Source organism: Spea bombifrons, chromosome 1, assembly GCF_027358695.1.
Source record: "Spea bombifrons isolate aSpeBom1 chromosome 1, aSpeBom1.2.pri, whole genome shotgun sequence".
NCBI lineage: Eukaryota > Metazoa > Chordata > Amphibia > Anura > Pelobatidae > Spea > Spea bombifrons.
In genome coordinates, this window is record NC_071087.1 from 50,882,654 (window position 1) to 50,954,742 (window position 72,089).

General features: G+C 39.5%; 1 protein-coding gene across 1 annotated transcript; it reads right to left on the minus strand.

The window, feature by feature from the left end:
• Nucleotides 1-840: 840 nt before the first annotated feature.
• LOC128487705 (melanopsin-B-like) lies at nt 841-26,743 on the minus strand. The gene is made up of 10 exons (XM_053461624.1): nt 26,729-26,743; nt 24,969-25,111; nt 21,882-22,015; nt 20,084-20,287; nt 19,379-19,550; nt 16,090-16,245; nt 14,920-15,027; nt 12,861-13,035; nt 3,337-3,477; nt 841-1,278 (listed from the first exon to the last, which is right to left on the minus strand). Exons 1-10 carry the CDS (start codon nt 26,741-26,743, stop codon nt 859-861), a joined length of 1,668 nt encoding a protein of 555 aa, XP_053317599.1. The 3' UTR covers nt 841-858.
• Nucleotides 26,744-72,089: the final 45,346 nt, after the last annotated feature.

The following is a 72,089-nucleotide window of genomic DNA, read 5'->3' on the forward strand; positions in this document are numbered from 1 at the left end:
TGAAAACGATCTGTACCACTTTAGGGGCATTATATTGGGCATTGAACTATTAAAATGTTGTTATAAGGAAATCTTTGTATGTTGTATTAGATAGTATACAAATTTACCACGTTTGCACTCTGTTGTCTTCTTTTGTAACCTCAAAGTCACCATGATTACAACTATATAACCAGAATATAAAGAAGTATCCATAATACCCTTCAAACAGCAGTGGACAGTGGTCTATGGAATCCATTTAAAAACTCACATGAAAATATGAGGGACTAATGGTTAGAACACTTCTGGTGGTGTGTGTAAATAAATAAAGTCTTGTGCATCTTATCTCTTTCAGTGTGCACTTCTCCAGTTTCTAATTCCTTACTTGTAAGTGTAACTTTGAAGAGCTGTGCCCTTCTTCTTCCTTTATATACTTAATTGTATGCACATTTTGATATTATATATATATATATATATATAGATATATATAAAATCTTCATTAAAATAATTCTTAAGAGACACATGCCATTTACCTCCATCAATGAATGTTAAGGAAATTTCCTTCATTTTTAATAGATGTAATTTTAGTGCAAGGAGAGGCCTATGTTGACCACATCTCACTATTTGACAAAATAAACGAGATGTGTAATATTCTTTCTTATCTTTGCCTTTTGCTTATTGTTACATAAATATAACATAACTTTTAGGTAAGACATTGTGCACCTTTTTTTTTAGAGCTAAAATGTTCCAAAAAATATAACCATCATCAAGTGGTCACACAATTGCTGAAATATTACAATATATCACTTGTGTACCTTGACTATTGCATATGAACTATTTGAAAGCAGATGGGAGTTGTTAGAAAGAGCAATTTCTGTACATTTATTTTTGGGACAGAAACTTTTCAACTGCTTCAAAAAGATCTATGGGAGAGGTCAGTTCTTCAAGGTCCAACAAAGTTGTGTCCACATGAAAGTCAAAGAAATCTTCACCCTCATCCTTTTCTTTCTTTTCCTGCATGTCGTCCTCTTTCTGTTCTTGTTCATTAGAGATGCTATTGTCTGAAGTAGGAATGATGACGATGCGTGGAATGGTGGTATGAATGATCCAGTCCAAACCGGCATTTACACCACGCCTCGGCGTTCTCATCTGTGAAATGTTTGTGATGCTCCCTTTAACCATAGATTCTAATCCAATGGGATAAGTAGCTGCATTTAGTGATCTGGAGAGAAGAATCTCTTGTGTATTGCATTTATCAGATTTTCTCAGTGAATCGTCCAATGTACAGAATGTTGGGAGAACCTGGTTTATAAGGCAGAAGAACAGTGTTAAGTTTAAATGAGAGCAACTGTATACGGCTAATACTCTATTGTTGTCTCATCCATTGCATCAGTGACACATTTGTTGGATCACTGTTTATATATTCTCTTACACATCCAATCCAATGGTTTCCTGTGTGTACTTTGCACTTGGAGAGGGTAGAGATAAAAGACAAGGAGGTAAGTGGAAGGTTAGTTCAAATAACTGGACATCCCCTGACATACAGAGTAGGTAGAGGGGCAGGGATCAGTATTCCCTGTGATACTAAGTACATAGTATAGCATTATTTTTGGGATGGCACCTTTACGAGGGTGAAAAATATGGACTCTGATTTAAAATGCTAAAAGTTATTAAAAGATACTTTTAAAACCTTGTTTTTTGTAACTTGCATCCATTTGGTCTCATGAGAAGTAGTCAATGTGCAGGGCTGAAGTCAAATTGATAACGAGTTGAGTATAGTTTAAGCCAAATGTAAATGTAAATAGTATTTAATATGCTACTAGAAACTTGCATTGATTGTTAACTCGCATTCACTCAAACTTCAGCGAAAAGACCCATTTATCTTAATTTAACATACTCCATTGCATGTGCAGTTTTTCATAGGCTGAGGAAAGCAATTACCGTATTGGCCCGAATATAGGCCACACTTTTTCCCCCCACTTTAAGTCTTTAAAGTGGGGGTGCGGCCTATATTCGGGGTCTAGCGCCCGACGCCCGGGACATGCAGGGCAGGCAGCGGGGTTAGGATACAGATCCCCCGCAGCGGTGCAGGGGACCTGCATCCTACTCCCCGATACGCTCAGACAGCCTCCCCTGCCGGCACTTTCCACGGGGGGAGTACCGGCACGGGAGGTTGTCTAAGCGCATCGCACGGACGTTCACCGGCAGCGGCGATGCACCATTGCCGGTGAACATCCGCACAATGCATTTTAACCCCCCCGACTTACCAGAGCAGACTCCCGGGTGTCTTGCAGGGCCGGCGGAAGACATCTACGCAATACGCGTATACAACTTCCGCTGAGTGCCGGCACTGGGAGCTGTATACACGATGTGCATAGATGTCCCCCTCTGGCCCCGTAAGACACCCGGGAGTCTACTCTGGTAAGTCGGGGGGGGGGAGGACAGAGTGGCAGCATATCGAGGGGGGGGAGAGGACAGAGTGGCAGCATATCTCGGGGGGGGAGGACAGAGTGGCAGCATATCTCGGGGGGGGAGGACAGAGTGGCAGCATATCTCGGGGGGAGGAGAGGACAGAGTGGCAGCATATCTGGGGGGGGGAGGACAGAGTGGCAGCATGTTTTTGGTGCTTTTTTAAAGAAAAAAACTTTTTCTTTAAAAAAGCACCAAACTTTTAGGGTGCGGCCTATATACGGGGGCGGCCTATATCCGAGCCAATACGGTATATATTGCATTTTCATGTTTCATCAAACAGAGAACACAGCAAGCTGCTCCAGAGGTAAGGAGGCAATGTACTCAAGTTTGAGGAAGCACTTCTGGAAAAAGGCGGAGCCTCCGTGCACACCCTTACCCCTGATTGCAAGAATGGGGGAGAGGTGGTCCCTGTGTGGAGCAGAGTGGCACTGCCCTTTTGAGGAAGTATTCCACGAGGCCAGAATAATGCAGACAGATTAGGTGATAAAAAACTTCTCTTTCTCAGCCTCTCCCAACTTATCCAAAAGGGTATGCACGGATGCTCGGCCCTTTTGCCGAGGAGGCCAGTTTAACAGAGCTGATAGTGTGAAGAAGCAGACAAGGAAAGATGGCAGAAAAACGAATACAGAAGAGCAAGAAGAAGCAAGCCAAAAAGCAGAACTATGAAAAAGGGGAAAAAGGCATGGAAGCGGTTGGCGGAGAAGGTAGGGAGACATTGAGAGAGTGTGAAAGAGTATGAGAAAGAGTGTGTGAAAGCATGAGTGAGAGCTCTCTGCATTTTTCGTTTTGGTTCATTGGGGTCCCTCCTCGTTTAAGGACAATTAAAAATTTTAATTTGTATGAATCCAAATGCACAAGTCTAGTTTCATTGTTCAGTTATAGTGGTACCTTATGTTCCTGTAAAGTATTGCAGCTCCAAGCCTTCAAAAGTACTTCTTTCTGTTTCTGTTTTTGACATGAAGAGAATGAATGGCTTCTCTGAAGACATATACTTTTGTAAACAGGATCCTGTCCTACATCACTCAGCACCTAAATACAAAACATTAAAAAAGGATATATATTTATATTTAAAATATGTGAATCTGTGTAAATATTTGTTTTTTTTTTATACGTTTGTTTGAATATTTGTTTCAGCAGTTTTTTTTATATGTGTAAATACGTTTTTATGAGTATAATGAGAATGAACATCTTCACTCTACCTCGTATTGAAGAACAAGCAGTGGCGTTCTTACAAGATAAATGTGTACTGACAACTGGGTTACTGTGTCAAAATGGTCACGAAATGAAGCTATTTGGCTACTTATCGGAAGAAGGTCAACATGCACACCAGAAAATGGTTCACAGTCATCTACCTTTTGTGACAGCTGTTCGTTTCGTCTATTGCTGGGTCAAGGAATTGACATCGATCAAGTGGTGCAAAGATGAATTGGGCATGAATAAGAGCACAACCGTCGACTGGAACAACTATGTGCGAGAAGCCTGCGCTAACTACCTCATCGAACTACCAAAACAGAAGATTGGAGGCAAAGAATTAATTGTCGAATTCAACGAGAGCTTGTATGTGTAAGAACAATGCCGGCTGAGTGTTTCCTCAGCAGTGGGTATTCAGAGGAATTTGTTGGGAAACCTGCAAGTGCTTCTTGGTCAAAGTTACCGATCGCAGTGCAGCAACCTTAATGATGCCAATTTTGGAAAATATCGAAAGGGGCTCTACCATTTACTCAGATAGTAGTAGTAGTGCCTACAAGACCGAGGAATTGGCCATATTTGAGCACTTTAAAGTCAATCGTTGCTACAACTTCATTGATACGCACACTGGTGTCCACACACAAAGCATCATGCAAATGTGGAGATCGGCTAAATGACGCAACAAACAAAACCATGGAACAGCACGTCATCATTTGGAGTCTGTGTTGAGAGCAATGAAAGTTTTTTTTTTGGCCTCTGAAATCTCAATTATAATTGTTGTGTCTCTATTGTTGCATAGATAAATTGTTTTTTAAAAAAGTTTTTTTTGAATGGCTCTGGATAACAGGAAAGTACCAAAATAAATTTAGTTAAACTGCTTTGCCTTAACCCAGAGGACTTTTGCTACCTGAGGCAAAATTTATTGTGCTGCCTCTTGGCTCTGCCTATTGTATCCCACCACTTTGTGCCCGACCACATAAAAAATGAAACTTGGGGGCGGAGTCATGTGAGTACATCATACACATGACCCTCACTCCACTCGTTACTGAAGGACTAATTTACATTGCCACAGGCATACAACATGACTCCTTTCATTATATAGTGAGCCAGACACAGATGTTGGTATAGCATTACTCCTACCATTATATAGTGCGCCAAACACAGGCGGCGATACAGCATGACTCATATAATTATATAGTGAGCCAGACACATGCAGTGGTACAGCATGACTCCTCTCATTATACAGTGATACGGACAGTGGTACAGAATAACTCTTATCACTGTATACTGAGTGTCACGGAGCTGGCTAGTCCGAGCGACTACCTCCGCTGTCTTGTGCTCCCTTAGCCTGGGACAACACACTTTCCCCGGTTCCCCAGTCACTCGCCGAGACTCAGTGTAGGGTGAAACCAAACGAAGACTGATTTATTTCTCACACACAGAGCTGGATATATCCAGCAAAACACACATTTACATAAAACAAGATATTGGGACACAAACAACCCCCTTAATCTGCCTCCCAGAGACAACAAGGGCAGTAACGGGATTAACAATACAATAGGTGGGGGGGGGCTGATTTATACATTAGACTAAAACAATGGTGGTCTTTCCCTGGTGGCAGATCCTGGCTGTCTGCTGGAGATAATCCCCCCAGCTAGTGATGAGATGATACTGCTGGGGGTAGCCACAGAAGTCTTTAGAAACCCAGGGCCCATAGTCAATAGGGAGGAGGCCAGCAGTCAGGCCTCTCCAGTGGTTCCAGTGATGGAGGCTTCCGTCACACTGAGCCAACCACTGATGTTGGTACAGCATAATTTCCATCACTATATATTGATCCAGACATTAGGATTTTACATACCCAGGTCTTGAAGGGGTTAAACACATCACATGACACAGACATTTCATATGGTTTAAATGTTATCTATAAAATAATTCAAATAAAAATCATGCCACTGTACAAATACAAAATAATGCAATACAAGAACAGGCAAGCTTCTGTCTGTTTTTTAAGCAATGTCGGTATTAGCAGTAACTGTTAATCTTTATTTTTGTATTATTTTATTATCATTCAATGACAATGCAAAAATACAAACATATTTCTTACACTCTCTTTTATACACACTCTCACTCTACTCACTCTCTCTGACACTCTCACTTATTCCCCCACACTCCCTCACTCGTTCTCACTCTCTCAATTTCTCCCTACCTTCTCTGCCAACCGTGTCCGCATTCTCCGTGAACCGGGCCTCCTGGTGCACTTGCCCAAAACGGCAGAGCTTCCAGGCACATCCTCTCTCCCAATTGGAGGAACTTGAGAGAGGCTGTCCATGTGGTGCCCAAAGTCTCTGTCTTTATGCAGAATTGCACCGGGAGGCCTAGTTCACGGAGAGGCTGATGAAGAAAGAAGACACAGGGAGAAATGGATGAAGAAATAATAATAAGAAAGCAAGAGAAGAAGTGGAATTCCGGTAAAAGGAGACAGGGACATGGAAGTGATTGGTGGAGATGGTACGGGGACTCCTTCGAGGGGCAGTGCGCTTCCAAGAAGGTCTGCCCTCTTGGACAGCGCCTATTTGGCTATAGGTAGTGCTGGTCCTGCATTAACTTTTATAAAAACTGTCTCCCTGGAAATTCTGCTGTACACTGTGTGGAGCAGATGGCAGAACTAAACAAGTATATCCATAGACAAAGGCATGTGTATGTGTATGATTGTGCTCTGTATAAAAATGGCAATTACTCGCATAAGCCAGACATATTTGTTAACCATTAATTAAAATGTGAAGCTGTAATGCTTATTTTATAAATAAAACATATTCACTTAGTACCTACTTTAAAGGTAGGGTTTGAAATTATAAATACAAAATTGAGTTATATTTATATTTTTCTGTTTTTTGCAGACTTGTGTCAATAGTGGTAATACAATCTCACATTTCTATTTTTTTTTAATTGAGCTTCACAGATCTTATTATGCAGACAGGAGGGGGCAATCTATGCCCTTTAACTGTCAATATGTGAGGTAGTGCTAGAAGAATAAAGTCTAGGGCCACTAATATATAATTTATAAGAATAATTTAATGTGTACTTGATACCCCGGCAAGTGGACAACCTAGAGCAATGTACCTCAAGCATATCAGGGAAACATTATGCTGTCAAATGTAATGGCATTAACATTAACCTTTTGTCCAGTAGATTGACATAAGGATAGCTATAAAAACAGCACTTTGTTTTTTAGGAAATAACCTAGAATGTAAATGTTATTTGTTGCACTGAGGTTAAGTATTGGGTTTGTTGCTATTTGTGATAGTCTTTTCACTTTAATTTCATTTGACTCAATGTCTTCTCCTATTAATTTGACTATAATCTGCCCTTAACAAAACAAGTTTATTTCAAGCATTTCCTTGGTAGTAAGTCTCAGCAATATATGATGTTTTTAGCCATGAGCAAGCAGCTGCTGATTAATTAAAGCTGACACAAGTATCCTCAAGACACAGAAGTACCACACTTTAAACAACAACTCCCGCCAGAAGCAACATCTTCCATAAAGTTTTATTTTCATTTCACATATGAGGTCCACAAAACCCAGGTGTTGGCCAGGATGTGACACATGTTTATGGCTTAAGGTAGTATATCTCTCTCTGATAGCTCTACCAAATTAAAGGACAGCCATGGAATGTAATGTTATCAGTATCGTTATAAATAATGGTGTGTACGATTATTACAATTAGTATCAAGACTTACTTGTAGTAAGAAGTGTTGTATCACCATAGATGTACACAGAGTTAAATTTCAATAACAAATTGTTTTCAAATTTCTTTAGATATATCGTCTACCACTAATATTAAAAGCTACAATTAGAAGTGATAGAAGTTAATACAGTGAGGGAATTTAAACATGCATGGGATAGTCATACGACCCTCCTAAATCTAAGATGACACCAAGGACTAATTCATGTTTGAGTCTTTACATCTGGAAAAAAATGGCGGAATACATGGGCCACATGGTTATCTGCAGTCAAATTCAAATTTGAATGTAAACTGTATATAATCAGGATCTAATCAGCAGCACAGCTGAAACAAACCTATCAAAGCTGTAATTTTTACAGGAAACTGATTAATTGAGGATAGCAAATTTACATGGACAACATAACCTTTATTCTTTGGTCTCTTTTAAAATACTTCTATTCTTTTTTCAAGTGTTCGTAAAGGAACTGCAGTCACAAAAGCTATTAAACTGTAACAGCTCTTATTTGCAAGATTTCTGTTGCTAGATTTCAATAAAACATTATTTGTGTTACCCTTTTACAGATTACTTTGGTTTACTTTACCTCTTGTAAATTCACGTTTATTAATGCACACATGTCAACCTTTAGGAGCAATTGTATTTTTGACATATTTTTTTGTTGGCATTACATTTTTTTGATGAAATTATTTTCTCTTGTTTGTGTATTGCATAAATACTTCAAGCTGTATTAATGATATAAATAACTTTTAAATAACTCTTTAAATGTCTCGTTCTAATACCATGTAATAAAAAACATATTGGGCCATGTTTAAACAATGGTGTTGTTCTGGTATCGTATTTTTAATATCATCAAAAACACAGCTGAGCATTAAGCAGTCTAGACAGAAAGTATTTGTTTATTCTTCACGAGTCTTGTATTAAAGCTGAGTGTAATCCATCCAGGCATTGTTTCAAACATTCTTTAATATAACATGGAAGATATCCCAGCAAATTACAGAGATTCACTCTAAATCTAGATTCACTCTAAATGAAGTAAGGGGTGCTCATTAGACCACATCTGCTGATGTAAAGGACAAATAACCTGAATATGTGCAGTCAGCTTTAAGATAGTATTTTAACTGGGAAAAATGGACTGGGTTGGGACCATTTTTATATGACAGAGGAATTAAAAGAAATATTCACGATCAAGTATGAAACAAGAAGGTATAATGTAGAGAAAGTAATTATGTTGGGGCTCTATAGTTTGACTTAAGACCTTGTGGTAAAATGTGAAAAACACTAAAATGTGTATATGGTGTATATAAATTGGTAAATTAATTGCTTTTCAGTGTATACTACTGTCATTTCCCTAATTGCATGCACACAAATTTGCTATTTTTGTTGTCGTTGTGAAACCTGTTCATAAAGCAGGATGATAACTTTTATATTTTGTCAAAGTGTCATTAGGCCCAAAAGAGAATGGGCCTTATGGTATCTCTGACAACACCCAAACATGCTTTGACCTAACTTTTACCAATAGCCTTTTTTTTAACAATTTCTGCTTATACCACATACACTTCCTGCTAACGGTTCACCGCGTAAGAGAATGGACATTATGCTGTTATGTTTATGCCTAGCAAAATCTGTAAAGTGAACCTGTCCCTTGCTGACTGTGAGCATTTCTTCTTATATTTGCAATAACAGAATATTTCTTTCACACTATTTACTAAACTGCAAATGTTTGTGTGTTGGCAAAAAAGTATAAGTTTGCAATTCACTAAGCCAACTTGTTTTAGCACAATAAAAAATTTTCAAATCACTTTTTCCTTGCTTTCAGAGGTAACAAAAAAGGGACCTGAGATCTTCAAACCTTATCTGGTTTTTTTGACATGTCTACATGTGTTTCTACATTCTATGAATGTTAAAATTTCTGAAGAAACAAAATGTTCATTATTCATCAAATTCTATTAAACTACGCTTACTGTCCAAATTACCCTAGGCTGAGAAACACTGGTATAGGATAGATCTATAAGAAACTTTATTTCATGTTAATGCTTTTTCCATAGCTTATTTTGTGTTCTGTTGTTTTGCCTTCCATATTTTTGTTGAAATTGCAGATTTCTTTTGGATGTTTAGAAAACCTATTCTTGGCGTCCGCTATATTACATTTACAGGGAGCCAGCCCTGTCTGTGTTTCAAGCACAGCCCAGGATTTCCACTTGTTTTTATTGAAATTAATGGGAGTCAACTCATATTGATTTCACTTATCCCATAATGATAATAATAATTATTACTAAACACAATTCATATTAGATTTAGAGGCCCTTGCACAAGCTGCGGTAGACGTGGCAGAAACAGAAGGAACAAAACAAAAGATGTAGTGCATATCTGTACAAGCACTTTGGAGGACTAAAAAAACTTTCTCTAAAAGAGATTTTGGAAGGACTGCATGAGCCATGAATGGCGCTCCCAGTTGTAACTTATGACTTATGTAACTGCACTTGTTGTTTGTATCTTGCATGAATGCATTAATACTTTTCAGGGATCATTGGAAACATGCAAAGGAAAAAAAATGTCCCTTTTCATCTAAAATATTTTTTTTTGTAGATTTCACTGTTGTCTTAGCAACTGTGAAATGTAGCATCTCACCATTATAAAACAAGACAATTTTATCTTTGTAATTTGCATATTTAGCTGCTCTCCCAATTACTTGTGTTGTAAAATTATTTTTTAGCCTGTTGAGCCATCATTTTCCATTGACAGTTTATCCGTAGCTAGAAATGTTGTTTAAAATGACTATTCATAAATCAGAAACTATACATGCACCTTGCGTAGCAACAGATAACTGTGACTGAAACACAGGAAGTATTTATCTTAATTAGTTGCTTTTGTATTTTCTCGTGAATGAATTCCAGTTGCTGCTGTGCAGCTGGAATTATAAGTATAGCATTTTCTCTGCAAGGGGCCAATTACAGAGTTATCATCATGTGATATTCTTTTATACATACATTTTATTTGTTTCCATAGCTGCAAATACTATATAAAAATGTATTTCTGTATGGTATTTCTAATTCCTATATGATATGGCATCTAGACATACCAGTAAACACAATAATTATCGTCCTAACCCCTGGAATCATTGCAGCCCCTTTTCCCGCTATATTTTACATAGCGGGTGCTGGAAGCTCCAACTTGCATTTAAAGTTGCAGGCAACTCGCAAGTTTACAGCTTTTTTTTTAGTACAATGCATTTTGTGTGTACAGATTTTGCCAGCTCCCAAGCATTCACACTTTAGTAAACAGACCTGTCCAGCTTGCAAATTAACTACTACCAGTTGGTTCCAGTACAGTAACTGTAGACAAAAAGCATGCCCCACAGTCCTCTTATTGTCTTCTTCATATATTGTTTCCTGCCCTCACAGAACACATCCTCGGTGCTGGGATATGTCCTAATACTACTACAGAGATATTTGAGACCCTATCTACACCAGAAAAGACTGCATCTACTGATAAGAAGGTAAGAAATGTAAACCACTGTGTCACTGCACCCAGGTATCACCAAGGCCGTTCTCAGTACTGCCTGGGGTGCCTTAACCAGTGGGGCATTCAAAGGCCGAGGAGCAAGGCCAGTTGAGGAGATCACAGATCTCCCTCTTACCGGCCCAAAATTAAGGAAGAGCGAGAAAGAGATATTGAGTAAATAAGAGAGATGGAGAAGTAATAAGAAAGAGATCATGAGAAATATAAGAGATAAAGGTAAATAAATAGGAGAGAAAAGGAGAAAGGAGAGAGATGAAAAGATGAGGCATAATGAGAAGGTGGAGAGCGTGTGTTTGTATTTTGAAAGTGTGTGTGTTAGGTCAAGTGTGTCTAAGTGCAAGTAAATGTGTGGCTGTAAGGGAAAGTGTTAGCCAGTATGTTTTTGTGTAAGGACAAGTGTGAATGGGCATGTCATTGTATGTGATTATTTTGTCAGTCTATCCATTATTTTGCTGTTTTGCTTCTTCACTGCTTGATCCTGCTAAGCTGTACAAGTATTGCCTTCTGTGTAAACGAATGGCGAGGTTGCAAAAGCATATTCTTGCCTGGGGTACCACTTAATCTGGGACCCACCCTGGGCACCACTTAAACAGAGTTGAATCCAGCAGTAGATGGGGTTGACCAGGGTCACGTAACGTTAGGTGACCCTGCTATTGGAGCACCGCTACATTAAATAGGCTGAGGCATTAAATAGGCCTGAGTATGCTTGACTGTGTGTCTGGGTATACTAGGGTCTCAGTACATTACTGTGTATGTTAGTGTATATGTTAGGGAATATGTATGTGTGTGTACGTATGTGTGTGGGTACCTTATTGTGTGTGAATGTGCCTGTATATGTTGGTGTTTGTGTGACTGGGTATGTTAGTGTTTGTGCTGCTACATATGTTAGTGTAGACTAGGTATGTTAGTGTGTTTGGGGAGTATGTTAATGTGTGTGTATGTGATTCTCATACCTGGGAACTTCTGGGCTCCGGCTACCTGAAGCATACCCTGAGCCTACCCTTGCGGGACACGTCCGGGACTGCCGGGGGTGTTCCCGCTGATTTCAGTGGGCGATCCCCCCGACGTTGGTGGAGCAATCATGCTGACGTGGGTGGGACGATCCCGCTGATGTCGGTGGGCGAACCCATCGGGGTGCTTCTATCAGGGTTCTCCGTGTCAAAAGTGGAGAGTTCCCAGGTATGGTGATTGTGTGTGTATCTGGGTATGTTAGTGTAGACATGTGGCCAGCAGAGAAGCAGCAGATTATACCCCCTTACTATAAAGGGCCTTGGGGCAAAAATCCCTTTTGCTGTGCACCAGCTGGCTTCTCCACCTATACTGCACATATATGTAAAAAAATTGGCCCATCTATTCTGCCCTTTTTACATCACATTTTACATTACATTAATTATTTAAGGTTTAAACACATGCCTTTTTGAATTTCTTAACTGTGTCTGCATGGGCGTGTACATGTTCACTAGAAGTCTATTTCAGGTATCTACTAAGGTTTCTGCAAAGTTGATTTTTTTCACATTACTTGAATCATACCCTGTAGTCTGTGTGCTCCTTTTTTCTTATTAAGAATGAATCACTAACATATTTATTTTAAGCTAAAAAAAATAGATAGGAATCACCAAACTTGGGTTACTTTGATATAGTGGCAGGCAAAACAATATATGGCCATATAGTGATGGAATCCCAATATGCCATATATACATACCTGGGAACTTCTGGGCTCCGGCTACCCAGAGCCCTCCCTTGCGAGACGCAGCCAGGAGAGTTCCCAGGTATGCCTATATAGGGTTGTATCTGGAATGGTATTCCTGCACTGAATTCTTGTTTTGTTTTATATTTCTTTTATGTCTCACATGTTGGAAGGGATTTTGAAGGCCTTATTATGAATTTCGTTAGTATCTATTAAAGCACATTTTGATTATACACCAATCCGTCCACATGGTGGGGTGCTAAAAATGAGAACTTACTGTTTCTGCTGTGGAAACTGTTGAAATGCAGCTGTTTTTCTTCCTTGTGGCTATAGAATGCCGACTGTAGACAGAACCACGCATTGAAGACTCAAAATTAGATGATGACATATAATCTTTCTTTGATATCTTGATGAGGAAGCGGAGACAAGGCACAGACTTGTGAATGGTTTCCCTAAAAGTGAAAGAAAAAATGTTATATATATATATATATAAAACCTTTTCTTATAAAATGAGTGCACTAATTTTTGTGGAAATATATGGTCTAACCAATAATTTCAGTCCCATGAATGTTGGTCTCAAGATACATATAAACAGTGTTTATTGACAGAAGTTTTTCTTTAATTCATCTATTTCAAGTTAACCTATGTAATTGGTAGTTAAAAACACAGCACATGACTACAAGTGTGACTGTCACAATTACAATCTTTTTATTATATCTCTGTTTAGGGGTGTCTTAGATTTTAGCTCAACTGTGCAAATACAGGGGGGGGGGGAATATCAACCAGCATATCAGATTAGTCCTATTCTCAAGGGCAGTCTAAAACTAAAACATGCAGAAGATTTCCTCTGCAAGAGTGAACCTTCAATGCCAGACGTACATTTTGATTGTACATTTATGAGTTTATTCCAGGACAAAACATACACATCATATTGCAGAGCTGCATCAAAAATATGGGTTCAAAATTGTGTTGTTGTATCTGGCATCTGGGCATAAGGGGTGGGAAGGAGATAGGGAAAGGAATAAAGGGTTAGAACATGTGAGAGGTGGAGTGGAGGCAAAGTGTTAGAGCCTCCTAATTAGTTTTTTAGGCATTCATTGCTGGAATATTGAGATAAGAAGGACCATGCATCAGTAGGAAGACACAAGGCAGAGATTAAAGCCTTGCACTACTAAGTGAGCGTTTACTTTTCAAATCGCCAGCAGGTGATGGCCCTTCACATGAACCTGGCCATCCACGTGATGTAAAAGAAAACGTGATAGATCAGACCAGACCACCTTCTTCTGTTGCTCTGTGGTCCAATTCTGATGCTCACATGCCCATTATAGGTGCTTTTGGGAGTGGGCAGGGGTCAGCATGGGCACCCTGACTGGTCTGTAGCTACGCAGCCCCATACACAACAAACTGCAATGCACTCTGTGCTCTGACACCTTTCTATCAGAACCTGCATTAACTTTTTCAGCAATTTGAGCTATGGTAGCTCGTTTGTTGGATTTGACCACAGCCTTTGCACCCCACATGCCTCAGTGAGCCTTGGCCACCCACAACCCTGTCCCTTGTTCACTGCTTTTCCTTCCTTGGATCAATTTTGATCATTACTGACCACTGCAACCCGGAAACACCACATAAGAGGTGCAGTTTTGAAGATGCTCTGTCCCAGTCGTCTAGTCATCACAATTTGCCCCTTGTCAAAGTCGGTCAGATCCTTACATTTGCCCATTTTTCCTGTTTCTAACACATCAACTTTGAGGACAAAATGTTCACTTGCTGCCTAATATATCCCACCCACTGATAGGTGCCATGATAACAAGATTATCAGTGTTATTCACTGTCAGTGGTCATAATGTAATGGCTGATCAGTGTACATGTCCATAGTTACTAAAGAGGCTGCATCCAAGACTTTCTAAATGACACCACTTTAATGGTCCATTACAGAAATACTGATTCAGTGAGTGGCAGCCACTATTATTTTTCTGACTATAAAGAAGGTAGTCATCTTAAGGGTTTCAACCAAAGGTACCAATTGCCATACTCAAGTCACAAAGTCTAGAGTTAACATTATCATATTCTGCACAGATATGCCTGTTCCTCCTGGAAACTTGATATTGGTACAAGAACCCTTACTTGTTTACTTTGTTAGCTTTTACCACCTCCGCTTATACTACAAGATTCATCAATAAATAATAATAATACCTACAGGTTTTGAACCTGAGCTGAGGCACCAGTGTCAGCAAATCTTAGAAGACCTAACTTTGAAGGGTAGTTCTGCACAGTGGAAAAAAATAGTTTCTTTTAACGTAATAGATATCTCTGTTACATTTTGTTCATTTCTTTACCTGTATTTTGGATGAATTATTCCATATATAATCGGATTATAAATTGCAGAAGCTTTGGCAATAACTGCAGGAACAGTCTTGGAATACGGAGTTAACAGTTTTCCGTAACTGCAATATAAAGATATAAAACATTAATGTCCATATATATGTTTTTCAATCATGTCATTTAAATCCATAAAAAAATTACATTTTGGTTTCCCAAGTTTGCATTCAGTGGTGTACATTGTATAGTATAAAGATTTGCATTTATATTAAACTGTTAGACTTTTATTATCCTAGAGCTAGAGGTGAAGTCAAGCAAACTATAAAGTGTTATAAATATTAAATGTTTACAACTTCATTAATTTGCTTGTTTGCTGCGACAAAAATCCATTTTTTGTCTACTTGGTAAACAGATTCATTGTCAGCTAAACAATATATATTCGTGTGATATCTCACATTATCATCAGGGCCTGATATATATTTCTCCAGCCTTCCTTCTCTCCCCGGTCACATAAAACAGGGGCAGAAAAGGTACCACTGAGTAATGTAATTTAACATTGTGTGGCGCTGTGTAGTTTTCAGTGCTAAAGATACATCTAAATAATTTTTTTTTATTTTAAAAGTCCCATAAAACACATGCCTTCCTAAGGTGATCAAAACATAGTGATTTCCCTTCATGAGAACTGATTAGTGATTTGAGTCATTAATTCATACGTCATATTCATAAGCCTTGGAGTATGTTGGTGGTTTATAAATCATACTACTACTACATTTTCCTTATTATTCAAACTTTTCTACTTGCATGTCCTATGATCTTATAGCAAAGCTTTTAAAAAAGATAATTCCAAGCATTCTGTGGTTGAGCAGGACCATATTATACTACATACACTGTATGTCTATACTTTGCACTGATATTGTAGTTAGATACAATTTTAATAGAACTCCATCAATCTTGATTTCCCAAGAAGCCTTCTTTGATGGTTGCATGAAAAGCTAACACATAAACACCACAACTTAAGTTCAGTATCAAAGTGCACATGCACTTAAGACGGAAAATCGTTTTCATGATTACGTTTTTACATTTATTTTGCTTCAAAGTCGTGGAGATTCCTGATTGTAAGATGACAAAAATCTAAGTATAATTGTATCATTATTTATTTGTGTCATAGTAGATAATATACTACTTACCCAGCCCATGCAATCAAAGTCACACATGCATAAGGAGACCAAGACAAAACGTAAACAACAATGATCACAAAGGCGATTTTTGCCATTTTCCATTCATTCTTCATTGTTGGGGATAAAAAGGATTGGCGTCCACATGATCCAAGCTTCTGAACGTTCCTGAGGAGGAAAAACACAAGAATTTTACAAGAAGAATTAGTCAAAGTTCACAGTTTAAGCAATTAATTAATTAACCAGAATACAGACACATAATTTAACAGCTGATAAGAACCATTCAGCCCATCTTGTGGCCACTTTTTCCCTGCGGTTTCAACAATACATATATTAGCATATATTACTTCCCATCTTAGGGAAGGAATATTATTAACTGGATTCAAAGCGAGCAGTGATTTGTTTTAATTTCCATTATTTTCAATTCTACAGTACACTTTAATAAGAAATGACTAGATCCAGTAGGTCAGATAAATTATCTGCAATTAGTTTAATCACATTCTGTAGATGTTCATGGACCTTATATTGATTCAGGAGCTGTAACCAAAAGCGCAGAATCCGCCAAGGGCTTTCTAGTGCTCTAGGCAATGTATGTCTTCTGCATGCACTTGTCTACTAGCATAGGAAATAACTTCATTGTGGTGACCCCCATCTGGTTGATACCCACGGCAGCTGCTTCGATTGGCTTATGGAAGAGGCAGCTCTCCAGCAGCACAACTCCTGTCTCGACTCACATGCTATTTTACAGCCCCAAAGAATATGATGGTGCTATATAAATCAATAGGTAATAATAATAAACTGGCTACTGAGTGACCTGCAGCAATAGGGATCCAGCTATTCACAGCTTTTCACTAATACACAAACTGCTTGCAAACTGATGCCAATTAATGTGACTTTTTATGTTTTGAAATATCAGCACTTCTATAACAGTTAACCACTTGATGCTGCTGCGGCACAGGGTACATAAACATAATTCAGTGGTAATCCAGTGGTAATATTACACTCTGCTGTCATCGGGCACTGAATGGATTATTAGTTTGTAGGGCTGCAACTAACGATTATTTTAATAATCGATTAGTTGGCCAATTATTTTGTCGATTAATCGGATAAAAAAATACATTATTTTAAATTGAAGAAAAATTGCCATAAAAAACGTACAATTTACACTTTCTATGAAGCTGCAGGGAAAGTGCTTGTCAGTAACGGTGCCGGGTAGAGAGGCAGAGTGATGTATGGGAGGGGGGAGGAGGCAGATGGGAGGGGGAGAGAGACGGAAGTGAGAGACCGGCCGACAGTGAGGGGAATCCAGGTCCCCTGCAGCGTTGCGGGGGATCTGGATTCCGGTGTTATAATCCGATCTCTGTTTGAGATCGGATTATATAAGGAGAGGAGTTTTTCAGAGCATTTGCTCTGAAAAAAAACCTCTTTTTATAATCGATAAAAATCGATCCGATTAATCGATGATGAAATTCGTTGACAACGATTTTCATTATCGATTATTATCGATTTTATCGATTAGTTGTTTCAGCCCTATTAGTTTGTTTCATATTTTTTTGTAATGCTCGGTTTCACTGTGAGGACTAACCCTACAAGGTAAGTGAGAACCGCCTTTAATCACAAATAGGTGGATACGTACTAAGGGGAAATCTGGTTCAAAGTATGGCAATCAGTGGGAGCATTATAACGTTTGTTATTATAATTGCTGCCCCTTTGCCACTTTGCACCAGGTAAACCCCACTGTTTCAACACTAGATCTGCAACTTTGGGACACCATTTGTTTTGTAGTCTAGCAATAGCAGTGACTGAGGGTGCTAGATTATAACATCATATCCCAGTGAATATATGGCTGTGAGATTGCATAAAAACTTGTTTTCTAGATAAACTCACCCTAATCAGACATTATGACCAAATTTTGACATACTCTATACCTGGTAGTTACTGCTTAACTCATTTTAACGATGAAAGGCTATACTCACCTGTTCCCAAAATGGGCCAAATGGGTCTGCTAATGTAAGTGTGGTATCTTGTCGACTTTTTATTTCAAAGATCTTTTCTTTACACATGTTAGTGTTAAACGTTGAACCAATTATATTATCTAATACTGATTCCTCCCTGAGTACAATGGGCTTAATCCAATGACCCACCTAAACTTTTTTAGCAGTTTTAACAGGGGCAAAAAATGTGTGGTTTGCAATTCAATCACGTATGTTCACTAAAGTGCGAGTGTTTACAAGCTGGCACAATACGAAATATCAATAAAAAAATTACAATACAAAAACAATTGGGGTCGCTAGGAGCATCAGTTGTAGGTGCCCTTTCCTGGGTTATATTTTGTCTGCTTCTGGAGTATTGATCCCAAGAAGTTGTCAGCAGTTTTTGATTGGCCTCTGCCAAAAAGTATGCATATAGATATGCAATGCTTCCTGGGCTTTTCAAATTACTTTTGAAGATTCATTAGGAGAATCTTAACCACTTTGCGACATTAGGACGTACTTGTATGTCTTATGAAATAGGCCCTAGATGACAAGTACCTAGTGGTACGTCATATGGCTTTTACACCGGTTACACCAGAATAATGGTAAATGTCTGAACAGCAGTCCTGGCATTCTCAAGCTCAATAATGAATTTAAAAATGTTTCCACAGAGAATGCATCAGAATGTAAGAGAGCATGTAAGAGCATGAGAGAGTGAATGAGGGTAAGTCCAAAAATTAATAGAACACAAATTTTATGAAAATTGTGTCTGAATAATTTTTTGATCTATTTGCACAAGTCTACTAATAACTATACTGCCTTTACTCACTTACCTGCATTTGTTCACAAAAGGAGCGTCACACAAAACAGACATTTTTTCTTGTGCATCTGACACTTACAACCTGAGCACACTCAGACATTCCAGACAACAGACTTAAGGCAGAGGGAGTTTGAATGTATTCTCAGTTTTATTTAACCTTTTCCAGTTTCTCTGCCTGTAATGGCACACTGGGGTCAGTCAGAGCGATGAAAGATAATCAAAAGGGAAAACGGCAGCTATGTGTGGGCCTCGACAATGTTTGAGCCTTGGGCAATTACACTTTTTGCCATGTAGTAAAAGCCCTGTACATACATGAGTTTTTAAGATATATATATATATATATATATATATATATATATATATATATATATTTGTCAATTAATGCCATTACATAGATTTGTTTATTGTATAAAATGTTTTAATTTAATATTTGAGAAAAGTGACAGATCTGTTTTAACAACATGGGATGACATTCCTGTAGCCAGAAAAAAAGTTTATTTCCACTTACCTGCCTGTACTTCTTATTGCCAGGAACATGAATAGATAACAATGTGATATTACAAGAAGGGGAATGAAGAAGACGCAGCAACATAACATCATAGTGTAACTTTTGTTAGCTGCTGTAGATGTCACATAATCCCATGTACATGATATCCTTAACCCTTCCGGAACATAGGAACCTAAGGGAAAAAAAAGTGGGCACCAGTTTGGTACCATTTACGTATAAACACATCCAACAATATAATATGCTTAGTATAATTCTAAATTAATTCACCCCTGTGAACCGAGTTGTGTTGAAAGGAAAAAATTAAGTTTCTTGATTATGAAAGGATGTTTTAGGAACACTGAATCTTTTGACTTTTTCATTTGCATGTTTGGGTTAACCAAAAAAAGCTAGTTCATGCAGCTTTTCTTTTATAGCAGAAAGCAAAAGAGTTTATCTTTATTTTACAAATATCATGACAAATAAGAAGTACTTTCACTTTCAAGCTCTAACAGTCATTTTAACAAAGATAGGTGCCACTTAGAATGGTTCTTCTTTCAATGTTAGAAGATTTCTCTGGAACTACCAAACTTCATCAGCATTGTGAAATATACTTTGTGTCTTATTCAGTTAACAGAGAGTTCTCCAGGGCTTGATCACTTGCTGAGAAGCCAAGCAAGTATTTTCTAAAAGTGTGTGTGATTAATGTCAAAGGTTTACTATACTTACTCCAACCCAGTAAAGGTGCCAAACTCCACATTAAGGAATATAGCCAGACAAGGGCAATTACTTGGGATGTCCTTTTCTTAGAAGACCATCGTATGGATTGTAGAGGTCTGGTGATAACCAAGTAACGATCCACAGAAATAGCCAATAAAGTCATCATAGATGTTATCCCAAACAGCGCACCGCAAAATGCATACACATTACAACCTGGAAAATAGGAAACAGCCACCAGGGTCTGGATTCGTTATTTTTTTTTAATCTGCTTAGATTTCTCTCTTGTTTCCTTACTTTTCCTGATGGGTTAGAGGTTGGAAGACTGAGGGGTAGTGTGAGAAAATGAAATTTCATAAAAAGGGTAGTAAATATCTGGAACACAGTAAAAACCTTGGGGTGTGCATAAAGCTGTGCTAAAGGGAACAGTGATTTCCAATGAGAGACCATATGGGCCAATTTGTTATATGTACAGTATATATGGAGCTATTATTAGTGTACATATTGGTCAACTTTACCAACTTTCTTTTTCTTTGGCTAACATTGTACATGTCAATACCCATATAAAAGTAGCTGGCATTTTTTTTTTGTAAAAATGAATATATATATATATATATATATATATATATATACATATATATATATATATATATATATATATATATATATAAATACATTTTGTAAAAATAATTCCTGGTGTCTATTTGTACAATGCTGTCAAGCAGAAACGAGAAGCTGTATGAAGATACCAAAAAGACAAACAGATTGTCTTTGTATGAACTGATCAGGATGGATTACTAATCTACCTGTGTTGCAAATTCTGTTTTAGAAGCTAACATTATTATGTTTGTTCTAGCCTCACTGAGTCTACTTATTACACAGTTGAGCAAGTTGAGCCATGTTCCTGCTTTTTACAATGTTGTTTCCTACTAATTCACGTAGGACAATAAACTCTTTTGTGTCTGTCATGAATGTCACTCATCTTTCATTGACACCTACAGATTGAAACAATATTAATTGTGAACAGGCTACTTCAAAAAGACCTTGGCATTCAGAAAGGTGTATTGGATAGATACGAAGGGTGTTGCTAAATGATTGTGACACATCTGCGTTAGATAGTGGAGAAGATAATACTCCATAAGTGTCTCATAAACTGTCAGCTCTGTCACTACCAAACTATAATGGAGCTGGCAGCCAGGGCTCTCCTTATCACAGACCAAAAGGTACAGCTGTCCTAAGTCCCAACATCCTTCGGATCAGCTGCCCCTTTCCCATTGATTAAATGTGTAGGCACCTACCTCATCTGTCTATAAAACTATCCTTACTATCTATGTTTTTTTTACTTCACCCCTTTAGCAACTTACCATTGGGAGGCATTGGTGTGGAAGGAATGTTACATGGAAGTAGAGGTGTGCTGAAGTGTTGGACAAATAGCAAAGAGAACATACTGTAAGTGTAGGGACAAGGGGTGTAATTGACTAGAAAACTGGGACGTAAGTGTTTGTATGGGTAATAAACACAAAACTACATTCTATCAAATGTAAACAGTTCACTAATGCTTCCCTCTTCATGTATTAAAGAACACTCCAGCCCCTCGTTTAAAATGTAAAATGCATGTATACCATAAGGTAAAATGCACTGTAGTTCATGCAAAATAGACTCCAATATGGGTAAAAAAAATAAATAAAAAAAAAAGATCGGGATCTGGAGTCTTCATTTATGTCTTATTGGGTTTTCCAGAAAGCATCTACTAAAAATAGGCAATTCAATGGCAGTCTGATCCTCAGAAGGATTAAGAGCAATGCTGTACCTATTTCTCCAAGTATCCATTTCCCATGAAGACTGTTAAGGAAGCAGACTGGAGCTTGGGTAGCCGACATAAGGAAATCACTGACGGCTAGGTTCATTGTAAAGTAGTTAGGTGCTGTTCTTAGCTTCTTGTTACTGAAAGTAGAATTAAAAGTGCCATATGAGTAATATATTCCATTATGTGTTGCATAATACTTGTTATTTAAAAAACGTTTCCTTCAAACCAATTTACAGCACTTCCATACAGATTACTGTTACCGCAATATCATACATTTACATATACTCTCTAATTCTGGGAATAAAAAGTTAAGCGGTTATGCTCTGTCAGACAGGAATAGATTAAAAAAACTACTATAATTGTTTTGAAATATTTGGTTAAAGTAGGGTGTTTGTTGGCAACACTCATTTGCAATTGATGACAAATCCTACGTAAGTAATTACTCTACTGTCCTGACCCATTTTTTTTTAATCACTTCCATTTCTAAGGCTGCCAGAACCTGATCTAATCCGGTTCAACAAAATAGCAGGGACATCTTAACAAGAAGCAAAACCAAGCGCACAGTCCACAAGTTAAATGATGATAACTAAAAGAAACAGACTAAGAGGACCACTGGCCATAAGCCCTAACGGCACTATTGCCATGAAAAGCCTGATGGGAAGGCATAATCAGGTGGCATAAGCTGGACTGCCATTTGTTTCAATGGAACAGCCACAGAGCATGAGCAGGAGCAGTAGTTAAGCATTCTGTATTCATAGAACCAGTAGGGGAAGGATAAAAATGAGACTCATATTATAATTCAGATAAAAATACGAGTAAAATCTATTGAAGCAATACTGATTCTCAAAATGTATTTTAATTGAATCGGAGGCTTTAGTGTCTCTATAAGTGGATATTAGCTACAAACACTTTGGTCATTTATTTTCACAGGCATGTAGTTCACAATCATATAAGTGTGTGATATGATACACGTGGCAAGTAGCTGTGTACAGACTTTTAGACAGAATTCTAGATTTTTTTATCACAATATCAGTCATAGCAGGACTAAGGAATAGTTTGGCATTTTTAGGTGTTACATTAGACAAATGCTTGAAGGAACATTAAAGCCGCATGAGAAATTACATGCACAATAGCCCAACTTCACTAAAGACCTAAAGACAACTCTCATAAGCACTTGAAAACAAAAAAGGACTGTATATGTAAGTGAGTGTACGTGAGTTGAATAAAGCAAGCAACAATCTAATAAAGAGGGGGAATAAAAACACAAAAATGGTGTAGGAAGAAGTTGAATATAGCTGCACATGCTCAAATGGTGTCCTCAATTATCTATAAATAACTAGGAAACACTAACAAGAAGCGGTACATGCGACTAATTCCCATGTGAGCCGGTGCTTAAAGTAGAATAAATCACAAAAAAATAAACACTTATCCTCTGGCACCTATATCCACATAACACTGAATTAAAGATACACCTCCATATAGGGAGATTACATTTGCCAAATAATTTTGCAGAGAAAACGTGAGTAAAATATATTTTTAGCCTGATCTTCCCAACTTCACACCACTCTCCACATGAGCTTCACTACAATGAACTCACCTATTCCTACAACAAAATCAAACCCTCCCTTCTGTAATATACGTCCTCTACTTCCTAATAGATTATAAACTTGTGTGTTAAGTTTTTATTTTATTGTTCATTTTGTATATTATCAATTTTCATTTAGGTAAACTTAACTTGCCTTTTGTAACAGCGCTATGGAATCTACTGATGCTCTACAAATACAATGTAACATAACTTGTCTGCAACATAAAATGTATGCATAAACTTGCATATTAATATGTGTTGTGCTTTGTGGCATATGAGAGAGCCAGGAATCAGCCTAAATTCATGTGTAGGCAGCATGGCCAGGTCTAATGATTGGGTGAGGTTTTGAGTAGTGGGTTTCTTAGCCAGATAGGGGGTCAATGGTCAGATAAGAGGAAACCATGAACCAGTGCAAGGTGTGGGATTCCTATATATTATTTAAGGGATCACAGACTAGCAAAAGCTTATTTTCCTTTTTTCAGCAACAATATTCCCACCATACCGTCCCTTTTTTTCTTTGGTAAGCATTTGTATGTAGCTTTGTGAAATTCCAGAGGGCTAAACACCGAGAGAAATTGTCAGTTATTACCAATCCATGTGCTAGTAAAGGGTTACTGGCTGGTGGGGCTATATTGGTATTGAGGTTTGTTAAAGTATGCCCTAGGTGTGATTTTTTTTTTCTGGACTGGCTATAACTTTGTAAGTGGAGAAGATTTGAGATGGGTGTCCTTTAAATGAGGAGCGGCCCTGGCAAGGTGGACAAGCTGTGAAGGCCACTTTTGGCACAAGAATAACATTGTTTTACTGTTAGTTGGTATTAAAAAGAAGATGTGTCAATAAAGCGCTGTGACCCTTACACAATACACAAAATTATTTGTCTCCTGTGCATGTGATTTGCTGGAGCGGCAAGTGATTGGGTATCTTGGATTAAGCAATACAACTTAATTTGAGTAACATCAGTGTGTGTGACTATGCCTTGCCTTTGCAGTGAATAGACCCTAATAACTACTACTTTACAAAGAGTATTTTAGAGAAGGTGAGAGTATTAGCTGGACTGGGAGAGGTTCTACGAAAGGTTACATTTTAAAACCTGAAAAGAAAGTCTTGGCTGACTTTCCAAACTAGTACACTCTTAATTTTATTCATTAATGCAGACTCTGAAAAAATGTGGGCCTCCTGGGTATCTTAACATTCTAAAACAATAATGTGACAAAAAGGATTTTTGAGGATCTTTTTGTCTTCTAAAGTTTGGGCCTCATGGGTTCATGGAAATGAAAGGCATTTATCTGAAACAAAGATATTTTCAAGTAAAAATGTCCATGTTTCAAATGCAAAAGGTGAGATATACCCATGCTTTTTTGAAGTGCAAAAAAAGTGAGATATGCCCAGGCTGCATTATAACGCAACTGCGGCATTTACTTTGGACTTTGATAAGGAAATGATACATCAAAATGCTCCATAAAAAGATATCATCAAACATTGCAATAGTAATTTCAGTACCATACCTGTAAAATGCATAGAGAACTAGAAGGTTTCCGGCTACACCCACAGATCCAATTATCAGAATACAGCTTCCAAATGTGTAAAGAACTTCTTCTGGAATTTCTGGTAAAGACACCACACTCTGATGGGTCCCAGGTTCAACAGCCTGGATAAACATTAATCAATCACTTAATTAAAATTGTAGAGAATACTGAATTATATTGCCAGTAGTGTTACTACAGATTATGAAGTTTTGTTAAAAGTAGTTGTTTGCCAGTATTATTAGCCTATCACCACATGGACAGTGTACTTAAGAAAAACAAAGCTGTGGTTTACTTGAAGACGCTATAAATTGAAAGGAAGTAAAAAACAAGTGTACAACATTTGCAGGAAAAAATAACATTAAATATATACTTTTCTATTGCATTTGAAACAATGTGGTGCAGTTGTAAATGATGAGTAGAACAATGATCCTTTAATCATGCTGCTGAGTTTTCAAAAAGTGCATCACTACTATACTACTATACAGGTAAAACATGTCAAGCGTTATGTGGGTTATATTTTATAATTAGGATCAAAACCCCTGTATGTCAAAAGTAATTGAGCCTTATTCAGTGTGCACAGTTAATTAAAAAAAATAATTGCATGTCTGAAAACATTATGGTTTCTATTAAAAAACGGGTCTAAAAGGCAAGTAATTAAAGATCGACCATCCCATAAATTTTCAGCCATCTTCTTTTGTTTACCAATCTATTGCAACTACATCTTATTGATGGTTTCCCTGAACCACTTTACAGTGTATTGAACCGATCCTCCACTGTGTCAGACCTGTCTGCTTATAGCTCCAAGTTGGATTTCTATCAGAATAATCACCATGTCACGGAGCTGGCTAGTCTGACCGACTACCTCCGCTGACTTGTGCTCCCTTAGCCCGGGACAACACACTTTTCCCTGGTTTCCCAGTCACTAGCCGAGACTCAGTGTAGGGTATAAACCAAACGAAGACTGATTTATTTCTCACACACAGGGCTGGATATATCCAGCCAAACACAGATTAGCATAAAACAAGATATCAGGATACAAACTGCCCCCTTAATCTGCCTCCCAGGGGCAGTAAAGGGATTAACAATACAATAGAACCCCAACCTCCACTATCTATTACTGGCTGAAATCAGTTCCATGGATGGCCGGGGTAAATGTCTGTAGTGGTGGAACTGGGGGAGGACTGACTTATACAACATTTAACTAAAACAATGGTGGTCACTCCCTGGTTGCAGATCCTGGCTGTCTGCCAGAGATAATCCCCTCAGAAAGTGATGGGATGATATACTGCTGGGGGTAGACACACAAGTCTTTACAAAGTCAGGGCCCATAGTCAAAAGGGAGGAGACTGGCTGTCAGGTCTCTCCAGTGGCCCCAGTGATGAAGGGTTCCATCACACGCCATATTTGGAGATACTGGAACCAATACAATCATATGGACTTGTGGACTTGATTCATTTTGGACTCTCTTGACTTTTTGGTTATTATTGATGAATTCAAAATGTTTAGCATGTAATTCCTGGCGATGACGCCAAACATGGGGATATGATTACTAGACGTGTGCAAATTGGCCAAAAGTGATTCAGACAAATTTTTCGGTTCGTTTTTGGCCTATTTGTCGGGGGGTGTATTTTGAATTCAGTAACGAAATCCGTTGACTGGTGCCCACATTCACTCTCACACACTCTCATTCACTCTCTCTCTCACTCTGTGGAGAATTGAGTGATTGTACATCTTCCTACCTGGTTGACCACCATTCCCTCACAGGGTGCAACAAGTGACTTTGGGAACCATAAGAATGACAAACCCAACCATGATATGAAATAGGGTTTCTGAAATTCAGTTTTGTGTGATAGGGCATGGTTATTAAGAAATATGTCAATAGAAAAGAACAAATAAATCTATTAAAAATCGAGGCGTGGAGATCTAGAAAAAAGAGAATGGAATGTCATGAGATATGATAAAAGTAACTGTTTCTGTAAGGGGAAATGTTCAGCACTTGCAAGACTTGTGAAAAGTGTTAAAAGAATGTTAATGCACTGGTTTGCAATGTGACCTTCCTGTGAATAAACTAGGACAGCCACTAACACGGATAATCCCAAGAAAATAAGATGACAAAAGCAATCAATGTCATATCCTGACCACAAATTCTCAATATGAATAAATAAAAATTAAGAAATAAATAGTAAACAACAAATGCAGAAAAAATTATAATTATATACACTGGATATATATCCGTATATATATATATATATATATATATATATAATCATAACGATTGTGTAAATAAAATCATAATCCAGTGGAATTAGGATATTAGGATACCAGAATAATATTTTAACCACTAGGTTCCATGAATTATTGTACACATTTAAAAATTACTTTGTACAGCAACACAATATTTTGGTTTTTCAGCCCTGTGCATCTTTTTTCTTTCTTGGGTCTATTCTGGCTCTAACATAACATTGGTGAACACTAACCATATAATTTCCAAATATCAGAAAAGCGTATGGTTGGAAAGAACATAATAATAAAAATGTAACATGTTGAATACTAAACCTACGAAACAATATTTTTACATTTAATAATAACTAATGATATTAATATTAATTTATTGGAGTGTCTGAGCTAATTAGTAGTATTAGTAGTACATAAGTACATGCATGGAACTACATAGTGTCAGTTCTAATCTCCTGAGCATGCTCATTGACATCCAGCTTTTTTGATTGATATTGTTAATCAATTGCACTTTTGGTGACCTCCCCTCAGGAACTGATGTTAAGTGACGGATGTGGAGGTTTATATACTAAATATGCAGCTTACACAAAACTGTATTAGTTTCAGTTTATACAAAAGCTTATTAGTTTTAGTTATACAAATATTGATCAAAGTCAATCAAAATCAATAATGAGGAGAACATAGAGTGTCTTTTAGGTAAATGAGCATTGCTTCAACTCTGTCCTGTCTAGTTCTTGGCAGGTAGCATCACCAGGCTTACTGGCCATTCACATGCAATGGTGCACACACAGGCATTGCGGGGGCACATTTAGGCACTCCCTATGTTTTCAACCCTAGAAGCAAGGGTTATGATTCAGCCCTGCCACAACCCATTTGTGCCAATGATACAAAACTGTGTTAACCGTAATAGTAACCTAAATGGGTTAAAGAGGATCTTGAGAATGTTTGATACATAAAGTGTCTTCAGAGCATCAATAGTCTTAAGGGGATTTTTTTTTTACATGAGGCTTCCCCTTAAACGTCTGACCAACTTACTCATTTTCTTTTTTTCAAATAAAAATACATATTTTTATTTAAGGATAAACTACATTTTATTACACTTATTTATAAAAACTGCAATTGTCTGCTCTCCATGACATACTTTAAAATGAGAGAAATCCCAATGTATTTTCCTGGAGAAATATTTCTAAAGACATTTTAGCAGTAAAAATATTGCTAATATATAACTAGTAAATGACATCACTCCCTATGTACTATTACATGCTAGGCGATAATGAGGATGTGATAGTTTATGTTATGATCTTTACACCAGTGTGAAGTTGCCCTGCTGGTACACAGAAGATCAGGCTGTCATAACACAGCCTCAATGGCTTCAGGCTCACAGATTACCCGTGACGGTACAAATTATTGAAATAGCAAACTATTGTTGGAAAAAAGGAAGCTTAAATAAAACTAACTTTCATTTTATTGCTATCATATATAAGGATTGTGAAAATCTTTCATAAGGGTCCCATGTTTTGAGGAATGTCCAACCCGCTGCCTGCAGCACTGGAGCTGACACATATTGTACACGGAAAAAGGGCAAATACACATGAGGGGAAACTGCAGACCATGTAGCTATCAAATGCATTAAAATTAGGGCCCGATTAAGGGAACATTAAGGCCATTCTAGGGGATGCATCCGTCCCACGAAATAGCAATCCAATCAGGTCCCACAAAGTGGTCTTCTCCACTGAAGAATTGCAATGATCTTCTCCCACTGGCACCATGAGGCACTAGGCTGCTGCAGCGGCAAGTAACGTACAGGAGGCAAGTGGAGGATGTGTTAAGTACTGCTGGAGTGGGAAATGTTAATTTAACCCAGTCTACATAGTACATACCATATACTACAGATACTGTACTAAACACAAAAAATACATAGTAAGATGTAAATAAGTTGTGTACACAAGCAAGGAAATAATGCAATACTATATAATATAATAGTAATAATCAGATAAAGAGAGAATCTAGGAAGCTAGAATAACATGTGCAAAAGACAATTGGACTGTGTTAGTAGAACGATACATTGATTGGGCACATGAATTACTCAATGTTTGAAGACATGAAAGAAGAGAAGAACATAGCTAATGTAACCAATAGAAGGTTCGGTAGAAACTGGAGAGGCAAATCCACAATGCTGAACTCAGGTAAGTATAACTGCAGGACCAGGTAGCAGTGCCAGATAGAATATGGCACAACAAAGTAGGTAGACAAGCCAGGTCAGACACAATACACAAAAGCATGGTGAAAATTCAAGCCGAGGTCAAGGTCAGGAGCAAGCATAAAGGTCAAGGACAAGCCAGGAGTCAATACACAAATTAATACCAAAACAATTACTATAAGCCAAGAGAATAGTGAAGAAACTCTTTACCAGGCAAGGAATGAAGGGGCGGAGAAAGAACAGGGAGGATATCCCTTTAATTTGTGGCTTGCGCAGCAAGTCATTATCTGTGCCAGGTGGCCATATTGGATGTGGTAACCCGCTGTCTGTATCGGTGGCCATCTATGGTGCAGTATAACATCAATGGGATGGTGTTGCAAAGCTCAGTTTCTCTTGCCAAAAGTCTCCACGAGGCATCCCTTCAAGGACTGCTGAGAATGAAGGTGAGGGGGTGACACCATCCCATCCCACAATCATGCAGGAGCAGTTTATTAGGCCAACGAAGTTGGAATTCACAAATTCTGACAGGAGTGTGAATGTTGGAAACAGGTTCTCAGGACCTTTCTTCTGTACCATAGTGCTTCCAATCAATTAAATACTGTAGTTGACCTTGCTTAATTCTAGAACCTATGATTCAACAACATTGATCTTGGACCAAGGTTGGTTTAGGAAAACATACTGGATTGGAAAACCTATTGATCAAAAGTTTTCATTGTGAAATGTGAAAAGAAACCAATATTGTCATGTGGCAGGGAGATCTGTTTTATATGATACATCATTCATTTTAGACGTGACCTTATTTGGTTCTGGAAGCTTTATGTAGATGTAAGTTTTTAGCAGTCAAACTTGATCTCCCATCTGCTGTATAGGGGTTCAGATTAAGGTCTGCTGCCCTTCTCTTGTTTCTTTTTGGCTGATAGGAGGAGAATCCGTGCATTACGACATCATCAGTAGATGTCTTGTTCCTGAGTGTCATCTGCAGTTAAATCAGAAGATGTTAATCTGGGAGGCCAAATACCAGGATGGAATCCATAAGCAGCCGTGATCAGAGATATTGTTTGAGAACTTAGTTGGTTCTCTCTGTTTGTCCTTTGGACTGAGGGTGTTAAGCTAAGAAAGGTTTGATGCCAAAGCGAGTACAAAGTACCTTCCAGAAACAGGAAGCAAATTGCGGTCCATGTTCTGAAATGATACATAGAGATACGCCATGGAGATGGATGATTTCTTTAAAGAATATGGTAGATAATTCCATGGAAGGGGGTAATTTAGCTAGGGCAAAAATATAAGACATCTTGGAGAATAAATCAACTAACACAAATAAACTTTGATGATAAAATCCACAGCAATGTAGCTCTAAGGTCTGTCTGGAACAGGAAGAGAAAGCGGAGAGGACCAGCTTTCTTAGTATGAAGAGTCTTATTGCTGGGAACATACAGGAGAAGCAAGCAACTCAGTAACAGCTTTGACCATGTCGGGCCACACATAGGTATGAAGAGGAGACAAAAAAATTATTTTAAGTTCCTCCATGTCCAGCCATAGGGGAAGCATGAAACCAAAACAGGGATGGTTTAATGAACTGTGATTGAACATATAAACATTGCCTGGGAACCTGAAGATGAGAAGGGCGAGGATATTGTGTTTATCTGTTTAATAATACTAGTATTAATGATGATAATAATAATACGTTTGCCAGGATTAATAGGTTAATCCCTGTGTCAAAACCTTTGAATTGATGAGCGAGAGCATCAGCTTTAGTATTTTAATATCCTAGGCAATATGTGATCAGGAAATTGAATCTAGTGAAGTATAGTGCCTAACTGGCTTGTCTGAGATTAAGACATTTAGCATTTTCTGGGCAAGTAAAAATTCCTACAAGAGATTCTTGTGGTCTGTAAAAACCATAATGGGTGTTTTGAAACCTTACAAGAGCTGTGACTATTCATCAAATGCCATTTTAACGGCTAATATAGTTTGTGCTCAATTATAAGAAGATGCTGATTATAAGATGACCCCACCAAATTTGAATATTAATTTAGGAAAAAAAGAAAAAGCCTGAATATAAGACTACCCTATAGGAAAAAAGTTTTACTAGTAAATATTAATTCACATGTAAACTATTTTTTTCATATTTAATACAACCATAATTGTGAAAAATTATTTTTCGTTTTTATTTCCTTTAATTTGCCACTATGCCCCAGTTATGCACATCTGCCACCCAGATATGCCTTATATGCCACTCTGTCCCCCAGAAATGCCTTATACTCCCTATATGCCACTCTGCCTCCCTGACATGCATTTTAACCCCCTATATGCCACTCTCCCCCAGATATGCCTTATACCCTCTATATGCCACTCTGCCTCCCTGATATGCCTTTTAACCCCCTATATTCCACTGTGACTCCCTGATATGCCTTGTAACCGCCTATATGCCACTCTGCCTCCAGAAAACCATTGAACCCCCCATGCTACTCTTAACCCCCCATGCCACTCTTAATTGTGTTCTGCTGGAGTGAATCGTCTGGAGAAATATGAAAAAGGATGGATCTTGTTGTTGAGAACTGCACCAGCCCCTAGTTCAGAGGTATCAACCTCTAAAATTAATGGTTTAGTAGGATCTGGATGTTTAATGTAGATAAAAATAAAGTCTTGAGAGGCTTGAAAGGAGATATGGTGTCTGGAGGCCAATTTCTGTGGTCAGAACCTTTCTTGGTTAGTGCTGTGATGGGAGCAATGATTTGTGAAATGCTCCTGGTAAATCATTTGTAATAGTTGGCAATAGTCTTTGAATTTCTTTAAGGTCACAAGGAAGAGGCCATCGCCTGACAGCAGCAAGTTTATTGGGATCCATTTCAAGATGTCCCTCAGGTATCACATAACTGAGAAGGATTATAAGCTTGTTCTCCAACTCGCATTTCTCTGGCTTGGCAAAACCGTGGTTTTCTATGAGTTGCAATATGGACCTCACATGAGCACAATCAGAGTCTTAGAATAGATCAGAATGTCACCAAAACATTGGTAACATATTATAACATGTCTCTGAATATGTTGTTTACAAAGTTCTGAAACACAGCAGGAAAATGTACAGTCCAAATGGCATCACAAGATATTCGTATTGGCCATATTGCGTATTAAAAGCTGTTTTCCACTTGTTTTCTTCACAAATCCGGATTAAATTTTAGGCCTCCTGTAGATCTAATTCAGCAAAGAGTGTAGCTTCTTTTAACCGGTCGTATAATTCAGAGATAAGTGTGAGAGGATATTTATGATCTTATTTAAGCCTCTGTAATCAATGCAAGGTCAGGAAACGCTCCTTCTTTACAACAAAAACCCAGCACGAGCAGGAGATGAAGAGGGCAGATGAATCCTTTTGAAGACTTTTGTCGAAAAAGGAATCTTTCATTTATAGGAGGTGAAATGGAAAATATGATCAGTGGACCACCTCCAGATTCCACTAAGCTTTGGCATTTACCTGTTTCTGTGGGCATGAGATATGAGAGCCATATGAACCTTTCGACCACAATGGACAAAGTGCTAAGATTCTGTAGTGTTTTTTTTTCCTCCTAAGACAGATGCAAGATAGGGTCAATCTATATAGGTTCCACAGCTAAAGAGGTAGACTTGATAGATGAGGAGGTACACATGAAGGACCTAAATAGACAAGGTCTTTTCTCTCTTGTTTATATAGGTGTCTAATTTCAGACATAATGTCAGGGCCTACTGGGGCTTGAACCAGAAACCCTACCTTTGGTAGGTACTATACTTAACCTAAACCAACAGGTGGCTTTATGCTGCTGGTCTCTGACTCCCCCATTGACTTCAGGTCTTCCTATGCCACACATGTGGCTCATTGGCTTCAAGTCTTGCTATGTCACACCTGTAGCTTGTTGGCTCCATGTCTGCCTCTGCCTCACCTGGGGCTTGTTAGGTAATTGTGGTCATATATCTTCCCAGGCATGCTCATGGCTAGTGCATTTGTTTCTGGCCCTACTTCATCCAGAGGCTTTTGATATTTCTGCTTGTTACTTTGGATTTGACCCTTGATGTGGACTTTGAGCCTGAATTAGCTTTGCCCCTTTTTCCTGCGTTTGCTTTTGTTCACCTGGATTTTGATCTTTTTGGTGTGGACTTTGACTACTCTTTCGGAACATCCCCTGGTACTGTACTACAGACCCCACCTGCAGTCTGCACTAACTATAGTCCCCACCTGCAGTCTGTACATACCTGCCTGCTCTACAGACCCATTGGTGCCCCAAAACTAGTGTCTACAGATGGCGCCAAAGAGAAAGCCAAATGGTAAGGCAAATAGCCATTGGCAACTGGACACATCAATACCCGTCTGTCTTAAGCACAGTCCCAAGACCTATCCTGCACATGGATTCCCCACCTGACTTGAGCCCCTAACAGTGGGATTAGGTCTTCCAAATTCTCAAGGAGATCTTGTGAGAGTTTTAAAAATGATTATTTAGCCACCCTAAGGACACTGTTATTCCACTTAGTCTCATAGGCCACCATACAAAATTCAAAAGCATATTGAGTGAAAGACTTTCTCCAATGCTGAATCTCCATAATAGAAGGCTTAATATCATCATGACAACCAGAAGCATCAAAAACGGCACAAAAAGGGGCTATAAAGGGATCAGCATGTTCTAGTAGTGGAGAATTCTGTTCTGATACAGGAGAGTTCCATGCCAAAGCTTCTCCTCAAAAGCTTAATAATAAATGCCACTCCGGTAGAATGAGCAGAGATCTGGTAGAGTCCTGAAATGTAGCTTGCATTGGTTCAATAATCCTCTGCATTCTTCGGCATTGCCAAAACAGGAGCGGATATCAGAACAGAGCCGTCACATCACGGTGTCAATCTGTCCGGACACAGGTAAGCAGGTTGGGTAGGGTCCCAGTTGCTGGGGATACCTGGGGCTCTGTCTGTACCCCACGATGCATAGTAACAAACTTGTAAATACAGATTAGCAAAGACACAAGGCTGGATCATGATGAAAACTCTATATTGAAGCACACACAGGATACAGGTTATAGGTGAACACAAGGATTGGTAAAGTCTCTGGACAGGATGCTATGGATTATAAGCTCACATGGACAGGGCTCATGGAAGATGACTGGAGCCCTCTAGCAGGGCACATGACAGGAATACTGCTGAAGCCCTCTAGACTAGGATTTTCACTCCTGACTCAGATAGGGGATGTGCTAAAACAGGCACCTCGGATAGGACACGGCAGGAACACTGCTGAAGTACCCTGGACTAGGACAGGCACTATGAACTTAGATAGGGCACACGACAGGAACTCAAAGGCAAGGGACACAGAAGGAAGCTCTCTGCCTGATAATATGTCTGAAGAAGAGACCTAGATAGGCTTGAAAGCTTGCAATCCAGCCAATAAAAGGTATCAAATGTACCAAATTAGCTTTCTCTCTTTACATGACTAACACAATATACTATTATACCATTGACACTTTACAAGATATATTTGAACATTGCACAATAGCACTTGCACTGTTGAGAGAATCTTTTATGCAAAGAAAACCAAACACTTTCCAGACGTTGAGCCTGGTGAAGCACAAGAGAATGAAGTTGTGTTAGATAGTTCTAAGAAACTGCTTGAGACAGCCAATAATATCAGGAAAGCTCTGCCATTAAAATCAATGGGAACACTTTCCGTGCATGTGTTTGTTTGGTCTTGTCCTCCCCTCCTGGAACGTTTGCGAACCGATATTGGAGCAGACTGGCATTAATCAAAGCATGTGTCAGGAGATGTGTTTGGCTGAGCACGTTTCTCACACAGCAAGATGATGGGGGCAGTAAAAGGGGCAAATATTAATGCATTTGAAATGTGACTACACCAAAGTTTAAAGGGACCACACAACTATCATATGCATTAAAGGGACCGCTCAGCTATCATATGCATTCAAGTGCATTTGATGGTTATAGTGTCCCTTTTACCATTAATTTCACATTAAAATACATAATACAAATTATCTTAACTTTTTAAGATTAAGAGTTAGCAAAACTCTGTGAAAGTTTAGTTGTTTTTAAAGTTCTAGTTAGACGTCTTTTACGGATAAAATCATGGCTTCATCTGTGTTTCTGCATATAAAATATGCAAGGTATTGTTAAGCTATAATTACAAACTGACAGTAAAAATGTAGTCAGGTAGAAAGAAGTTAAAAACATTGCTGTCCTCTGTTTCTTGAATTTTATTGCTGATAGAGCAGAAGACACATTTTATAATTACCTCAGAACTTCAGGTTCAAACATTGGAAACATGTTTACTCCACAAATGCCTAATCGAGTGTAGACTGACATTTTTAAAGGAACAGTCATTTCTTACACACTAAATTACATGTAAATTACAACTAATGATTGAATACATGAGTTACCTTTTTTCGACTCATGTCATCTCACAGTCAAGAAAGCCCCAGGCGAGAGCATGGAGCAAGAGGGGCGCATGACTGAGGGGACGGCAGGCAGCCCTCTCCCCCTCCCTTTTTCCTGTTCGGCAGAAAACCCGCTGAGTCATGTCTCGGGGGCTGTCAGTCAATGTTTGATTGACGGCCCTGAGCTGACAATGATAGGTGTGCATCATCCTAGTGTCTTAGGGGTGGGGGTCACTATATATATGGGAGCCCACCCCGTTTAGGTCACTTTTCCAATTGACCTGGAAAGCTTTCCCTCACTCCCACCCCTCTTTTTTGTTCCTTTGCAGTTGGTTACCAAGCTGGCATAGAGCAAGGGTTAACCACCTTTAGGTGTGGTCTGACTCGTGGTGCAGAGGCCCTCGGCCTAAGTGCAGGACACTCCTTGGGCTTGTGCCTTGGTGAATCCAGCCGTGATAATGGCTGCAGGGGACGCCGGTGGTCTCTACGGTTTTTACGGTTTTACGCCTGTGCCAGCCTAGTCGGTAGTTTACAGTTAATTATGTCAATTTAGACAATTTACGGTTACAATTTGTAGCCATTAGATTTTGTTTACAATTGTTATATTCAAGGCTTGCACGTGTCACAAGTAAGTCAGGTGGTGCGGCACGTGCATCGCCATATTATATATTATGTTTATATTGTGTTTTCAAATAATGTTAATTTTACTAAAAATAAAGTTATTTATACCTGTGTCACGGTGTGGAAGGCGTAAAGCGGACTGCACCGTGGCCTAATTTTTCCATAGTTGACTTATAATAAAACATTATATTATTTACTTGGTGTTTGTGTATTCATTTGGGGGGAAAAAGACGGCGACGCATTGACGCTACCTCAGTCAAGTGTTCATTTTTGTAATTGCAAATTTAAGCTTCCAATAGTGAAAATGGCTGTTGGACTTTAGTGCAAGTGTGCTTTATTTTTTTTAATAGACCTCTCTGTCTTGAATTCTGGGGAATGAGGATGAAACGTTTACAGGTTCCTCACTGCATTAAGCATTCTCCTCTAATGATAATCTGCAGTTAGATATTACTGTGCTGTCTGCTTACAGGAACACTTGTGGCTACATTTATTATAAACCTGTCTTATCTTTAACCACATCAAACCAAAAGCACCAAGCAAGCCAAGTATATGCGCAGACATGCAAGGCCAGATTAAGGAGCTTTGGGGCCTTGAGCAATTATACAAAAAGGGTCTGTATTGCCCTGCACCAAACAATTTTTTGGCATAAACACAACTAACACGTAAGTAATGAAAATAAAAAAATATCTTGCAAAGTGGTGATAAAAGCAGCAGGAGATACCACCTGCTGAAACTCCTTTAGTATCATCCTTGTTTTTTTTCTCCCTCTTTGATAATTATGCAATTTCTTCTCTCTTGCTGACAAATTTTCCCTTGGTTTTCTTTTTTTTTTATCCTTCCCTTCTATCTTCTATCCCCACATTTTAGTCTCTCTCTTCTGAGTACCCCAGTCTATTTTCCCTTAGATCTCCCTTTAATGTCTCTGGTTCTTATGCCTACGTGTAGTCACATTTCCCTTTCATCTACTTTCTTCCTGTCTATTTGCTTTTTGTGCAGTTTCTTTTTCCCCAATCTTATTTTTGCACTCACTTTTTGGCTACTTTTCAGCTTGCTTTTCTGCGTTTTTCAATATTTTATTTATTTTCTTTCATTATGATTTCTGGCTTCAAATTAACATTTTCCCTTTTACCTCCCCTGCTTCCAAAAGCTACAGCCAGTACTTACTACATCCACCAGTTACCTCCTGCATGCATTGTGTGGCAAGTATAGGGTGTACCAAATGAGAACCACATGGAAACAGGTTAACTAAATAACACATGCAAATGCTGCATTGCAGGTATAGATCAAATGAGAATCACATGGAGACATAGGGATCATCTGAGTTTCACATGCAATCGTGCTTTGGGGGTATAGATCAAATGAGAACCACGGAGATCAAATTAATGTCCCATGCAAACCCTGCATTTATGAATATATCTATATATTATGTGTAAGTGTATGCTGTTGGAGTGGCTGTGCGTGTAAGTCCAAGCGTATGGTGTTTGAGTGGCTGTGTATGTATGTTTGTGTATGTATGTATATGTGTGTGTATGTATGTGTAGAGCTGCCCCTTACCATCATCACACCCACCCACATAAGTCATGTCCCCCAAACACCATATTCATACCCCCATCCCCTTTATCTCTATATCCCTTCATACACCATCAGCATGCCCTGATTCATATTTGCATGAATCCCCTTACCTCCCTGTCCCTGCCTCTGAGTCTGCCCCCTGCAGGTGTCTGCCTTTTACAGCTGCATATATTGTCAGTGTGAAATGTCTCTGTATGTCAGCAATGTTATTTACCAAAGGGCCCCTAGAATATGGGCCACTCTTCAGTGTGCCCAGGCATACAGTATATGCTCACTGCCCATTGGAATGAGGGGTTTATTTGTAAAGCAAAAGCACTTTGGGAGAGTCTCAGAGAGTGTCTGGAGGGTGGACAGTGGAAAAATGGATGGGTGAATAAAGAGGAATAGGCAGGCCCCATAACCCCATGGTTAATTTTAGTATCCTCTATCCCAATGCACAAGGGGTGGCTGAGGGGGTTAATTCTCCAAGTTGCATATAAAATAGACTGCTGCAAGTGCAAATAAAAGCAGCCAGCAGTAAACATAAAAATTAGAGGTTAAACTAAGGAGTTCTTCCTGCAGAAGCCCCCCGGGAGGTCTGAATAATGCAGCGAATTGCAGGAGAAGTGTACCAAGATAAAAGAAAGAAGAAAGAATATAGAAGAAAAAGAAGACTGAAGACAAGAAGTTTTGTGGAGAAGGAGACTGGGACATGGAAGTCGCAGCCGCCCACTGAAGTGGCCACACCAGGGCCTTCTTTAATGCGGGGCAAAAGCCTGCAGCACTCGCGGCGGGCCGGCCAGTCTGTGGGCCGGCACACCGAGATGCCATTGCAGCTGATGCGACTGCAAGTTTTAAAGGGGTGGTAAGACATGCCGGCCGGCGTGCCTGCACTATGCCACCCAGTGCTTCAATGAGACTAGTCGTCCCGCCCCTTTGAAGACGCAACGTGCCGCTCAAGGGGACGGGCTCACATGGAACAGCTCCTCGTGCCAGGGAGAAGAACACGTCGGAGGTGAGCAGGGAAGGCAGCAAAAACGTTTTAAAAAAAATAAAATAGTTGGGATGATAGGTGGAAGGGGATCCATATTCAAAGGAGGCTGCCTTGGGACAACAATTTAATACAAAAAGGGGGTGGGTGGGGGTATAAGTACACAACAGGGTGGTTGGGGCATCACATAAATCAATACATAATGGGGGGTGGGTGGCTGGGGGCAATACACATGGGGGCAATACACATGGGTACCAGTGCACAAGGGGGCATCAATACACAAAGTAGGGGGGTTGGCTAGGGACACCATATAAATCAATACATAAGGGTGTGGGGGGGAATACATTAAAACCAAAGGGGGGCCTGGCTGGGGCATCAATACACAATGGGGGAAACGTTTTTTAAGCCTTGTATAGATTAATCCGTCCTGATGCGGGTGTCCTAGTGTGTGTGTGTTTAGGTGTCAATGTGGCAGAGCCTGTCCTGGTGTGTGTTTGGGTGCTGGTGTGGTAGAGCCTGTCCTGGTGTATGTGTGTTTGGCTGTCGGTGTGGCAGAGCCTGTCCTGGTGTGTGTGTTTGGCTGTCGGTGAGGCAGAGCCTGTCCTGGTGTGTGTGTTTGGCTGTCGGTGTGGTAGAGCCTGTCCTGGTGTATGTGTGTTTGGCTGTCGGTGTGGTAGAGCCTGTCCTGGTGTATGTGTGTTTGGCTGTCGGTGTGGCAGAGCCTGTCCTGGTGTGTGTGTTTGGCTGTCGGTGAGGCAGAGCCTGTCCTGGTGTGTGTGTTTGGTGTGTCGGTGTTGCAGAGCCTGTACTGTGTTAGGACGGGGTGTTTGGGGACAAAGATGCCTCACGCTGTGGCTGTTTAGGGAAAAATTGGCTCACTTTGGCCTGTAATATGTTTGTGTAATCTGGGTGCTGGTCAGGTACTGTGTGGGCAATGTGGATACGAGGGCTGGCCTTTGGGGTTTGCAACCTGTGATCTATGTCTGTAATTTAGGAGGTTTTATCTATACCTTTCATGCTGAATTTACATGTGATTTCCAGTTGATTTATACCTGCAAAGCTGGGTTTTTGTGTGGGTTTGCTGTTTACATGTGTTGTTTATGTGATCTATACCTGAACTACAGAGAGAAAGGAAAAGAGAGGTATGGCTTAGTGAATGAGGGGACAAAGGGACTCTGGGGATGATTATGGGGAGAGGAGTCCGAGGACCTCTCAATGTTACGGTCAGACAGCTACTCTGTTTCAATTTGCATATTTTATTGAAAAGGGTTTGTGGCACTAAAACTTCAGGCATCGCATGTATCATGACTTTTTTTTTTTAAAGTGTCCTGATGTACTCCCAATCCCATCACATTACATCAATGTGTGTTAGAATATCAGGAAAAGATGGGTCTGGATGGTGGGCTGCTTCGGTGGTGCAATGGGCCACTTGACTAGACTTGCCCCCCAGGGCTTAGGCTGCCAGCCCTCCCCTGAAAATGATCACCACCTCCATTCCTTCTGTTTTAGACATGCCACGTGCATGTCCAGCAACTTGTTCTAATATTTTTTTCTCTAAATAAATACATTTTGGTTGCAGTAGAATCTAACTTTAGAAGAGTAACAGACCAAAATAACATTTTAGAGCAAATACCTATGATGTTGCACATGTAGAAGCATATGACCCTTTCAATGATTTAAATTAATTAAGCAGTGGTGAAAAAGCTGCTGGGTATTGTCCTACAAACAAGTGCTCTTCCAGCATTAAGCATTTAATTTGAATGTTCTTTTTCCAATAAATTAAACTATAGCTCTGCTCCCTCTAATTACCCTGGACCCTTCTCCCACACATACTGGGAAAGGGGAGCATGACTGCTGGCAATCACGTAAATACCTATATTCTGTTCTCATTCATATTCAGCATGCCACAGATACCATTACAAAACAACAATGGAGAGTTTTTTTCTAATATTCTGCAAATTCAGAGCTCGATCATAATAAGGTTTGTGGATGTACAATTGCATAGCGGTTCAAATTAGTTTTTACTTCCTATCATTAATGCCACATTTTGAAGCATTTAAAATTAATATATGCACATTTTTAAATTAACATTCTGTATTCATGGTTGGGACAATTTAGCTCAAATCCATTACACACGGTTTAACCGTGTCATGATAAATCTATTTATGAAGAAAATTCATTTAATGCTGGCTAGAAGAAGTTACATTTATGTATATTTTTTGGATTTGCAATTTTGCAAGGAAGTAGAAGGATGAATACGTTATGATTTTGTCGGTGTCTCCATTGAAATGTGAGATTTAACCCCTCAAAATGCATTGTTTTCAATGGGTTTAGGGACCGCCCATTGTCTTTAAGGGGTTAAAATATTTGCGTGTGCTCAATTGATTTGTTGCTTGTTCTCAGTAACGCTAAAGGTACAGACAACAGTAATTTTCACATTCAATAAGTAACATATGATTTTTTCATCATATGATCTGAGAATCATTATTATGAAATGAATTAAAAATGGATAGACTTGCATGTGAAACATTTCATCTTCAAGCTACGCAGGGCCTGTCTCTCTCAGAAGCCGTTTCCTACAGGAAGAGTTGACATGAGAGTTTCCAAGAGAGTTGTGGTTTCAGCTTCTTGACTACACTATATAATATCATGGTCAATGTCTAGTGAGCTTCTGTTCCAAAACGAGATTGGCAGGCCAAGTATAATGAATAGTTAAATCAATGAAATGTCTTTAATTTCCTTGCATATTGAATAATGCATCATGGAGGACATGTACATCTCTTGGTGGATAAGCTTTCCAGTGTTGAACCTTCATAAGAAATATTGAAGTAAAGGAGTTGAAACAACCCCTCACCTTCCAACTCTGTTTTTAGTGAATAAACCCTTTAAAGTTTCTTGAGAAAAGAAACGGCTCTAGAATAAATTCACACCATGCAGTCTGTTTTAAAGTGTTCACAAACTGTAACCTTGCCCTTGCTACAGCAATTCTATAAAAAAATAATAAAAATTGAAATGAGTCAAGTCTTCCTATGACATACAGTAAATAGTGTATTTGTCAGAAACACTCTGCAGACCTGCTAATACCTTCCCATATACTGATACAATGGGATCAGATATACAGTAATACACTGCAAAGTCCGTGCATGCATATTCATCAGTTGATTCTCACTGACTGACGCGGTCATTTACTGAACCCATAACCCAAGAGGCAGTTGAATGCCACTTTGTACTCACAGAGTACTTTAATATGCATTTGCTTTTTTCAAAAAATCTTTTAAACATTGTTACATGTCATGTACATGCAATGTTTTTTTTTTTTTTTATAATTTTCTATAATAGGATCTATTAATATCTCCTATTTTACTGACCTAGAACGGCCTTCTTGCACACACCATTAAAGTTTTTTTGTGGAAATTATTCCTGCGCCACAAGAAATTTCAAATTTGGATACATTCCATCAGCCTTTCCAAACAAAGAAAGTTCATCATTCTACAGTGAGGAATATTATTCAAAAGTGGAAAACAATCAAGACTGTTCCAAATCTTCCCAGGAGTGGATGTCCCACCAAATGTACCCAAAGGTCAGACCGTGCAATGTTCAGAGAATTTGCAAAATTCTCAGACTCTACAGTCCTTCGTTAGCATGTTAAATTACATGACAGTTACAGAGCCTCTTCTCTCTAAAAAGAACATGGCAGCACGGCTTAGGTTTGCAAAGTTGCATCTGAAACCACAAGACTGGAACAATGTGCTTTGGACAGATAAAACCAAAGTGGAGATGTTTGGCCATAATGCACACCACATTTGGCTAAAACCAGACACAGCATATCAGAACAAACACCTCATACCAAGCGTCAAGCACTGTGGTGGAGGGGTGACGATTTGGGCTTGTTTTGCTGCCACAGGACCTGGGAACCTTGCAGTCATTGAGTAAACCATGAACTCCTCTGTATACTAAAGTATTCTAGAGTCAAACGTGAAGCAATCTGTCCGACAGCTAAAGCTTGGCTGAAATTGGGTCATGCGACAAGACAATGATTCCAGACATACCAACAAATCTTCAGAATGATGTGAAAGACTCATACAGAAAATGATTACTTCTAGATCCTAGAAAAAAATATCACATGAAGATATAGGGCCACAATGATTTGGGTCTCAGGAGGGACATTGGTGCGGTACACTATGTAATGATGGATTTCTATCATTTGTTAAAATATCACAGAAGCACTTTGCACATGCACATTCAAATCCATTTTGCATGGGCTGAATTTTACAGTGTGTAAATCAAGGCATTCACTCCAATTTAAATTTAGTTATTTAAATTGGAAATGATACTTCCTGTTTTCTGCACATGCTCAGTACCACTCCCATTCTAGCCAATAGGAGCCGCACCAGACAACTACATGTACAGTACGCGAATACTTGCGTGAATTCAATGACTCCAACAGGGGTGCTGCAGAACATGTGTGGGAAGTGGAGTTGTTGAATGAAACAAAAGTCCCCTTTCCTAACTCATGTAGCGAAATAATGCATGCACCAACTTGAATGCAGTAAAATTAATGGGACCATGAAAAAACGAACTCCAATTATTGTACATTTTCTTTAAGACCACGGATTGCCTACAATTGTTATATTAAATTGTTGCATTGCATACACACAATAAAATAATTACCCCGGCACATCTACAGAAATACCTTGTATTTCTTACATAACATATTATTTATCTGATCCCTAAGATTGAGCTGCACATTTCCACTTACCACTGAGCATTTAAAAAATAAATATTTAACATAGGTTCTCTGTCGTGTTTTTTTTCTGTTTGCTCCTGCAGTTGCCCCATAACATTGTGCGTTCTTATTTAGACCAATAGGGTCTGTGGATCCCACATAGTTCTTGGCTTAAGAACTCTCAGTTGTCCAGTTAGTTTCCAAAATAGAGTGTTTGAAATTCTCTGGAGGTTGGTGCCCTTTACCACAATAGACATTTAATATTCACTAATACATAAAACATACTCTAAATACAACATCTACATAAAAGTTGTATAAATTATTCTTGATTTATATGCATCCTGTTGGACTGGTTTCTATTTTTGTAAAGATAAACTTCCTTTTGTGGCATTGTATCAAATTATACATCTAATAAAATATCTAGGGCATCATTTTAATCTGGCATTTTTATAGATCTATACCATACATTTTATTTGCCTGTAAGAAAAACCACTTGAACACATCATTTTATACATTCAATGTTATCTGAACATCAAAGGTATAGCTGAATGCAAGGTCTGCTGCACAACTATGCATAAGGGATGAAACAGGATTATCTTGTACCTTTCCCAAAACATTATATTAAGCTTCAAAAGAAATATGTATTTCAATTGACCTACATTTTGATCCCCAATAACTCTATGTAATAACCTTTCCTAGTGAACTGAGAAGCTTATGCATGTTGCAGTGCCCTGCAGACTATGGTTTATAACTAAGCTCAATTGAAGCAGCACACATAGAGGTCTTGTATCGCATAAATGCCTTCATATGTTTTTTATTTGTTATATAGTGATATTTTAAATCCTAAATATATTAATAACCTAGGATGCATTGCATAAAATGTTCCCAAAACCGGTGTCATAGGAAAGCACTGATATCAATACATAGTTAATTTGGTTAAATTGGTTCTGTAATTTCCTTATAACAATTGTAACACTATAGTACAAAAGCAAAAATAATATAATGGCTGTATATAACTATTATTTTAATGTTAACATTTTTTCCTTTACAGTATACACCATGAAGTACTTTAGGAATTATTATGTAACCCACCCTACTTGCATTAGAATATATTCTATAACCTTAAATATTAATAATCTGCTCAAACAATAATCAACCAGAAAATAATAAAAAATGCAGTTTGATTACTGAACATACATTTATCATAGATTGAAACATATGCATTCAAATATGAGATATACATAAAACACATTACAAAAAACGCAGAAGTATAGTAATTACAAAGTTATTTTAAATAAAAAACAACAGCTTTATAATAGTGCAATACAGTATAAAAATTTAGACACTAGTCCCCCTTGATTTGTCCAGCCAAATCACATCCCAGACCAATGTGTGTATATATATATATATATTCATATATATATATATAAACACTGACTGCAAGCCTGCTGCCAGCCATCTAATTCCATCACAAAACCACTCAACTATCCAAGTTAAACTGCAGATCAGTACACATGTAGCATCCAAGCAGTTCCCTACCTCCAGATCTGCCATCCTCCTGCCAGTTCTGGGAGTCAGTGAATGGGCAGATTAGCCTTTAGGAGTACTCCAGGCTATGTGTCTCAGATGAATGGAGATCCTATCCCCTGTGTCAGAGCATTCACAGCAGCACAGCTTGAGAAGCTCATCACATCATGCACACCATCCCTGTTCACGCATCTGACTATTGTGAGTCACATCTATCTATGTCTGTATACACATGAGCTAGAGAAGGGAGAGGCTGGAGACACAGGTGGGTTTATTTGATTTATTTTTATACTTTACATCATACAAAATAATTTGTTATATATATATATATATAATATTATATATATTAGCACTATATATATATATATTATATATATATATATAATATATATATATATATTAGCACTGCTGCCGTGTAAAAGAGAAACTGATTACAGTTACTTAAACTTGTACGGCTTTTTAAATGCAGTGTGATGTATATTTGTGGATCTTAAAAAACAACTACATCTTACAGACAGAAAATAACCAGAGAGTAAACCACATAGACCAAAATGATTCAGAGGAATTTTTCATTTTGTTCTTCGACATCTATTTTTGTTTCTTTCACTTTCGGTCCAGATGAAGTTCGGAGGACTTTTTCCATTCGGAAATGGAATTAGTTTTCAGTGACAACCATTCACACTATCTCATGCTCTCTTACACTCTCACACACTCATTATTTTTTACTCTCTCCTCTGCTCTGCCAAGAGCCTTTGTGCCACTGTCTTCTTTCCTTGTCGGCTTCTTCCTCATCAGCTCTGTTAAGTGGACCTCCTGGAGCACTTACGCAAAAGGGCAGAATCTCCGCCTACTCACACTCCTCCAGTTGAAGGAACGGGGAAAGGTTGTCCCTATGGTGTGCACCATGGCTCTGCTCTTTAGGGGAAGTACTCTGAGAGGTCAAATGTCTGCAAACACATATGTAAATTGTAGGAGTGCTTCTGGAGTCCTGTTCTGCAGACGAAGAAAGAAGACAGAAGAACAAGAAGAGGCAAGAAAAGAAACATGGCTGCCAAAAAAGAGAGTGAGAGTGTGAAAATGTAACAAAAATGAAAACAAAAATTCATAGCTCTCTGTTTCTTTTTTGTTTGTTTTGTTGAGGCCCTCTCCTCATTTTCAGACACTCCTACGAATTGATGAAAGTCTACCAAAGAGCATATAACATAGTTTTATAAGCCTAGCTACTGCTGACATCAGATTCTGCCATCTGTGGTAGAGTAAACAAGGCACTTAAAGTATTGCCCCAAACAGCCTTACCAGGATAGGTACATGTTACTAAGTACTTTAATATGCATTTTTTAACTTGAAAAAAACCTTATTACAGCTCCAGGACAATGTTGTCTCCTCTCTCCACGATTCCTGATAGTTCTGGCTGGAAATTGAAGCAGCCAATCACTGACATGAAGGCACTCTCATCTAAATAAGTGGCAGCACCAAATGGATGCTAGTTGTGCGGCCATGTAAGCACACAAAGGAGCAGCTTAGTGCCTCCATTTGTCTAAGGGGTCTTATCAGAAGACATGAGAGGGGTGAGACATGTTTCTCTAAAATTTGTATCACTATAATGTATTTTGTTCAAGGAAAGAATAAGGCTTTTGGGACCTGGAGGAAAGTGTACCCAACTATTTGTTCTGCATCAGCACAAATAAAACAAATAATAAAATAAAATTATATGAGTACAAAAATTCCCAAAACAAAAAACAGAGATAGATGGTATGGATATGGCATTGTTATGGATAAATCACAGGAATGTTTATAGATTCACTTACTTTCTGTTTTAATTAAATAAATCTTAAAATCCTATGGGTACCGACAAATATTGGCAAACTGTCAATTAACTTTTTTGTGACACTGCTTTGTAATCAATTTAATTACACCTAGCATGTGATGTTAATTGTATCTAATTATTATCTTCTCAATCAGGATGCAACCACCAGCAAAACAAGATGGCAGCGACGACACACCATGTAAACCAGTAATGTTATAGGACCAACTCTCAGAAACACAGATAAACTGTGTCCTTGTGAACAAGATTTTTTTTATAATTTAACATAATCATGAACTCTACAAAATTCACGTAGATTCAAATACAGAATCCATGTCCATGCCTTATGAATTGATTACTCCATACATTGTCAGTAAAAATTGTTGGTCACATGACCAACAATTAATTTGTTTTCTAAAGAACAATCCATCTGTACAGTAGACCATTGACAATATTAGTAACATATTTCGCCCGATTTCATAATTCTTGAATGTTGTTTTTTTGTACGTTCTGGCTGTTGTGCTCTCAGGAAAGACCATCTTTAAATGACTCCGCCAGTACTAAACAACTGTAATCTCTTCCTCTTAAGACCTCAGATCGAAGAATTTCAATTTATTGAAATTGTCTCTCTTTCAATCCTGCAAGAGCTTTATGGGCATAGCTCCATCAAATGTTTTTATTCCAATTGCTAAACATTTAATATCTGAACAGGTTTATGTTACATTAAGTGCTTCTATTTTATATTGGCGCATAATGTGTGTCATTTTTGCTACTTTAGTATAGAAAAACCAGCAATCACTCTGCACGGTCACATCCCCAAAAAACTGCCTGCTAATTACGTCAGGATAAAAGGCTGATTAAATTACGATTGTAATGTTTATATAATCGTAGGTTTTTGTTAAGTGCAAGAATTACTGTAACTCGTGATTTACAATTGCGCTGCAATCTGCTCTGTATGGCATGAAACCATTTGCTGTGATTTAATGTACTGAAGAAAGAACACAGAATGAGACTTAACAACTAAGAAACAGTAAAAGTTATAATAATATAGGTTGCTTTGGCTTGGTTTAATGATCTTTGAAAATCTATAAGAAGCATGAATAGAAAGTATTCAACAATCATAAAAAATATAATGGTAAAAACTCATTGTACTGCATATTTTGCTTGTATTTCAATGTTGGTATACTTTTAGTTTACATAAAAAATTCACATAACAGTTGCTATAGCCTAGATACAAACTTTCTTCAAAGATTGGTCAAGACAATTTTAAGAGAGCTAAACCAATAAATTGATCAATGTTAGCGTAAGATCTGACCAAACCATAGGGTTGAGTAGCCCCTTCTGCCACACAGGTGCCTCATTAATGGTGTCCGGAGAAGGCTTTTATTGGCTTGAGAATCTGTTTTGGGTTTAAATTAAAAGCAGTTCCGCTGATTCAGCTCATTTGTAAGCAACATAGCCATGAAACATTAGCTAGGACTCGCTGAACTTGGGGTACTTTGAAGTAGTGCCGGGTAAGAAATATATGGCCATATAGTGTGACGGAATCCCCAATATTTATGCCTAATATAGGTGGTTTTTTTAGTGTATTCACTGGGTATGTGCTGAATTCTTTGTTTTGTGTACTAATTGATCATTATTATTCTAGCAGCAGAATCTGAATTTTTATGCTTTTTAGGTTATGCACTCCTCTATATTTGTATAGTTAGCGTAGGAAATAGATGTTTTTTTTTTATATATATCTTATGGTGCAGATCATAAAAAATCTTCAATATTTCCCAAGGGCTGATCCTTCAGCTTCTGATTTTCTGGTCACCATTTGATGTCTTTGATGCCTTTCACAAGCAAAGATTTAAAAAAAAGGTTTAACAAATCCTGTTAATGCATATTGATTAGACTGTTTGTGTGTTGTTTTTTTTAGGAAGTGCATTTATCAAGTGTGAGGGTCTGTAGAGATGTAGTAAGCTCACATAGTCTTCCCCATAGAAAGCAACTGTGATGGCCTGTAATTGAATGACATACTTGTCTGGTGTGCCTCTAGCTACTTATTCACATCAATTGATGAGCTGACCTGAATCAAACACTCATATAACATTGCCGGGCTTGAGCTTTCACTGGCTTGGTTACTGCTACAAATTCCCACCTCTGGTACTAAGTAGCTGCTCACATGCATTTCATTTTTAACCCAATGGGTTATCATATAGACTACCTTTAATCTGCAAGTCAGTTTGATGCCAAGAAGGCCATTCTTCCCTGTTGTAAAACTGAACAAAATAGATCCAATCTTATACTATTTAGCTTAATTCCATCACCGTAAACACAATCACCTTCCCCCTCTGTTTTCATCATACGTGCTGTAAACACGTAATCTATTCTGAATTTCTTTTTAGCCCTGACATTCCTATTGGAATGCCGAAGAAATGTTTATGCATCAACAAGACTTGGATTCTATCTCTCTTTTTTGGCACCTTGATTACAATAAAGGATCTCCACTTTTTGCATGTATTCCAGAAGGAGAAACTACAACTCACCTGATTTACTGTATTATGACATTGAGAAATCTGCATATTTCCCTAATCACAAATATGTGGGCTCTTTAGAGCTACTTAATAGTTTTTAAGCTTTTCTCCAGAATATTTAGGAATGACGTGAGGACAGTGTTATGCAAGGTCACCTTTAATATTGATTGGACACCGGGCAAGCATTTGCTTGATCCCTCCCCACTCCCTGGCATACAGTCACGCCCTCCACTCTAACAAAAACAAAAAAAACTCTCAGAAAAAAAAATAAAAGTACTTGCCACACTACCTACAGATTAGGAGGAGACTGTCAGAGTCAGGGTGGATGAGCACAATGAATGGTGAATCCCCAGCCCTAGCACCCAGATTGCACACATAGGACTTGTCCCTGGGCCCAAATTGCATCCACAAGATCCATATTGGAGGCATAGGACTTGACATTTTTGTCCCTGAACTGCATCCCTGTGGCATCTTTGCCCCCCAACAGCCTCCTTGTCGCATCATACACATACTCATTTATTCCCACATTCACAGATACTCATTCCCTCGTTCACAGATACTCGTTCACAGATACTCATTCACATCCCCTCTCCCTTACCTCAATTGCAGAATCCTCTGTGCCGCTCGCAGAATTCGTTGCTTACATCTGGCTTGCTCGCACACTATGCGAACAACTTCTCTTTTACCGCATAGGGGAAGCAGCAAGGTCATGTGACATAACGTGAAATGACTCTGATGGCTTCCTGCATTCCCTGTGCAGTACAAAAGACATGACTCAAGCAGTGTGTGAGCAACGCAGAGGTAAACAGTGGGCCCCTGCGGACAGCTGCCATCCCCGCCACTGCAGTTGCTGCAGGATCAAGGAGCAGCTGCCCCTTTCGCCCCCGGTTTAAAGACGGCCCTGGTATTGTGTTCTGTTTTAAGGATGTCCCAGGGTAGGTCAAGAGACAGACTGTAACAAACAGCATGTGGTGTGGAGACACGTAAAAATAAAGTAGATTTTCAAAAGCACTGTGCAACAGAATGTGATTAATTAAGAACTTGCTTATATATCATCAGCAAAATAACAAATTGCAATCAGGCAGAACAGAATGAAGAGAGTGGCAATTATTTATTTATCAACTATCGCACTTTATTGTAGTATCAACTACTACTTGAAGGACTGGATTGTAGCACTTCAAAGGCGATTGTTTCTATAGCGTTTTTTTTGCACATATTATCTATGTGCAATTATCTCTGTGACTTTTTCTATAATAATATTCTGACAATATTGTGTCATCAATGTATCTTTATTGGTTTTAGATACCGTGGAAGTAATGGATTTTTATGATGAGCTTGTTTTCACAAGTCTGTTTGTGAGTGCAACATTATACACATATCACATATTTGTTGAAATAGCTCATTTGAGCGGGGCTCTCCTCACCTGCTGTTTCTGTAAGTTGAATTGTTATGTTATATACTATTTGTTAGGTCCTGTTTGATGGTGCTATATAAAACAATAAATAATAATATTTGTCATTTTACACTTGCACAATTGGACTCAATTTCACCTAGGCCCTAGGGCTCCTTCCACAATGATGCCAATGACTTTGTTTCCCATTTGTTCTTGATCAAAGGCATTTCTAAGGCTCTGGGACTCCAGCGAGCCACATTGAGAGCCATTATCTACAAATGGAGAAAACTTGGAACAGCGATAAACCTCCCCAGGAGTGGTCGGCCTACCAAATTTCCTCCAAGAACGCATCAACAACTCATTCAGGGGTTGAGAAAATAACCCAGACTAACATGTAAGGAACTGCAAGCTTCCATTGTCTCAGTTATGGTCAGTCTTCATGACTCCACAATTAGAAAAAGACTGCAAAAAATTGCATCTATGGGAGAGTTGCAACGTGAAGACCACTGCTGACCAAAAAGAACGCAAAGTCTTGTCTCTACTATACCAAAAGTCAAACATGGTGGTAGTAGTGTGATGGTCGTTGCTTTGCTGTTTCAGAACCTGAGCGACTTGCCATAATTGCTCTCTCTACCAGAAAATACTGAAGAAGAATAGCCAGCCATCAGCTCGTGACTTAAAGATGCAGTTAAGTTATATAGCAGGACAACTATATGTAGCACACAAGCACCTCTGAATGTCTCAAAATAAACAAAATGAAGGATTTGGAGTGGCCTTATCAATGTTCAGACTTGAATCCAATTAAAAAAGGCAGTTCATATTCAGGAGAACTCGAAAACAAACAAAAATGTTCAAATATGGCGGCGGATAAACGAAGACACACAACACGAAGAATTTTCATTTCTTCCTGTTCGTTTTTTCATCGCGCCTGCCATTTCTTGAAAGAGGAGGAGGGACATTGATTGAGTGAGCTGATCTTCGTTTGTCCAATGAGCTCACTCTTGTGACATCATGCATTTAAAACATAAGATAATAATAATAGATCTTTAACCTATGCTATGCTTAACCTTACGTTAACCCTATAATGCTAATTTGGAGGCTAAGTCAACGCCTTGAACTCATTGTTGTGTTCCTTAAACCATTCCTGAACTATTGTTGCTTTGTGGCAGGGCACATTATTCTGCTGAAAGAGGCCAATGCTATCAAGGAATACCATGTCGATGAAAGGGTTTACATGGCCTGCAACAATGCTTAGGTAGGTGGTACTTGTCAAAGTAACATCCACATGAATGCCAAGACCAAAAGTTTCCCAGCAGAACATTGCCCGAGGCATCAAACTGCCTCCTCCCGCTTGCCCTCTTCCCATAGTGCATAGTGGTGCCATGTGTTCTCCAGGTAAGCGACGCGCACACACACACACCCGCCCATCCATGTAATGTCAAAGAAAATGTGGTTCATCACATCAGGCCACCTTCTTCCATTGCTCTGTGGTCAAGTTCTTATGCTCTCATGCTCGTTGTAGGCGCTTTTGGCAGTGGACGGGGGTCAGCATGGGCACCTTGACTGGCCTGTGGCTATGCAGCACCATACGCTACAAACTGCTATGCACTGTGTGTTCTGACACCTTTCTATCAGAATTAGAACTATTAGCATTAACCTTTTCAACAATTTTAACTACAGTAGCTCGGATTTGACCACACGGGCCAGCCTTTGCCATCCATGACCCTTTTGCGGGTTCACCACCTTTCCTTCCGTTGACCACTTTTTATAGGTACTGACCACTGCAGACCGGGAACACCCCACCAGAGCTGCAGTTTTAAAGATGCTCTGTCCCAGTTGTCTAGTCATCACAATTTTGCCCATATCAAAGTCACCGAGATCCTTATGATTGCCCATTTTTCCTGCTTCTAACACATCAACTTTGAGGATGAAATGTTAACTTGCTGCCTAATATATCACACCCACTGACAGGTGCCATGATAACAAGATTAACAGTGTTATTTACTTCACCTGTCAGTGGTCATAATGCTATGGCTGATCGGTGTATGTTTTTATTATGTCTTTACCTTCAATAAATGAAATCATCATTGAAAAGCTGCATTTTGTGTTTACTAAAAGGTGCTCAGATCCTTATGATTGCCCATTTCTCCTGCTTCTAACACATCAACTTTGAGGATAAAATGTTTACTTTCTGCCTAATATATGCCACCTACTGACAAGTACCATGATAACAAGATTATTAGTGTTATTCACTTTACCTGTCAGTGGTCATAATGTTATGGCTGATCTGTTTAGGTTTTCATTATCTATTTACCTTCAATAAATGAAATGACCATTTGAAAGCTGCATTTTGTGTTTACTCGGGTTATCTTCATTTTATGTTAGAATTAGTTGGATAATCTGAAGCATTTAAAAATAACAAATAAGCAAAATTAGAAGAAATTGGGACGGGCAAATACTTTTTTACAACACTGTTAAACATTGCTAGAAAACGAATGTTTAATTTTTTTTGTTTAAATCTTTTTATTAGCATTGGTCACCAAGCAGAAATAGATGACAGAAAACTCAATAGTCGCACGGTCATTAAGCAGGTACATCTCGCGCCTAAGGTCAAAAACATACACGTAATGCACTAGTAAAGTCAACGCGCATATACCGAGAAGGCACATAACAGGAAGCGTTGAGCATGGCGTAATATGTCGGATACACAGAGATGGACCAGGAAGGACCAACCATAAGAATGCACGAACGACCATGGATACAATGGTGTGACATCAAAGCAGTTTTCTATGTTTATACAGAAGTGTCGAGAAACTACTTCTGAATGAGAAGGAAGAGACAAAGAGGGGAGAGAGTAAGAGACGAGGGGGTAAGAAAAAGAAAAGAAGAGAGAGAGAGAAAAAAAAAAAGGTCTCCAGGAGGCGCAGAACGGAATGGACTCCAACAGGATCCATAAAGGTAGATATCCAAGGGTCCCAAATCGCCTTGAATTTTGGCACTTAACTCGCAGGGTAGCTGTCATTTTTTCCATAGTGAAAATATGCCAGATGTTAGCGTTGATTTCTCCCTGAGTGGGAGGAGGACCCTTCCAGTGTCGGGCTATTGCTTGTTTTACCACCGCACATACACGGTGAATAAGACGAGAAGCGGTGGGGGACAAAGAGTCCGTTTTGTCCACGAGCAACAAGGCAAGCTCAAGGGATGGCGTAATGATAATGCCAAGTGCTCGTGACAACATGTCAAAGCAGGAGGACCAAATCGGACGAAGGTGGTCACACGTCCACCAGGCGTGGAGGTAAGTACCAGGTTCCCCGCAATTCCTAAAGCAGCCGCGGGCGCTCTCCTGGGTCATGCGCGAGAGTCTCACAGGCGACAGATACCAGTGGGCTACGACTTTATAAGATCTTTCACGGATGACTGTGTTTACGGTGAGCTTGAGGATGTGTCCCGCGGCCTCATCCCACGATACGTCGGGGATTTCCTCCTGGAGTTCCCTGTGCCATAGAGATCTGTAAGCCGGCGGCTGGGGAAAGAGCACGGACACAAAGTGAGCATAGTGTATCGATATAGAACCTCGGAGGCGTTTGTGGAGTAGAAAGCGCTGTTCGAAGGTCGTGAGGGCCGAGAGATCCCCGGCACGAAGCAGTGATTGGGCAAAATGGCGCAGCTGTAGGTAGCGAAACAGTTCCGAATTGGGGACACCTTTAGTCTCCTGGAGTACTTGAAAGGAGAGCACCTTATTGCCTTTAGCCAATGCCCCGAGCCTGGTCAAATCCGCATCCCGCCACCACCTGAATTTAGACGCTTGTACACCATCCTGAAAGAGGAGGTTGTGCAACAAAGGCGACATCTGGGATACGGCACCCATGAGGGATAATTTACATCTCCATTTGCGCCAAATGGCGAGAGTAGTGGTGATCGCCGGTAAAGTGGGAGCCCCCAGGGGAACCAGAGGGTCCAGCCAGGGGACCACATGAAGGTCTGTGCAAGGCAGAAATCCGCTTTTCACGTCGATCCAGGGGAGAGTACCAGGGGGAAGGGACCAGGCTTCCAGTTGGGATATCCTGGCTGCCAGGTAGTACAGGTAGAGATTGGGAACCGCCAGACCTCCAGAGTGTTTCGTTTTATACATAGTGGATCTGTTGATCCTCGACCGCCTTGAGCCCCATATGTAGCGGAAAACAGATGCTTGAAAAGAGTCAATCTCGTCCCGTCGAACTGGCGATGGTAGAGCACGGAAAAGGTAGAGGAGACGGGGCAAGAGATTCATTTTTACAGCATAGATACGCCCCATCCACGAGATAGGGTATTGGGACCAACGCTTAAGCTCTTTCCGAAGGGCTGTGAGGAGCGGAGGATAATTAGTCCCGTATAGGGAGTGGAAGTCATTGGTGAGGTAAATACCCAGATATTTCAACCTGGATGATTGCCAAGTGAATTTAAATGAAGACGCAATAGACGAGCGGACTGGATCCGTCCATTTGACATTAAGCGCCTCACACTTGGTCTCGTTTATTTTATAGCCGGAGATCCGTGAAAACTCTCGAAGGGTGCCATATAGGTTAGGAAGGGACACCACAGGGTTGGTAAGTGTAAGCAAAACGTCGTCAGCAAAAAGGCTTAACTTGTACTGAGTGTCCCGGACCACAATCCCCGTGATATCTGGGTGTTGTGGGATGGCTGCTGCCAGGGGTTCAATCCAGAGTGCAAACAGGAGTGGGGAGAAAGGGCACCCCTGACGGGTACCGTTCCTGATGTCAATAGAGGAAAGCAAAAGAAACAGAAAAAGAAAGAAAGAGAAGAACACAGACCATACAGCACAAAACATGTTGCGTGAAATTGTATAGTGTGCAAGGCTGCATGCGACAGAACAACCCGGCTATCAACCTCCTGTGCCGAGGTATCAGCGGTAGTAGAGGCTTAGCGCCAGACTGTGTGAAGACCAGCATCGGTCTTAAAGGGGAACTAGCGGCACGCTCAACCTCAATGGCCTCCGTGGCCCTCTATAACATGATGCTACCTCTAGGCAATGAAGTGCAGGTGTGTGTCAGAGGAAGACAAACTTGTGTACGAACGCCGAAAATAAATGCAGATAAATTATAAAATATAATAATAGTAAATAATAAAAACACGATATCTCGAAAAAGAAACAAGAAACTATGGTAAACCGGAGCAGGCCCCTATATCGAAGCCACCCTGATGGAACCTGGTAGGCATAGCTACACTGTAGGGGCTGCCCGCCACAGCACAGTAGACGGAGTCCGCGGAGTCCGCAACCCCCAAATACCCCAAAGGATACCGAGCTGGTGGAGAGTCCTGAAACGTGACGGGCCTCCTCGAGGTGGACGAAGTACCGGAGCGACGAGCTGGCCGGAGAGCTTGTCTGCGACGAGGGCGGTCGAAGGGCGAGTCGGTAGTGTGGTGCACTACAGCCAGATGAGCAGGGTGGTCGAACCCGGGATGGGCAGGTCAGCAGGAGAGCAGGAGCGATGCTGTCATCTCGAGGGTCGGAGTCTAGAGAGATCCCAGCCTACGGAGCTGCTCGGGAAGAACTCGGGACGTCCGTCCATTCGTCAGGTGTGGTGGGTCCGCGGTCTTGGCGACTTCTTTTGCAGCCCGATGTTAGGGGGGGAAGACCCAGAGAGTGAATGAACTCCACGGCCTCCGATGGGGACTTAAGGATAAAGCTGGTACCCTCCTTGAGGACCTGGAGCGCAAAAGGGAATCTCCATCTATATGGCACTTTGTGGGAGCGCAGGTGTGCCGTAATAGGATGGAGAGCCTTGCGCCGTTGGAGTGTTCTGGGCGATAAGTCTGCATAAAGTTGAAGCTCAAAATTATCAAGACACACCTGTACGGTTCTAGCCGCCTTCATGATGACCTCCTTGAGTGCGTAGTCGCGTAGCTTAACAATAATGTCCCTGGGATTGTCAGTCGTCTTGGGTTTAGGCCGCAACGCTCTGTGGATCGTATCCACGGCAACTTCTGACAGCGGGACATCAGGTAAGAGCTGTTGGAGAATCTGGTGCAGCACCTCATCTGCATCTTGGTACGTCTCCGGAACACCTCGAATACGAAAATTGGCCCTCCGGGACCTATTGTCCAGGTCCTCCTGGGCATCTTGGAGCGTATCGATTTCATGGCAAAGAGCAGCCACCTCCTTCTCCAGCACGTGTTGTCCACGTCGCAGGTCAGTATGGGTGCGCTCCAGTACATCCGTGCGGGAGCCAATAGCTGTGATATCACGCGTCAGTTGGCGCAATTCGGCGTGGATGTGATTCATCAGGTCTTTCTTGACCGATAAGACCAAATCTTTAAGTTCCTCCACGTCTCTCTTAGTGCAGGAAACCGAGGCTTCGTCGGTGTTTGGGCCCGACGCCGCCATCATGGGAAGCGCGGGAACTTCGGCCTCAGGCGTCTTCCTCTTCGGCAGCTTGCGAAAGCCCCAAGTCAAGTGTCTCGGCTATCGAGTGGTGTACACAAAATTGAGGTGAGTAGCCGTTAGCAGTGCGAATTGTAGGGCTTCGTGGAGGAGCAGGTTCACTGCACGTCCATCTTGGAGTTCGTCCGGCCACGCCCCCCGAATGTTTGATTTTTATCTTTTTTTACTGTAATGCAAATGTGATGTATAAAAAAGACACCTAAATGATGTTTCAGATAATTTGTACAGAGGAAACCTATATAAAATTACAGTACATATGTTTATGCTTTTTGCAGTCAATTACAGAGCAGAAAAAAATCTTTGAACAAGCCAAACAGACATGAAATGAATTCTGATGCCTGGCTTTGGTAATATAAATTTGTAAAATACTGCATACCCAGTTGAGTCTGATATTTTTGGAATAGTAATTTATTTATTTATTTAGTTATTTAGGATAGAATGATTTCAGTAATTGCTTCATTAGGAATTTGACATAGACTGACATTACTATTGTTACTATTGCAACATGACATTACTGGATGATACCTTCCAGTTACGTTCCATCTTGCATGTTTTATGGATATTAACTGCTGTATGTTTTTTCATATTTGCCATTTTCTTGTTATTGCTATATCAAACAGTGTTCTATTAAGGATCCTTTACTGTTTCTTACTAGGTACTGTGTTTTGCTAGCAATTCTACAAATATACTGTAGGTTGCTAGGGCTGCTCTCCAATTTTAAGGGGCCTGGGGCAAGGAGGGTTTACTTGGCCATTTTGTCCTTAGGGGTCCTGTTCTCCTTTACTCCTGTGGTGTCTCCATCAGACCAGTGGGCAGATGGGATATGATGTCATATCTTAGACCACAAGCATTATGGAGACAGGTGTAAGCAATAAAAATAAAGGGTCTTTCTGTGTATATGGGGCCCATGGCAGGAGCCTACTGGGAGAATGGAAATTTCTTAATGGGCCAACTCTGCAGAGATCTATTAGCACAGGACCTTTTACCCTTATTATTATTACTTGAGGTAAAACTCTTAGAGTTTCCTGATACATGCATAATCTATCATTCCTGTGGGTTAAGCAACACTGGACTATACAGACACATGTTGCCGGTAATTTGTTATTACTATATTTCTTTTACTTATTTATTCAAACATTTTTTTGTTTCTTCTCACAATAATGTCACTGTCCATTATGGCTCACCTGATCAGTGTTCTGCTCCATTCAAAATGAGTGACCACTGCCTATAGCTTTCTGAGTGCTACTGCTACTTTTATTGCACTTTATATATTTCTTTCGTATTTTAGAGTATCTTTGTGACCCTGAATATAAAGGTGCCATTTATTTATCATATGCACTTTAGGTGTATTGAGCCCGCATCACATTTGCTTTCTTGTTATATATAGTGTTTAATAATTCCCAGGACTGGATTTCACTCTGTCTTCTCCATTTAGAATAGTTTATATGCAACAATATAGAGACTGTAGCAATAAGTAGCTTTCAAAGTTGTTTCACATTATAACTTGCAAATAATATAGCATTAAAATAAAAATATGTATATATTCATGACACTTTGTGTTTAATCTTTGTTCTTGGAAACACTTTGTAAATATGTAAATGTAGCAACTAAATAGTGAATAATGACAGAAATTCTTAGAGAATACATATCAAGCCATTACTATACTTTATGTATTAAACGTCACCACTGAAAAATACATTTTAATGACAAGAGATAACTAAAAAATTATTTTCAGCTTACATAGTTAAATTCATTGTACACTAGAATAAGAAAACTGCACATTTATGCTTAAACATATTAGTCAAAACTAGTAAATAAAAAAATAAATGTTGATCACATAACGTGAGTCCAGGTCATTTGAGTTTATTTTTCTTTGAATAGTAGAGAAATCATCACAGTTGGTGGCCTTGGGGTTGGAACAGTAATATCCAGGCATCCTAAATAACGTCAATAGTGTTTTCACTGTAATAATTCACTAATTCATCATAATTAGTTTATTCAGACACAGTGAGCTCTGATACTCTTAGATTAATTAACCTTCAGGACATTAATGTAGTCTCTCCTAAGACACAAATACCAAATCTTAGTTAACAGAGCCGTAGGCAGGAATGGAAAATTGCGACCCCCAGCTATTTTTTTAGAGAGGCTATTTTATTTAACTGCCCTTACACACTGTATTTACACACACCTGCACATATACACATACACTGCCCTTACACAGGACTGCCCATACACACTGCCTTTACACACACACACATAAACACATGCATTGCCCTTACACACAACTGCTTATACACACTGCCATACACACACCTGTCAATAAACAAACATACACTGCCCTTACACAACTCTGTCTTTACACACACCTGACCATAAACACGCATATACACATACACTGCCCTTACACATGACTGCCTTTACACATACCTGCCCATAAACACACATATACACATACACTGCCCTTACACACGACTGCCTTTACACATACCTGCCCATAAACACACACCAGCTTACAGACACACAGATACCTACACTACTCTTACACACACACACGAGCTTACAAACACACACACACACACACACACACATATATATATATACACACATACACTGCCCTTACACCCCTTTCTCCTCATCTCTTACCTTTCTCATCTTCCATCCTCCACCTTCCATCACATGGAATGGAGTAATTATCTTTTTCTCTAGCTATGTAAAAATTATTGTTTGTGATATTTTGAATTTTATGTGATATTTTTATAAATATTCCCACTTTTTCATTTTTTTCCCCATACTAAAAGTACTTCATATATATGGGCATTATTTCAAAAGAAAGGCCTTTTTGCCCTGAAAAAAAATGATGCATTGTGTTTTTTGTGTTTAAGAAAGAAGAGCTAAAGGGGAAAAATGCTTTCGTGTAAAACATGTCTATTGCTGCTTTGTGTCACAACACCATCACCTCCAATACTTGAGTGCAACCTCATTTTTAGTCTATACATTTCAAAAACGAATATCCACTTTTTCTATAAAATGTTTGGTTGTAGTTTCTCTCCCTATTAGGCGGGTGTTATGCCAATAGTAACTATTCACCTGCCTTATAGCAATGGTAGTCTTAGTGATGAGTCAGTCTTCCCTAACAACCATCCCACTGTATCCCTGACATAATGTTCCTTTCCCAAGACAATAACTGCTGTCTTATTATTCATAATTAAGTGATTGTTTTAGTGATTGTTACCTGATTGACTAATTATAGTAAGGTTATATGTATTCCTAACGGTTTTCTGTTTTTGTATAGTTTATTTCATTGATCCATATTTTCAAATGTTTCCAGGCAACCACAAATCAGTCATAGTGACATCTTTCCTTAAATAGCACATGGATTGGATCATGAGTCAAACTAACATTATCTACTTTATTTATGAATATGTTTTGTCATTCATGGTCATCTTAAATCTCCATTTAAAAAAAATGAATATACATTATATGGCCATAAGGTTGTGGACACCTGACCACCATCCCTATATCAGTTGGTCAGGTGGGTCACTGAAAGAACTGAAAAAGGATGGCAAAAGCGCAAAAGCATCCATTGTTTGCCACATTTAGCTGATGCCATTACAAGCCTTTATCAGGGGGGTTGTGTGTAGGAGGGTCTCATTGATTGTTATGGCTGTGATTGATGGGCCCAACAACCCGTGGGTTTATTCCTTATTTTTTTTTCACTTTGACCAATCAGGAAATACAAGGGTAAGGGACAAGCATTAGATATATAAGCTCGCTGACGCCATTTTAACTTGTCAATAGCAGCAGTTACAGACTGATGAGAGTTTGAGTGAGAGACAGTGACATTTAGCTTAGCAGAGGCTGAGATCGATGCTCATTGCTCACATACAATACCGCAAGTTAATTAAAAAAAAGTAATAATTTATTTTAGTGCAGAAAATTTACTGGTGTGGGGCGTACTGGAGAAGCTGTAAAGTACTGTACTTATACAGGGACCGCAGCAGACATTTTTTTCAACTTTAAAAATTAACTCTTGTTTTGGGTTAACACAAAAAATATTTGAGACAAAATTAGCCATTCAACTGTGCTTGAACAAAATGTATTTTAGTTGTTTATTAAATATACTGTTCCTGAGCTGAGTTTTAGTCGAGCTTGTTTTTCCCGTAGAATTCTTGTATTTTTGAATTTTGTATCCTGACTTTGTAATATTTCCATCTCAATATTACATACTGTAGATCTATTTAGGATTTATCTACATGCCCCATTATCTCAATATTGGCATTATACTAATTCACATTCACACAACATCTTGTGAAATAAAACATAAATATCTGTACCAATTATGCTATTTTTTATACAGTGACAGGTAAGTTGTTATGTTAACACGACCACCGAGACTGGGGTACTTTGACATAGTAGCGGGCTAAGCATTATAAGGCCACATAGTGTGACAGAATCCCCAATATTTATGCCACAGCAGGTGCTTTTAAATGGAATTTGCTGGGTGTGCGCTGATCTCTTTGTTGTGTGTACCCCGGAATCTGAATGTGTATCCTTTTTAATATGTGCTACCCTGTCTGTATATTGTAAAATTTTTGAGAAAATTCTGGCAGAGTAGAGTCTTGGCAGTTGTTTTCAACGTAATCATTGGTAGGGAAATATCAGGTTATTCAGAGACGACGCTAATTCACTTGTCATGTAATTGTACAACCGTGAGTTCACAAATTCATTGCAGCAGCTTTCGCTGACATTCTAATTCATACAGAGTCTACATTTACGTTAACGAAAACTCAAATTAAGTTATTAACTGTAATGTTTGATGCAGATACATTTACAGCTCAGTGCAGGGATTTAGGTACGTATTTATTTTAATACCTGTAGGTGCTCTATACCTAGCATATGTCGACTGGTCTGGCATATGATAAATATGTGTCTGTGGTAGATTCTAATAATATACTCAACTCAAAAGTGTAAGGAAAAAAATATTAATGTTCTTTTTAAATTGTAATTATACCTTAGCTAAGCTGTTCTTTGAGTCCAGTTAAAAACGAAAAAACTAGGTTGTGTTAGGTATGCAATGCACTTTCCTTGGCACAGCGTTGTTGGAACATTTTGGGTATAGCAAGTGTTCTTTAGATATTCTCTATAGATGGTTCCATTAAACATCATTGTTTGGAAATATCTCCTTTGTGGAATTCCCAGAAAAACTGATTTTCAAATATGTTGGATTCAATATAAAATCTAACTGGAAATAAAATATTACTTAGTGGCTCTTGCTTAGTTACGTTGTTTTCAGCCCTCGATTCTACCACACAAAAGGCAACGTGGGAATAGATGAGGGTCAGGAGTCTCCAGCTAATTTCGTTCTGCACATACATGCTGCATGCAAACAATTACCACAGAAACCAAGACATTGTGTTCTATTTTGCGCTTGAATCAATTTAAAACTAAAAATGATTATTAAAGGTTCAATCTCCTCGTGTCATACTCAATTATAAGTGTATGGTTGTATAGTTAATAACAGAGACATTCACGTTTGTGACATTGCTTAGTTAAGATGAAGTGGATCAATTTGCAGACATCAGTACTCTGCTCATGTTTGCTGATGTTTCTTTTTATGTCTCTTTACCTCTGTGTTAAATCAATATATTGTTTTTTTTCTTTGCATCTAAGAAGGAGCAAACTGGCCTAACAAAGAAAAAGTGACCATTTCCATATGTATTATACAGTAAAGTATAGTTTTAATAGTAGATACATAGCATTGTTTAGATGAAGTGTTTGCCTAAATCCATCTTATGCTCGTGTTTCCAGCTTGATAACCATATCACAACTAGATTGCTTAACCCGGAAAGATTTTCTTCGGTTTTCCCTGAGTTAATAAAAGACTGTCCTAAATTACAGTAACGGCTAACTCTAAAAAAATGAGTTGTATGTAGTTTATGTTTCTATCGATTTCTACTGCTAAATGCTGTGTTCTCACTCATGCTGAGCTGTATAGAAGTGTCCATTTCTAAACCTCAGAGGACATATCTAATGATGAGTGGTTTAGCTGAATATATTGTCCTTTTCTCACTTGATTCTCACTTGTTTCTATTAAGACATCATTTAGTAGATGTCTGAAGGTCTATTCACAAGAGGTCAACTTAGCCCTAAAAATTACCTGGGACAAAGTCTTCTTACACAAGAAGGTCACAAGGGTCCCCTGGCAGGCTCACTCTCTTAAAACTGCAGACCCTCTGCAAGTTACTCATATAAACCTGAACAGGTGCTACATAATCCATCTGTAAACAATGTTGACGGAATTTACGCAACCATACTACAGCCCTGCAATATAGAGAATTTACCAAATTTTTGCTACCGTGTGGCCTCGTTCCTGATTTCTTCTATTTTTGCATATTTGTCTCACTTAAATGATTTCATGTATAGAAGGCAAAAGATTTTCAAGCCTACCTGGCTCTATGTGAAAAGGTTATTGCCCCCTTAGTTACTAAATCAACCATTTAACCAAATTTAATTTAAAATTAAAAAGTTAAAAATGCAGCCCATGATGTCATAATCTAAAGAAATTCAATCTATCAGTCTAGAAAGGGTTACAAAGCCAGTTATAAAGGCTCTGGGACTCCAGAGAGCCACGTTGAGAGCCATTAACTACAAATAGACAAAACTTAGAACAGCGGTGAACCTTCCCAGGAGTGGCCAGCCTACCAAAATTCCTCCAAGGATACATTACGACTTAGTCTGGGATCTTTTGTCACTCTTGCATAACATGTAAAGAACTGCATTACTTGTCCTTAGTTAAGGTCAGTGTTCATAATTAAACAGTTAGAAAGAGACTGAAAAAATGACATGCAAGGGAGAGTTGCAAGGCGAAAACCACTGTTGGCCAAAAAGAACACAATAGTTTGTCTAACAGGGGCGGGCTGGGGGCAATTGCCCCCCAGGCCGCCCTAAATTTTATTAAAACGGCCGGCCGGGTAGCCGATGTGGCCCCACGACCGCCATGGGTGTCTTTGACGTGGGACAAAAACCTGCATTAACCGTGATTGCAGGGGTCACAACCTCCGAGATCACTTTCACAGAGGCCCTGCCACTTACATGTGCGTTGCTCGCTGTGCAAGCAGAGTCTCTTGTTCCACCCAGGACAAGCAGGAAACCAGCGGAGTCACGTGACTTTAAGTCACATGACTCCTCTCCGTTCCTGCTTTTCCGGGCGGTACAAGATAAGAACGCAAAGGGATGCCGTGGCTCCTGCGAGTAGCACAGAGTGATCTGCAGTTCAGGTAAGGGGGTGGGGGAGGTGGTATGAATGAGTATGAGTATGTGTGATTTAGGAAATTAAATGAGTAAATCTGTAAATGATTGGTATCTGTAAATGAGGAAATTAATATATAAATGAGTGAATGTTTGTGAATAATAAATGAATGAATGAATACGTGTGTGTGATTGCATGGATGTGGAGGGAAAGCATTGCACAGGGAGACTGTTTGAGGATACCACAGGCAGTTTGTTTGGGGGCAAAGGCGGAAAGTCCTATGCTTCCATTCTGGGTGTTGGGCAGATCCTGTGAGTGAAATCTGGGTGCTAAGGGGGGGCATTAATTCTCGAGAGGGTGCTGGCTGGGGGCATCACATCAATCAATAATAAAGGGGGAGCTGGGCGGTGGGGCTAGCTGGGGGCAATACACAACAGTGTGGGCGCATTAGGGTGACTGCATTGGCCATGTTTTCCAGGACACATATAGCTTTTACATTCTGCTGACCAGCGCAGGGCAGCATTTTATCTATGCTGGCAGCATCAATACACAAGGGTAGCAACTGGGGCCATTACTCAAAAGGGGGCAAAAACACTTTAAGGGAGGGTCAACAACAAAGCAGTGTGGAAAATACGTTTTTTAAAATTATTGCTGTAGCTTAGCACGTCTGGTGGATTTCAGAGTCTTGGTGTGTGTCTGGGTCTCAATGTGTCAGAGGCTGTCCTGGTGTGTGTGTGTTTGGGTGTCGGTGTGGCAGAGCCTGTCCTGGAGTGTGTGTGTGTGTGTGTTTGGGTGTTGGTGTGGCAGAGCCTGTCCTGGTGTGTGTTTGGGTGTCGGTGTGGCAGAGCCTATCTTGGTGTGTGTGTTTGGGTGTCAGTGTGGCAGAGCCTGTCTTGGTGTGTGTGTTTGGCTGTTGGTGTAGCAGAGCCTGTCCTGGTGTGTGTGTTTGGGTGTCGGTGTGGCAGAAACTGTCCTAGTGTGTGCGTTTGGTGTGTTGGTGTGGCAGAGCCTGTATTGGTGTGTGTGTTTGGGTGTCTGTGTGGCAGAGCCTGTCCTGGTGTGTATATGATCATCCTGGCACTTTATGTTTTGTAGGAATAAATTTAAACTATAGTCACTTTAAAGGACAACATTTTCTAGGCCCAGAAATCAGTGAGCAGAAAAGTGAAGGTTTTGTGTTATTTAATCTATTTCAATTTGCATATTTTATTAAAAAGGATTAGTTGTGTTAAATTGTGGCTTTGTACCCTTTCGAGTGGGCTCCGTGCCTTTCGTACCCTTCCAAGTGGGCTCCGTGCCTTTCGTACCCTTCCAAGTGGGCTCTCTGCCTTTCGTGCCCGTCCAAGTGGGCTCTCTGCCTCTCGTGCCCTTCCAAGTGGGCTCTCTGCATTTCGTGCCCTTCCAAGTGGGCTCTCTGCCTTTCGTGCCCTTCCAAATGGGCTCTTTGCCTTTCGTGCCCTTCCAAGTGGGCTCCCTGCCTTTCGTGCCCCTTCAAGTGGGCTTCCTGCCAAAAGACTTATTACCGGTATTTACTTATCCTGCCATATGTCCGGCTTCTTACTTACAGACTGTATAAGCCTTATTTGCTTGTCCTGTCATATACATACAATACATTGCATTACCTATATTTCTGCTTGTGGTGTCTTTGTTTGTATAATCATGTATCGTGGGTTACAGTCCGATTATTATCCCCTGCACATGGACTCCTACCCGACCTGATTACCCGAGTCCTGACACACACAAGCAAGTCCACCTCTGAATGGCTAAAAAAATCCAAAATGAAGGTTTTTGAGTACCCTACTCAAAGTTCTAACTTTAAAAAGGCAGTTCATGCTCCAAAACCCTCCAATGTGGCTGAATTAAAACAATTCTGCTAAGAAGAGTTGATGTCTTCCACCCTGATGTAAAAGCATAATTGACAGTTGTTGCAAACTGTAGTTGTTAACCTCCTAAACCTAAACATGGATGATATAGGTTTTGATGAACTCTTTATGTTCAAAAATGAACTTATCATTTGAAAGCTACATTTTGTGTTTACTCACATTGTCTTTATCATATATTAAAATGGATGATCTAAAATCTTTAAATGTGAGAAACAGGCAAAATAGAAGAAATCAAGAAGAGTTCAAATACTTTTTTCACAGCATTATATGACAGGATCATCGGTGGCCTAGGCCAAATGATGAATGTGGGGGGCGAATCTTGGTTGATGTGTATGGGGCTGCTTGGCCGCAGACCAGTCAGGGTGCCCATGCTGACCCCTGTCTGCTGCTGCACCTACACTGGGCAAATGAGTATAAGAACTGGATGACGGAGAAATGGAAGAAGGTGACCTGATCTGGTGAATCACATTTCTTTAACATCACATGGTTTGCCAGTGGTGTGTCAAATTCAACCATTTTACTAAGATAAGTAATTTATGTCAACTATACTAGAAAGATCACAGATGGTCACATTGGTTGAATGAGCACGTGGTCAGTCCATGATGTGAGCATGATGTGTGTGACAGCAAGCGCCGTTACTATACATTCACACATCATTTGCACCATACATACAGTACAGTGCCATCATTGTTCCCCAACAGCTTAACAGTGTCAACTCTGTGCCCAAGCAGCTTGCTTGTGCCATCTGTGTGCCAAAAAGCTTGTCTCTGACATCTCTACCTCAAAAAGCTCAACAGTACTATATTTGTGCACCAACAACTCAATGGTGCTGTCATTCTGCCCAAACACCTCAACTGTGCCAACTTTGTCCTGAAACAACTTAGCAGTTCCAACTTTGTTCCCAGTCAGCTGCCCCTGACATCTTTGTGCTCAAGCAGTTTAACAGTGCCCTATTTATGCTTGTCTCTGTCATCTTTCTGACCAAACAGCTTATCAGGGCCTGTCAGCCGACTGTTAGGGTCATGGATCTCCAACGCAGGAACAGGATCCCCTTGCAAAAAATGCTTAGCTGAGAAGAGTTTATAGTAGCAAGACCAGCTAAGCAGCAGCAGAAACACGAAGGGCGAACCACTAGGTAGGGCCAGCAGACCTACCTTCAAAACAGCCGCTGAGCGGCTGCAAGTGGGACCCGGGCCGTCTTCTCTGGCCACCGGCGCCTAATGAAGTTAAAGGGGCCGACCTGCACAATGGCCGTGCCTCAGCACTTCGTCCCACGTCTTAAAAGGGGTGGGACGAAGAGCTGAGGCACGGCCATTGAGTGCCCCATGATATGCCTTTTAACCCCCTTTATGCCACTCTGCCTCTAGAAATGCCTTTTAACCCCCTGGATGCCACTCTGCCTCCAGACATGCCTTTTAACCCCCTGTATGCCACTATGTCCAACGCAAGGGTCGGCTCTGGGTATGGGTGGCTTTTTATGCTATCCTGGGCCTAGGCCCATATACAGCCCTGGGACCTGCAGGCTTAAATATAAAGGGTCATGACTTGTGAGTTGCCAGAATATTGTTTTGTGATAACTGCTATTTAATAAAGTGCAATGATTATAACTGGATAGCTAGGATAAAGGAGGTGATTTAAAACGAAAAGATAATTAGGCTGATTTTGACATTTTAGCTGTAGCATTCTGTTCCCCATATACACAGGAAACCTAAACGTATATGTAGGTCTTGAAGTCCCAGAGTTATTAATGTTGTAGGACGTTATGTTCTGATAGAGTATAAAATAATGATATGCTACAGTCACCTGATAGTCCCATGCAAAATTTATCTTCATGAACATTTTGGAAAACTAGTTTTTATTAGACTTATGCACATGAACCAAAAACAAAATTTGGAAAAATCTTTTGGGTTTTGGTCTATTAATTTTGGACAATGAATTTTATTTCCTGTGCAGGTCATTTCTAAACTTTTTGTCACTCACTCTCTCATACACTTTCAATGTCTACCTACCTTCTCCGGTTCTTGTTATGCTTTTCTCTTTTTTTTCTCCAGTCTTCTCCATGGAATAATGCAGACAGATTCCTGGAGAAAGAGAAGTGTAAAAATGCCTTATTTTGTCCTGATGCAGTGATTCCACAACAGTGTGAAGCCTTGCTGCTTTCCATAAGGACAGCCTGTCCCCAATTCCTCCAATCAGGGAAGATGGTGTGAGCAGAACTACTAAACTAGGCCAGGATAATGCTGAGGAGAGCAGGGACCACCAAAGACTGAGAAAAACTGAGAACAAGAAGCAGTTCAGTGGAGAAGGGGAGACACTGGAAAGGTAGAGAGACAGTGTGTGTGAGTGTAAAAACAGCATGAGAGTGAAAAAACAAACAAAATACAAACAAAATGCAATAGCTCTCTTATTTTTGTTGGGGCCCATCCTTGTTTTTTAGAAATGCATACAAAGTGACAAAATTGACAAACTTTATTAAAAGTAAAATGTATTTAAGTCTGAATGCACAAAAAATCTTAAATTAGCTCCCACCCCCCATCAAATGATATAAGATTTTATTTCAGTGTCAAGGAAGGGGGCACATCATTTTTTAGTTTTACGAGAGGCGGTGCTTGGGTAGGAGTTCTGGGTATAGTTAAAAATAGCAATACCAAAAGTCATTTCTTTTAAGGATGAAAGAGCCTTTCAGCATCTGCCAAAGAGGAAGAATTGTTTATGTCAAGATGAATTTCGTACACATACACCCTAACTGGTGTAACTTGTAAACAACATTACATGTGTGTATATAATAAACAGTAAAGTGTAGGATTTGGGAAACCTCAGTATTCTGTTTTATCATGTGGCATTTTGGTGTCACAATGTGGTCAGAGTTTTTTGTTCCTATAATCATAAGTGGAAATAGTATGATTGCTGTTCCTTCTCTCCCTAGGTTTTTTGAAGAATTGAAAATAAAGTAACACTAATTTTATGTGAATTAAGAACTCTACTACTTTATGAAAAGGATGTGTTTCATGGCTGGAAAAGCTGTGTCATTGAGAATGAGTACAGAAGACTAAACAAAAAAAAACAATAAGAAGAATTATTTAGATCTCAGTTGATGCACTGAAAAAAATAGTCAACTAGTCATATATCATTGTGAAGATACATGCTCTTACATGAGTTATATAGTTTATTCTGATATTTGCAATGTAAGATTTTTTCTTTTGATACTCTAAGGCTAGGTTTCCACTTGGGTTTTTGTCCGGCGTTTTTTTCTTGATGAAAAACGCCAGGAAAACTGCCAAGAAAACTGCCACTGCATTTACCTGCGTTTTGGCGTTTTTTCTGCAGTTTTTTCTGGCGTTTTAGCCTTTCTGTGGAAATTGCTTTTTTTGACCTTAGGCAGTTTTTCCAGCCTTTACAAGTTAGAAGTTTCACCCAGCTAAAAGGGATTAGGATAAATGGCAAGTATCTGCCCTCTCCTGATGTCATTTACTTGGTAGACCCTTTTGTCTCTTTTCTGTGGTTTGTAAGGCATGCTTTATTCCGAATGTCTGCTCCTCTGGGAAGATTGGCCCCAAATGATGGTGCAAATTGTTTGCTGTTGCTTTTGGCACGCAGGATCCGGTCGCGTATGTTTGTTTGTAATGGCATGTTTGTTCCAAATGGTGTAAAATTCAATATGAACCAGTCCAGGACTTTGTTTTGTGTGAAACTGGTTGTTTTCAGCCTATGTCTCGTAGGACACACAGATACTGGGTCCATCCTCTGCATTGTAACTGTGGAAAAAACGCCATAAGGCTAGGTTTCCACATGGGTTTTTTTAGCTAAAAACGCCTATAAAAACGCCAATAGCGCCACCTGGCGTTTTTTTGTGAAAAACGCATGCAGCCAGATGTTAGCTGTAATTCAATAGGAAATCGCAAAATGCCATTTCCACTTGGCGTTTTTCTGTTTGGCGTTTTTTCAGTCCTCTTTGGCGTTTTTCTGCTTTTTTGGGCTCTGTGGCAGTTTTTCAAAACTGCAGCATGTTGACACTCTGGCGTTTTTTGCAAGAAATCTTGGCTTTTTTTCTCCAATAGAAGTCTATGGGAGAGAAAAAACGCCATGAAAAAGCCATGTGGGTTTATTGCCTTGGCGTTTTTTATGGCGTTTTTTCCACAGTTACAATGCAGAGGATGGACCCAGTATCTGTGTGTCCTACGAGAAATAGGCTGAAAACAAACAGTTTCACACAAAACAAAGTCCTGGACTGGTTCATATTGAATTTTACACCATTTGGAACAAACATGCCATTACAAACAAACATACGCGACCGGATCCTGCGTGCCAAAAGCAACAGCAAACAATTTGCACCATCATTTGGGGCCAATCTTCCCAGAGGAGCAGACATTCGAAATAAAGCATGCCTTACAAACCACAGAAAAGAGACAAAAGGGTCTACCAAGTAAATGACATCAGGAGAGGGCAGATACTTGCCATTTATCCTAATCCCTTTTAGCTGGGTGAAACTTCTAACTTGTAAAGGTTGGAAAAACTGCCTAAGGTCAAAAAAAGCAATTTCCACAGAAAGGCTAAAACGCCAGAAAAAACTGCAGAAAAAACGCCAAAAGGCTAGGTTTCCACTTGGGTTTTTTTAGCTAAAAACGCCTATAAAAACGCCAATAGCGCCACCTGGCGTTTTTTTGTGAAAAACGCATGCAGCCAGATGTTAGCTGTAATTCAATGGGAAATCGCAAAATGCCATTTCCACTTGGCGTTTTTCTGTTTGGCGTTTTTTCAGTCCTCTTTGGCGTTTTTCTGCTTTTTTGGGCTCTGTGGCAGTTTTTCAAAACTGCAGCATGTTGACACTCTGGCGTTTTTTGCAAGAAATCTTGGCTTTTTTTCTCCAATAGAAGTCTATGGGAGAGAAAAAACGCCATGAAAAAGCCATGTGGGTTTATTGCCTTGGCGTTTTTTATGGCGTTTTTTCCACAGTTACAATGCAGAGGATGGACCCAGTATCTGTGTGTCCTACGAGAAATAGGCTGAAAACAAACAGTTTCACACAAAACAAAGTCCTGGACTGGTTCATATTGAATTTTACACCATTTGGAACAAACATGCCATTACAAACAAACATACGCGACCAGATCCTGCGTGCCAAAAGCAACAGCAAACAATTTGCACCATCATTTGGGGCCAATCTTCCCAGAGGAGCAGACATTCGGAATAAAGCATGCCTTACAAACCACAGAAAAGAGACAAAAGGGTCTACCAAGTAAATGACATCAGGAGAGGGCAGATACTTGCCATTTATCCTAATCCCTTTTAGCTGGGTGAAACTTCTAACTTGTAAAGGCTGGAAAAACTGCCTAAGGTCAAAAAAAGCAATTTCCACAGAAAGGCTAAAACGCCAGAAAAAACTGCAGAAAAAACGCCAAAACGCAGGTAAATGCAGCGGCAGTTTTCTTGGCAGTTTTCCTGGCGTTTTTCATCAAGAAAAAAACGCCGGACAAAAACCCAAGTGGAAACCTAGCCAAACGCAGGTAAATGCAGTGGCAGTTTTCTTGGCAGTTTTCCTGGCGTTTTTCATCAAGAAAAAAACGCCGGA

What these genes read in the sequence shown, in the direction of transcription:
- LOC128487705 (XM_053461624.1), bottom strand. An exon ending in GGCACCTTTACTGGGTTGGA is followed by an intron (nt 19,551 to 20,083) that starts GTAAGTATAGTA and finishes TTTTTCCCTTAG; the next exon opens with GTTCCTATGTTCCGGAAGGG. An exon ending in ACTTTGATTGCATGGGCTGG is followed by an intron (nt 15,028 to 16,089) that starts GTAAGTAGTATA and finishes TTTATATTGCAG; the next exon opens with TTACGGAAAACTGTTAACTC.